This window comes from Raphanus sativus, chromosome 8 (genome assembly GCF_000801105.2).
Source record: "Raphanus sativus cultivar WK10039 chromosome 8, ASM80110v3, whole genome shotgun sequence".
NCBI classification, from domain to species: domain Eukaryota; kingdom Viridiplantae; phylum Streptophyta; class Magnoliopsida; order Brassicales; family Brassicaceae; genus Raphanus; species Raphanus sativus.
In genome coordinates, this window is record NC_079518.1 from 20,613,972 (window position 1) to 20,685,537 (window position 71,566).

The window sequence follows — 71,566 nt, forward strand, 5'->3', positions numbered from 1 at the left end:
CCATTCTTAGCTGTAGATCCGACAAGAGCCTCAGACACTTTGGAAATCCCCGCAGCAATTGCCGCCATCTTCTTCTTCCCGAAGAATCTCCAACCATGGGAGACATTTTCAAACCACTTGAAAGCCTCCTCCCCGGCGAAATCGACAGTCTCCTTCCACTAGGAGATGGTATCACCTTCCTTCCGTTAGGTGACGGTTGCCTGTATCTTGACGGCACAACGATGGCTGCCTCTCTAGCAACCTTCCTATTCTCCTCACGCGCCGCCGCAAGGCTCGGCACTACGCATTTCGACGGAACCGGAGACGCGGATCTCCTCCCTTTTGCGGAAACCGCAGGAGATGGATCTCTTTCTACAGAGATGTTCTTCTTCTTCCCAGCTGAGACTGACCGCTGCTTAGCCGAAGCTGGTGAGGAGAATCTCTGCGGCGTCTGCTTAGTTCTCTCATTGCGGTTTTGGTTCACAGGAGCAAGCGCTGGTCTCTCTTTCGTAACGGCCCCCGCCACGTCATCATCGTCATAGTTATCTAGTCGTTTGTTGTTTAAGTAAACAGCTGGCCTCTCTTTCGTAACCGCCGCTGCCACGTCATCGTCATAGTTATCTAGTCGTTTGTTGTTCAAGTAAACAGCTGGCCTCTCTTTCGTAACCGCCGCTGCCACGTCATCATCGTCATAGTCGTTGAGTCGTTTGTTGTTTAAGTAAACAGCGATTGGGTCGAGGGAGTAGTCAGAAGCGGGGACAGGCTGGATGACGAAATCTCGCTTGGATCCGCGTGCGATCAGCGGCTCGGGAGTTCCGACGAAGGCTTGACGGCCGCCGGCGACGGGGCGGATTTCGGCGGCGCGCGGGAGAGGAGTGGAGAATTCGAGGCGTTCGAGGTAGATGAACTGGCCGAGCTGGAGACGGTTGGTGAGGATGAGATCTGTGTCGCGCTCGGAGAGGCAGACGTAGGTGGAGTTGAGAGAGTCGGAGATCTGGACGTAGAAGCCTTGGTTAGGGCGTAGATCGGACCCGGCGAGGGCGGGTACGATTCCGGTGACTTGGAGGATGGCGGATCTGTGGTCTCCGGTAGGGCGAGTGTTGGAGTTCATTGATTGGAGGAGTTTCAATAGGATGCCTGGTGCGAGAGACGCCATTTTTGTTTTGTTTTGGGGTTAGAGGAGGAGGTATCAGATGTGTGATGTGAGTTTTAAGAAGAAGAAGAGTTATTGAAGCTTTTGGCGTTACGATATTCAAATTTTGAAATCGTGATTTCTTTATTTTGTTTTTTTATTGTTATCTCTGCATAACGGTTACTTGTTGACAGACAAATGTTTTGTGTGATTAAATTATGCTGATTTGTTGTAATTTGTAAATCTATCTTATTAAAACAGAAACATTTTATTGGACCTAACATTTATTTTGTAAATTTTTAAATTAAATACACCTTTATACTTTATAGTTAAACTTACATTAAGTCATTAATGTTTATTCCTTTATACTACTATTTATGTTTTCAAACAATATATTTATTTCTTTATACTACTATCAATGTTTCCAAACAATATATTTTTTATACTACTATCAATGTTTCTAAACAATACAATAACTAATCTTAGTTATGTTATATCTATCATTTTCTTTTTAAAATTTTGTAGAAACGTCATAATTTCATAAAATGTAAAATAATGAACTTTAAAATTTGGAGTATAAGATTACAAATTATGAAATTATTACAATTTAAATCAAATTAGATTACATATCGGTCATCCAACAGTTCTATCGGTTAGTCTCGGGTTTTAGTAATTTTTTTAATATGAATATTTTAAAAACCTAAATTGAATTGTTATATCTCCGAATTAACCGGTATAATCACAATCGGGTTAAATTTAAAAACACTGATTTAAATGCAAAAATATTTTAAATACACACTTTTAAAAATTACCAAAATATTTGTTAAGTTATTAGTAAAATTTTTCATCGTAAAATATTCCGCGCTTCCAAAGCGCGGATCAAGATCTAGTTATGACGTTAAGTCTGGAAATGCATCATGATTAGAGAGACAAGTTAAATATAATTACACTGATGAGGGTAATTTTTTTTTTTTTGAAATTACGAACTGTAACCAACTAGTTTTGTAGAATACAAACGTTTTTCTCTCCTTACTCCATTTCTTAAAACATGTTGTTATTTCTATTTAGTTTTGTCTCTCTGAACTGGGAGAATTCAGCTCGGATACCAATTCATCTCGTATGTCTTTATATCCAAAATGAAAAGTTAAAATATTTACTTTATAATTTAATGCCGTTTGATCAATACTATTAAATTAGCAGTGTAACTTATTGATAAACATTTGGTCCAATTATATTTTTCACATTTTACTAACTAACTGTCATTATTCACATATAAATATAGCTATCACCATAATTTCCAGTTATTATTATAACTTCCCATCACTTCCTATATCTAGGGCCATTACTCTTTTCTTTTGTTTTGAACATTGGTTTTCATAAATTACTCTCATTTATAATAAACTAGGGTCGGCCCGTCCCTACGGGCGGGAAGTTATAATAGTTATTTTATATATTTTAATTTTATACACATTTGAATTATAATAATTTAGCATACATATAAATGTAGGCAATGAAGAAGTTTGTTTCTTAAATTTATTAATTGTTATAGTTTTTTTATAAACTGATTTTAATTTATTAAATATATCCATTTAAATGATTAATAAACAAAAAAATTTAATTAGTTTCTAAAGATAATGTTTACAATATGACAAATGTTTTAAATATTTATAAGCTTATGTAAGGAAAACTGTATTTAAAGTGCAGAAAATAGAAAAAGCTTCTGAAAATAAGAAAAAAAAAATAATATCTGAATAATTTTAATAATAGATATTAGAGAATGAAGGGGAATGGAAAAATTATTGGTTCAAGACTCAAGTAGATGTTTAGCAAATTTAGAGGGGTTAATAAACTAATTAATGTATAACATATCACCAAATCTTTTTTTAAGGTGCAAAGAAACTTCAGTTTCCAAAATACACATGGTCGCACAAAGAAACTTTAGCCGCACCCCCGCCACTGGTCGCATCAATCCTTGATGTTGTTTATATGGCACTCCTCAGTGGTTGTTAACATGGTTAGATAACACACCCATACATCTGCCACTGGTCGCATCGATCCCATTTGTGAGCTGATCAATCTGTCTTTAGATTTCAGAACTTATTTATTATTTTGACTAAAGATATAGCTTTTTGGGTGGTTTCAGTTTGTCAGGAAGGGTCGAACAGGACGTTGCTATCCAAACTGGAAAGAGTTTGAGACTTGAGACTCGGTAAGTGGAGGAGAGCATTCGACCAGATGGAATGGAGCTTAAGAAATAGAAGTATTGGTCTATTTAAATCCTATTTGCTGGTCTGTGAAAAGTTTTGACAAATCTTTAAACTTGTTTTTTTTTTTTGATTTTGCATTAGTCTGTCTCTTCATTTTTGCATTGCGGTCTGATAAATCAAATCTTATATTGTATCATAAAACTGCTCAAGATTTGAGTTTTATACTTTGTTAAGGTGTTATTGTTTGGGTTTGTGAATCGTGTGTGAACCTTTTTTTGTACCAAATATTGTTTGTAATGGAAACTTAGGTTGTTGAATGATATTTTTTTTTAAATTTTTGGATGGTTTTAGTAATAGCTTGTTAGTCAAGTAATTGCTGAATTTCTATACCAGATTTGTGAGCTTGTTATTTTAATGTTTGTACTTCTAACACATGCGAAAGATGAGTCAAGGAGCTAAAGTTTCTTGGCACAGTTTGAGCAGGAATCGGTACAGATAAAATCAATTGCCTACATTGTCGGAGAATCAGAATTACACAGAAACTTTCACATTCAGTACTAAAACATTTAAATTCTGGTTAACATGCCTGAGAGGGAGCAGCGATGACAAAATCATTGAGCACCGCTATGCTCAGAGATTCCACCTTAGCATTGCCCCTTAGCAGTGGAGCTGCTGGTGCAAGTCCTGTCTTGCGCGACCAACCTGCATAATTGATAAAGTTGTTAGGCTTAGCTATAAACATTTTGAATCTCACCAAATTAGTAAATGTATAGAGACAACGATTCTCAAGATGTTACCTGTAGAAAAAAAATCTCCTGCAGGTGTTTCCTTGTCAAAGTATAAGTGTGTGCCGGTGGTGGCAATCTAACACAGACGGGCTGCATGATGAACAGAGGGTTAATGCTGTGAACATCCCTAAACAACTGGCATGTAGGTTTCAGCTTGGTTGCTTACCTCCCACAATCTTGGGGTTGACGCTGGTTGCAACCACAACCCTTGGGTCACCTCGCTTCATTTCTAGTTGATTGTGGCGCTTAACAACCTGAGAGTCAAAGAGACTCATAGTCACAGACATGTCACTGATAACACACGTACATATATTGGTGACCAAAATGTAGTTATTAGGTTAAAACAATACGCAGATAAAGTAAGAAATTCTTGCCAATCTTACTAAAGTTCAAGTAACTTACTTGTCCATCTTAATGGTTGCCATAACATGATTATTGTCTTGAACAGGGTCAGTGACAGTACTCTTCAAGCAGTTATCTCAACAGTAAGATCTGTAGGAAGAAGTATATCATATATCTAATCCGGTAGTCAGAAGAACAGAAAGAGCAGCATTACCTGTGTTTGAGACAGCGTTAGTAAACAAAGAGAGAGTCGCCGGAAAAATCACATCACGGAAAGCATAAATAAAAACCATTAAATACAAAGAACTGGAAACACAGCGTTCATAAAACAGAGAGAGAGAGAGTTGCGCCGGAGAAATCATTCAACCTAATTTTCATGAGCATAAATCTGAATATAAGAATATAAAAAATGGAATCCCAACGTTTATAAACAGATGAAACTTTGCCGCAAAAATCAAAATCGAAAATAAATAAAGACCTGGAAAAGAGCTTACATTTACATCTACCAGGAACAAATCCAACCACATGAGCTCCCCATCGCGCTTCACATTCCTCGCTTCCCAGAAACGAAGCAGCCGTGCCTCCACAATTGATGAACACTTCCCGACCTTCAAATTGGAGAAGAACACCTTGGAGTTAGCCAAGACAAATCAAATTAGTATAACCAAGAGAGATATGCGAAGAGAGATGATGAGAGGATGAATTCGAGAAGAGAAATATGGAGATATTTGTACCCAATCTAACAGGGCTTCGCCGACGCAGACCAAGCATTGAAGAACTCATAGTGGGGGTCATATTTAATCTGATTAAACACAAAGAAACCGTAACAAAATCATACAACAACACCATCATAAGATGCGTCTTTGGAAAAAAAATATACCGCAACTGAGATTTATGTTGCTATTGATATGTGAAGATGATTTTCAAGGGATGAGGCTTACCTTCCTTTTATAAGCGGAGATTAATTGCTTGGAAGAGTCATTGAATGTGTGTGGTTCAGTGGATCGAAATAGTTAATGCAAATTTTAACCCCTAAAAGAGAAGATGAATCAAGAACCAAACAACGCTAAACCTAAACAGAATTCAGTGAAGATCTAAACATGAAACTTGGTTAATCTGTAACTGGTTACTCTTCTGATTGTTTGGAAGAAGAAGAATCAACGCTTTCAAAACTCAGATCGGGTGTTGATCTCGAATCGCGGAGATGAAGAGAAGAGGGGTTCAATCCTCATCTCAAAAACGGTATTACTTTTACGGGCTGGTTAAGTATGGATAATAAGGGCCCAAAAAACTACGAAGCCCACATGTATACATAATAATAAGTTAAATGAAACGCAGCAGATCTTAGCTGTCATCACCATAAGAGGGCAATTTCCAGCCTGGCATCCTAGTTGTCACATTGGGAGAGAAACACTCTTCTTTATATATATAGATTAAATTCACATTTATTCTATTATATATGAGCAAAGAAAAAATATGACCATAAAATGTTGGAATAATTGGTGGACTACCCATATAAAGGACATATATTTACATTGTAGCCATGGATAGACGTTTCAAGCTCATGTCACACAATCTTTCTCTTCATTTGACCGAAATGTCCTCTTGCTCTCTCTTATTCCCATGCGATTTTTTTTTTCTGACACTTTGCAGACTGCAAGTCTTGTTCTCCTTTCCTTCCTTCACCCTCTCTTTCTTCATATCTCATCTCATCTCTTTATTCTTATCTCATCTCTTTTTCTCAAGTTTTTTTATTTTTCTTCATTCTTTCCATTTGCGATATTAATTCATAAATAAACACTATATTCTCTTTTCTTCTTCTTTCATAATTCAATTTTAATTTTTAAAATTATTCAGTTTGATGGAAAAATTAAAATTTTCATATAAATTCAAAACTCTTGTTTTGTTTGGAATCACTCTGATTTTCAATCAAACTGAATAATTTTAAAAATTAAAATAGAATTATGAAAAAAGAAGATTAACTAAACATGTTACAAAATAATTTGATCACTAAACATGTTACAAAATATATTAGAGAGTTTAACAAATTTTGTAACAAGATACAAAATTTGTTAACATGTTACAAAATATGTTAGTGAATTAACAAATTATGTAACATGATTTAAAATATATTAACATTAAAATATCATCAATTATAGTCTCGCTAACATGATACACAATTTGTTAATATTTAAAATAACATCAATTTCTATTGGGTTTATGATAAAATTACATAATAACTCATCCGTAATTTGACCACCAAACATTTTACAAAATATGTTAGCGAATTAACAAAATTTGTTACAAGACACAATATTTGTTAACATGTTATAAAATATGTTAGCGAGTTAACAAATTTTGTAATATGATATAAATTTTGTTAACATTAAAATAACATCAACTAAAGTCTAGCTAACATGATACACAATTTATTAACATTAAAATAACATCAATTTCTATTGGATTTATAATAAAACTACATTATAACTCATCAATAATTTGACCACCAAACATTTTACAAAATATGTTAACGCTTTATCAAAACTTGTACCAAAATACAAAATATGTTAACATGTTACAAACTATGTTAGCGAGTTAATAAATTTTGTAATAAGATACAAAATATGTTAACATTAACATAACATCAAATATAAAATGCACATACTTATTTCAGTTTTATACAATCAAAATGAAAAGTTTACTAGTTGCAAAAGCATAGTCATGAGCTTGTGTGAGTTATATAATAATGTTTTAATAAAACTAATAATAATAATAGATATAAATATCAAGGATTTTGTGAAAGAGGAAAATAAATTGTTAGAAATAGGATTTGCTTTGTTGAAAAAACAGAAAAATATAAGAAAGAGGAAAAATAAAAAGAGAGGAAAATAAAAAGAGAAGAAAAATAAAAACAGGGAAAAAATATAAAAAAGGAAGAGCAAGTGTGAGTAGCCTGATGCAAAACGCACGCTAGGAAATATGTGGGACATGTTACACTAGGGACAAAAAAGAAATCAGAAATGAGTTTACCAACTGAAGGCTACTTGACTAATATCAGTAGCGCGTGAGGCTACCGGTGCCAATTTTCTCTCAATTATTCCACTAAAACACATTACAACTACATTTAAATTATTAACAAAATCATTGACAGCAAGCATTTTCACTATTAGCACCATTGTTTTTTCTTCATGCCTGACACTATACTATATAGAACAACACCTACAGAATAATACAAGTCTATATGTATAATATCAATTAAAAAAATTTGGGATTCTAATCTATGATATTCCAAAATACAACTATAGTTTTCGGGTCTAACCGTTTATGTATTGTAACTATAATATAATTTATTTTAGCTATAAATATATTTTCGAAAAATCAATATTGACAATATATCATTGTATTATTTTCAAAAGTATTATTTTTCAAAATTTATATATTTAAATGCACATTTTAATTGCAAATTATGTCAATTTCTTTCATATGTTTTTGGACAACCACATACAAAAACAACAAAAATAAATTATTTACATTTTAGACTCAAGCACTATGATATAACTTTTTAAATAGGTATTTTTAAATCAAAAACTATAAATGATTATTTATAGAACAACACCTACAGAATAACACAAGTCTATATGTATAATATCAATAAAAAAATCGGGATTCTAATCTATGACATTTCAAAATACAACTACAGTTTTCTGGTCTAACCGTTTATGTATTGTAACTATAAAATTTATTTTAGCTATAAAATATATTTCGAATAATCATTGACAATATATCATTGTATTATTTTCAAAAGTATTATTTTCAAAAATTTATATATTTAAATGCACAATTTGATTGCAAATTATGTCAATTCCTTTCATATGTTTTTGGACAACCACATACAAAAACAACTAAAATAAATGATTTACATTTTAGACTCAAGCACTATGATATAACTTTTAAATAGGTATTCAAATCAAAAACTATAAATGATTAAAAATTTTAAAATAGTCACTGAAAATATACATGCGTGAGAAATTGATAAATGATTAATCCAGCTATTTTTCCCCAGACCAATTTAAAAAATAAACCAAATCTTTTATAACTGCATCGGACTTAAACAATTTGTATCTCTGTAACTACCTTCTACTGGTCAATACATAATTTGTAACTTCATGTTCATAATTACCGGTGGCCACTTCTTTCTAATATTTATATTAGCCAACAGTTATATATTATATAACAATTATTCTTTCCTTTTGGGTATATAACAAAATTATGTTTACTCCTTTCGACAGTATTCCATCCAATTTGATATATATATTTTTTAAAATCATTATCGCAACTACAACAACTTAACTTACATCCCACTCCAAGAAATTAGGACTTATTCAACCAGATATTAATTTATTCAAATTTTAAATATTGTACACAAACATTAAATTTATCAGTTAACAAAACACATGATGGTAAAATAGAGTTAACGGGGTTCAGTTGAACTTTTAATAGAAATAAATTTTCATATAAATTCATTTAGTTTAACGGATTTTAAATAGGTTATTTGATCAAAATATTTATGAAATGTGGTTTACTTAAAATTAATGAAGACCATATTATATAGATATAGCTATATATATATATATATATATATATATATATACAGAACATATCAAAAATTATTTGTTCAAACATTTTTCAAAAGTTTTGTTCAATTTTCGGTGCGGATTGGGTTTGATATTGGTTTTCGTATATAACAATTTAAGAATCATTCGAGTATATAGATCAGGTCTAATAGAGTATGAAACTTTGATTTTCGGGTCAATTTCGAGTCGGGTTTTTGGGTACAAATATTCTTGATTAATTATATTAGGTAACTATTAAGAAAATATAATTAATATGTTGCTAATTTTAGGAATAAAGTTTAAAAATAATTTCTGAAGTCATATAGTACAAGTGTATAGTTATGCAACTTGACATATTTAATATAGTTACCAAAAATTATCTATTTTATTAAATTAGATATAAGTTTAGTCCAATTATTTTAATACAATTATTAAACCTCTTACTAATCATTGAAAAACATTTTACACAAATATGGTTATAATAAATACAAATATGATTTAAAAACACAAATATGAAAATTAATTTTTTAAAAAATGTAAAATAAAATATGTATCCGCCCTTCAAAGGACGGATCAAAATCTAGTTTATTTTTAAAACTGAAATAGAGGTAGTCATGATATTTACATAATGAACCAGGGTAGAATCAGACCACCCAATGACTCATTGGATTTAACTAGGTTTTGTAATCAACCCTAAAATCAATCACGATTTTATATCTTAAACCCTAAAGTACACTATAAAAGGTAGAATGATGGGTTGTAACTCTGTGAATGACATTATTGAATATTGTGATGCAGATTAGATATGTAATAAAGTGGATAGAAAATTCACAACAAACTACTGCAACTTTGCTGGAAGAAACCTAATTACTTGAAAGAGTTAGAGGCACAAAATTGATTCTAGATCAAATGTAATTGGAGAACTAGTATGACTGAGGTGCTTTGTAGTGGAGTCATCTGCACTGATTGTGTTGCACTATGACAATTAAGAAATAAATATCATTTTTCTAAGTGTTTCATAAAATGACAAAAGATATAAAATAGAAAGGCAATAAATAAAAGAGAAGGTACAAGCATGAATAGCTAATCTTCCTTTTGTAAAGAGTTCAGACAAAGTCGGTGATGTTTTCATCAAGGCAATCACTTCTAAATTTTGTGATGAGTATCATAGGAAGATCGACTTATTGACTTTTCACTGAGCAGCTATCTAGAAGGAAATATTGAAATGAAGAATTATCCTAAAAGCTTCAACTTTCTATAGTTTTGTTTGTTTTGTCACTATATAGTCTAATGATCCTGCTGCTTCTTTTGTACCTTAAGGATGGTAAGTTGATACCAAATTAAGAGGTTGTTACTTTTTTTTATTGTTGTTGTAAAATTAGCATGGAGTTGTTACCTGCTACCAATGATAAACAAAAAGAATAATCACTAGGGCTAACATGCGAACATATCATATTGGGCTTACTAAAAGGATGTTATTAAAAAGCTCACATGTTATTTACAGTGTGCACAAGCCCAAATACCAGAGATTCCGGGAAAAGACAAAAGCAGTCTACAAAACTAAAAGTGAAACTGTAAAACTGTAAAATATTAAACTAAAAAGTCCTAAAATCACAGCACTTTGATTGAGTCAGAAAAACAGATAACGAGCTAGTCAGAAATAGAGTGGTCGTGCCAGCAGAGGAGCATGGAAACACAGCGTCGGAGGATGTAGAGGCGAGTTCGTTGTTGCTTAGCCATGAGCAAGCACCGGTCTCCGAAGCTGGTTTTCCGATTCGGTTTACTCGAAGAAGGATTGGACATAAACAGAAACTTCCGGAGAGCAAAATCAATAAACTTTTTGTTTTAGCGGATGTGAAAAAGCAAGAATTGGGATTGCAAATGAAAATGAAAATGGAAATGGGTGAGTTTAAATAGAGAATAGTACAAAGTGGGTGTGAAGTCGAACGCGTCGGCTACGTGGCCCACCCACGCTTTTGTTTTCTAGATTCTTTCTCCTCTTTCCTCGAATTTTCTTTATCATTATCCACGTTTTTAATTGATTCAAAGCTCATGACGTTATTTCCCTTCTTTTTTAACAGAGTTAGACTTATATAACACAAATTTTTTAAGAAGATTACTAGTACGTACGGCCATATAAGCATGTAACTCAAACTTAAGGCGACACAGCCCAGTAGACGTAATAAAAAGACAGTGACAAAAAAAGACGTAATTAAAAAAAGGAAACAAATGGAAAACTTGATTGAACATATATAGCTGGTTCAGGCAAATCGAATGAAACATTTGATTATAACTCCCAAAATTTTTGAAAACAAAATTAGATTAAAAACTTATTTTTCCTCATCTGAATGAGTTTAAAAATTTAGGCTTAATTTTGAAAACAGATGGCTGATTTAAATCAGACCTTATGGATGAAGATAATGATGTCAAAAATATATAATTCTATTATATCCATATATAATTCACAAATTACAAACTTAAATCTAATATCATTTTATAACTCACGAAAAATGATGAAACAACAAAAACACACTTTTCCATCAAAATACACAAAATGCATTTCCGCCAAAACTACAAAACACAGTTTCCGCCAACCACAATTGCACTTCTCGTCAAAACAAATTTTTCTTTTAAAACCACAAAAACGCACTTTCACATCAAAACATATTTTTCCGTCGAGACTACCAAAACACATTTTTCCGTTTTTCGCCAAAACTGCAAAAAATGTTTTGTCGCCGGAACCATAAAAATATGTTTTCTCACCAAAACTGAAAACACACTTTCATGCCAAAACCGCAAAAACATATTTTCTCACCAAATCCGTAAAAAGTGTTTTTTCGCCATAACCACAAAAACGTGGGTTTCCCCCACAACATGTTTTCCCGCAAAACCATAAAATATATTTTTCTGTCAAAACCGCAAAACACATATTTTCTCCCCAAAACATGTTTACTCGCCAAAAATGTAACGCGTTCCAGCCAAAACCATAAAACCACATTTTCTCGTCAAAACCGTCGAAACGTGTTTTCTGCCAAAACCGCCTAAACGCGTTCTCTCACAAAACCGCCAAAACAAGTTCCTCGTAAAACCGCTAAAACGTGTTCTCTCGCAAAATGCGTTTTCTCGCCATAACGAATTTTCCCTCCAAAACCGTAAAAACACATTTTCCCCCCAAAACCGTAAAAATGGAGTTTTCCGCAAAATTGTGTTTTCTCGCAATAACGTATTTTCAGCCAAAATTGCAAAAATACGTTTCCCACCAAAATATGTTTCTTACCAAAGCGATTATATTTCCTCCAAATCCAAAGTTTAAAATGATTACATTATAGATAACTAATATAATTAATATAATGAAATAAAAATAAAATGTGATTAAATCAAAATAAGGGTATACTAGTAATTTGTTTACTAAATTCATATAGATGGAAATACAAATAAAGAAATAAGCATCAATATGGACAAACAAACATTTTCATAAAATTTGGATGAATTATCTGGATAAATCATATAAATGGATTAGATGGACGGAGATAACAAACAGTGAAACAAACAACCTCAAAATCTTCTAAATCTAACGTATCCAAGTCTAGATCTTTACTTTTACTCGACTAAAATCTACTAATCTACCAAATGTCTGAAAAGCATAACATGCAAGAAAAAGACAGGGATCCCCGAAAACAGTGGTTTAGACAGCCACCAAAGTTGGTAAAAGAGAACAAAGGCTGGGTTTTGAGAAGAGAGAAGACACAGTTTTTCATTTTTTCTTGGAAAGTTAATTTATTTTTGTTGTGAATGCAAACAAAGTCCCACATTGGAAGTTTAGACAAATAATGTCTAGTATATAGAGGGATGTCCAACTCTGATTAGTACGAGGCCTTTTGGGAAGGAGTCCCAGAAACAAATCCATGCGGGCTTTGCCTTCGGGCCCAAAGTGGACAATATCGTACTAATTGGACAATAAAGAGTTGGACATGGGCTTGTAAAAGCCCAACAATTGGTATCAGAGCCGGGATGACGAACATCTGCAAGAAGACCAAAATACCCTTCAAGTTCGAAGAGCCTCCACTTTGATGGGAAGGACGGGTGTGTAGCAGAGACCAGTCAAAGATCCTGGGAGCTTCGGTTGTGGGAGGAAAATCCTCAAGATGACTTCGCGAATAAGTGGTGTCGGAGACTTGTATCGAAAGTCTCTCCCTAACGACGATACAAGATTAGGTGGATATTCTTAACGGTGCTGCAAAGATTAGGTGGTGAATTGTCCTAATGGTGCAGTAAGGGTTATGTAGATAAATCCTAATGGTGTAACAAGGGTTAGGTGAAGAGTCCCGTTGGTGATTACGGCGGTACAAGAAGTGTGCCAGGTTTCGCTGGAGCTTGGAAACCAAGGGTTCATGTGGTACTTGGTTTGAGAGGAGGTTTGTTGTGAATGCAAACAAAGTCCCACATTGGAAGTTTAGACAAATAATGTCTAGTATATAGAGGGATGTCCAACTCTGATTAGTACGAGGCCTTTTGGGAAGGAGCCCAAAACCAAATCCATGCGGGCTTTGCCTTCGGGCCCAAAGTGGACAATACCGTACTAATCGGACAATAAAGAGTTGGACATGGGCTTGTAAAAGCCCAACAATTTTCTTGAGTATAATTTCTTGATTTAGAGATGATTACGTTGTTTCTGTTATAATTACAATTTTTTTTTAAAGATTACTGAAACAAAATTTAATTTATGACTGAAATATTAATTAATCCAAGTACTAATTTATTGATAAAATTCTGATATATAGTTAAAATTTTAATTCAGCAGTTTAATTAAAAATATTTTATTTATTTTAAACTAGGTTTTGCTGGCACTTGCGAGCTTAATATAATCTTACAAAAAATATAAATACATATATTATCAATTCAAAACCATTAGTATAAATTATTTTTATGCATGTAAAATATTCATAATTAATAAAATATTAATTTTATAATATACTATTTTTTTTAATTTAATAAAATATCTTTTATTACATAAAATAAATTTGAAAATATTCATAATACATAAATTATGTTTACCGATTTATATTTATTTTAAAAATATTATGATGTAAATGATTTTAGATAACATAATATATAATAAATTTTGAAGAAGATGATTATCAAATTAATGAAATTCATTTTTAATTTATGAGTAATTATATATTCAAAATCTAATCTAATTATTTATTAAAGGTAATAAAAACTTTAAGCCCTCTAAATTTTAATGTGCGAGCAAAAAAAAACACATCGCAAATAATAATATAAATATTTTTGAATCTTTTGCCAACTTTATTCAGAAATTATCACAATAAGTAATTATAACTGTCCAAAGCAGTGTTTTGAAACCCGATCCGGACCCGCGGTTGAACCGGTAAACCCGGTGACCCGAATATAATCCGGATTGGATTTTGTGAAAAACCTATTATTTAAAAATCCAGTAAACCCGCAAAAACCTACTAAAACCTGGAACTCGGCAACCGGTCTACTGGTTAAACCAGTAAGAAACTTTTTATTTTATTTTTTAGATTTCTTAATTATGTTATTAATTTTTTTTTTTCAAATTAAAAAGTTAGATTCTCAGATTTTACTAATATCTTCTTCTTTTTTTTGTTTTGGTTATTTTTTTTTGTGAATCTCATTTACACTATTAAATTTTTGATTTATTTGGTTTTTTTTTAAGATTCTGATAAAGATTTGTGCCATTTGAAAAAAATGAAATGAATAATGATAGAGAGAACTAAAATTAATTGGTGTGATTTGATCGGTATTAGTTTATTTTTTTATCGACAATCTATTATTGCATTATTACAGTTTAATATTTAACTTTTATTTTTGGATTTAAACTTTTGTTTTACTATGCACATTTCACATTTAAATACTTATCGATTTTAAGTATTGATACTTTTCATTAGATGTGACTTCTTATAAATTTTTTTAAATGACCTGAATTATTTTCTGATATTTGTTAAGTAAAAAAATAAGAAGGGTTAAGTGTTTTCTAAATATTCTTAAAACATAAAACATGTATTATATGTTTAATAGATAATGTAGAACCTAAAATCTACACTCAGTGTTTTGTTGTGTTTGTAAAGTAAACTTGGGAGTAACAAAAGATGTAGGCAACGATATCCTTAGAACACAACGATGTAATCGGAAATAAGTTGACAAAAATGAAGTTTTATTGAATAAGAGATCGATTACAAGGAATGACAAAGAGATCGATAACAAAGAGATCGAACAAGATCGAGTTCTAAGACAAAGTAAATGAGGCCAAAGTGTGTGATGTGCTCTCTCTCTCTCTCTAGGGTTTTCGCTGTCTCGCGAAGTGTTGATCTTATTCTCCTTTTATAGTATCGACTCGGCCATCATTGTAACCGACTCCACCCTCGTCGGGATCGCGGCGACCTCTTATCACTTCGTCAATCTCGGCGTGGTCTTGTCCCTCTTCGGCCCGTATGCCTCGGTCTCGGCCCATTTAATCGAGGTCCCAAAATTTGGTCCAACATTTGTCTCCTAGTCTCTTTTCCTTTGATCGAAATGGGAAGAGACGATTCAGTTTAATCGGTTTAAGAGTCGATTAGATTTTTGCTCCAGTTTTCGAAGATTCTACGAGAATGTGTAACGGCTACGCGCGTTAATTTCTAGGGCGCAACCGAAGCAATTATTACCCTTAGAGCGAAACCTAGGCAATTATTTCATTCTTCGGGGGCCGCGATATAGCCATTTGAGAATTGTCTTTAAATAGCGGAGGATTTTCTTCTTCTCTTTCAACTTTGATCTTTCTTCTTTTTTCTCTCCGTTGCTGCGATTTTTTTACGTTGCACTTGCTAGCAGAATGGCTTCCTTTTCTTTTTCTCGTTCTACGATCAAGAAAGAGCAGCTCGAGGTTCTGTACTCTTTGTTTGGCGTTGATCGCGCCGTGACTTGTGATGTTGCTTCTGACTTCGAGGCTCCAGACTACGTGAGGGAAGGCTACAGCGGCACGTACCTTTCCTTCTTTGAGACTTGCAGCCTTTCTTTTCCGATTCCAAGACAAGTTCTGGAGTTACTCAGCGAGTTCGCCTTTCCTTTTCTCAGATGTGCCCAAACCTTCTTAGGGCTTCTGGTGACTCTGGTCAGAGCCAGAGATGAAAATCTTCTGTTTGATCTCGAAGAGTTGCGCCACTTATTCTCAATAAAGCGCAACAATCAGAGCCCGGGGACTTTCTTGATGTCTCCGCGTCCAGGCCGACATGTCATTATCGGGCTTCCATATCGGGACGAGAAGTGGCGGGAATAGTTCTTCCTTCAAGGTCGATTCGGCAACCATGGGAGACTTCGATTTCTCCTTACTTCCTTGACTCTGGGGGGTCTTTCTTGATATCGGTGAGTTTTTAATCTTTATTTTGTTTTCTTTCTCTGGATTAGTATCGATCAAAGTCCTAAAAATTATTTTTTATTTATTTAGTTCACTCAGGAGGTTCTCCGAAGTCGGATCAGCTCCGAGGCATGTTGACCGTTCTGTGAGGGATACCGATTGGTCGTCGTACAGCAGGTCGAGTTGATCGAAGATGTTCACTCTCCTCCCGATCGCAGAGATGAAGCCCCTTCTTTTGAGCTTCCTCCTAGTACAAGTCGTCTGGAGAGTCGCTTATCGAGGAGGTCTTTGTTCGGAATTCTGGGTCGATCTTAAGGAGATCATCGGTGGATCTTACTCCGACGTCGCAGAGGTCGATGTTGGGGAAAAATATCCAGACATAAGTTTTCTCCAGCTTCCGGATAGGTCCTCGACTTCCGGACCTTTGCTCAAGAAAAAACCAGGGACCGACCCCTGCCTTAGGTCGGACTCCCTAGATCGGACCGACCCCTTGGAGCAAAATAGAAGTTTTCTACCTAAGGGGAAACTTCCATTTTTCCGATTATGGAAGAGTTCTATTACTTGAAGCTGACATCTATAACTATAAAAGGGGAGCCCAAACCCTAGAATAAGGGATCGACTTTTGGAGGCTAAGAGATTAGAGTTTAGGCGACTAGAACTAGGATTTATACACCAATACGTTGTAGTCCCGATCATTATACTCAATAACATCTCTTTGCCCTCGATTTCTTACTCTGTTATACGAATTCTCTAGTGTTCCGTAGTACTAAAACGATCCTACACAAAAATACTTTAACAGTTTGGCGTTAGAAGGAGGGGAGTGATCCAACTACGTGACGATGACACTAGAGGACGATACTAACCAAACAGAGATGACTCCGAGAGAGATCGAGCTCCTCAAGAAGCTCGAGTTTCTTCAGAGTCAGGTTACCGATCTTCACAAAGCTCGGGAGACAACACCCAGAGGTCCCGAACTTTTCCTCAAAGTTCAAACCCTAAAAGACCAACTTGGAGAACACTCCAAGCAACTACAGCAAAGCGCCGAGAAGCTAGACGCCATGGAGGCGGAGAATCTTGTCCTCCGACAAGAGAACCATATCCTCGGTGAAACTAGCAACAAGCGGAAGCGGTTCCGGACTAAGGTTCGACCCATGGCTTCGCTTTAGACCCCACGCGGGGGTGAAGAATCACTTCGTCGACCCGCCTTCGCCGACAACGAACCCGAAAGCCGAGAAAATGCAAACGACGAGAACCGAGTGCAAGTGGATAGCGATTCCGATGCGGAAGACGTAGAGTACTCTCCCGACGATCCCGGGATCTCAGATCCGGCCCTAGCAGCCTACTTAGAAAGGGTGGTCTCCGAAAGGTTCGACACCATTCAGTCTATGGTAGAAAGGCTCCCATGGGTAGCTCCTCCTATTCGAAGGAGTAATCAGGGGTCCTACTCCGATACACCTTTCGTGGAAGAAATTGCTTCGGTGGAGATGCTATGAAAGTTCTCTTTCCCGAGCATAAAGATGTATGAAGGTACGGGAGATCCTAACAATCATATCGCCCAGTACAAACAACGTATGCTAGCAGTAGCAATCCCTCGGATGCACGGGAAGCTACCATGTGCAAAGGATTCGCTACAGTCGAAGATGCATTCGATCGAGGGAAAGATGAATCATATCGCCGAAGTATTGAACAGATTCGAGAACTCATCGACGTCCAATCATCGGCCAGGGAAGGAGATCGCATCCTCGTCGGAATCAATGGTGCTCCGATGAATCGTGATAAGATGTTGAGGAAAATTGATATGCCTGTGTTTTCTGGTGAGTTACCTTTCGATTGGATATCTCGAGTGGAGCGATTTTTCAGGTTTGGGAATTACAATGAAGAGGAGAAGCTTCATCTGGTTTCTCTGAGTTTGGAAGGTCTGGTGCTACTGTGGTTCAGTGGAGAGATTATCAGTGATCCTTTCTTGAATTGTGAGCAGTTCACAGATCGAATGTTAGACAGATTCAGTGGGCCGATTGACAACGATCCAGCTGCAAGACTGTTCCGTATTCAATAGGAGGAAGAGATAGAGGAGTACGTGAGTGAGTTTGAGGCATTGAGGAATCAAGTGACAGGAGTGGATGAGAAGATTTTGATCAAAGTATTCTTCAATGGCTTAAAACCATATATGAAGGAAGTTATATGCTTGAAGGAGCTAGTGACATTAACACAACATAAACTAGCTGTCTTGAAGATGCAGAAGACGACGTTCTGTCGAGTGATCAGCTCGGCCGCTAGTGAAGGGCGGGGTGGCTATCAAAGACAGGCTTCGAGTAACAATACGAGACCACGACTACAACACTCTGATGCAGAACTATATCGTATGAGAAGAGACAAGATCTGCTTCAGGTGTAAAGCTCTGTGGAATCCTGCTCACAACAAAGACTGCCCAAACAGAATGTTACGAGTTTTGACAGTGATCAATGGGTTAGAACTTGAAGTGCTTGGACCTTACGAAGATGAAGATAATGAGGAACTGATAGTGCTCAAATTACCCAGTAGAGCTTACTCTCTCAAATAAGAGGTACAACTGTAGTACTTAGGGATCAAATCACGAGGAGCTAGGGAACCAATTAAATAAAATCTACTAATCAATCCATAGGTGAAGTTGGTTTATATGATGGGAATAAAAATAGCAATTCCTAAAATGAGAAAGATAGTTGCTCTAACTAACAATATGATGGGTTGTTTAAATGTGATAAAGAGTGCTAGACATAGGGCTTCTATTCAGGAATGGAGATTATTATTTCTATAAATGCTTTAACAAGTTGCTTGCATGATATTATAGATCTCAGCCGCTTAACTCTAGTGATATATCACTGGTTAAATAATCTAGATCTCTGGCCTCAACTGTCGTATTTGTTGACACAGAAAAAGAGTCGACCGACATCCTTTCGGAATATCGATACACCTTTCGCTCGGCGATCGATTCACCTGTCGGGATATCGATCGACGGCTTCTAGATATGCCTAGGCGCGAGCCGATAATGAACACTAGGTCTCAAGGAGGAGCTGTCGCTCTTCTCAACGGGAGACAAACTAGTTCAAATGGATAATTCAAGATAATCAATGATCCTAGTGATCTATGTTCTAGTTAGCTAATCTAGAAAAAAACATAGGGTGCAATCCATTTGATGAGTACCACAACTTAGCAATTATAGTTTGGGGCTAATCCCACAAACCTATTTAAACCCTAGATCTAACAAGTAGACTACTCAGACATAGCTAAGCAATTCATGACAATGGATAGATAAAAGAATTGCATAGATAGAAATAAGTAGAAATACAAAAAGGAGATGAGAAATCTCTCCAATCTCTCAAAACAAAATAAAACTCTAGTCTCTCTCTCACACTCTCTGCTTTTCTCTTGAGCTGTCAAAAGCTTGCTTCTCATGAAGGTTGCCATCAAAAGACACTTAGCAGTAATATTTAAGCATTTCCATTAGGTTAAAAACTCGTCAGGGGCAATCTCGTAATTTGGTGAAGTCTTGGTGAAGTAGTCGGCTAAACCATTTCGTCCTCGATATCGATCGACAACACTGATGTGCATCGATCGATTATAATCCTCTAGTACGCGGATCTTCTCAGCTACATCGATCGACAACTCTGATGAGTATCGATCGATTATAATCGTAATGTTGACTTCCGACTTGGTCTTGAATGGTCAACTCGGGAGTATCATCTCTTGCACTCCAAAATGCTCCAAAAACATCACTTTCTCACAAAATGCTCCTGAACCTGAAAACATACCTAACAGGCTAGAAAACAGATTAAATACATAATAAAATACTAGTATACCATGGTTAAAAACGGGTAAAATCCATGGTATATCAATTCCCCCAGACTTACTCATTTGCTTGTCCTCAAGCAAAAACAGTAGTCTTTGGAAAATGTTTGAAAACAGGAGGAACTCAAAGATTCAAAATATTGAAGTCATCACTCTATGAGTTTGCAATTCATGTCTAAACATCATAATCACAGAAGTTTATTATGCCCTATCCTAGCTTAGCAACCAAACTCATCTAGTCAAAACCTTAGCAAATCTCATCTGACATTCCCCTCTACTAACCTCATTTCTTAACATAAAATAAAAGTGCAGGATTTACCTTGGGAGTATCGATCAAAAGACACATGGATTCAACTCAAACAAGATTCTGAACACACAGGTAGTCTTCTCTGATCCCTTTCTCCCCTCATCTCTCTTCTCCGAATCTCTTATTAGTTTCAATTTCAACAGGTTTCGATGCCACATAGGTCATCTAGTCCATCTCATTGACATTTGCATTGTAATTCATACATTTTTGGTAAAGTGTAGCGAATAATGGGGTTTGGTACTCAACATATCCCTCATTTCCACAATGTGTGATCAACCTTGAGATTTAGAATACTGGGATCGCAGGAGACACTCCTACCCCTCTGCCTCTCAAGAAATCATTTCAATCTTTTATAACATAAACTTAGATCTGGAGACGCTGAAGAGAAAAAAGGAAGGAAACCAGAAACACACAGACTTTTTACCTTCCAGACTTGTAAGAGGATTCCGATTCAGTGATTTCCAAGCCCCAAGACAAGCAAATAAGTCAGTATTAGTGTTGGAGGTCGGCTTTGGTTCCTTCAAACAATCTTAGCTAGTGAATATAGATGACAGGTTGATCCATTTTAGCATCTTTAATACTATCTGCAGTTAGTAATCTAGAATGATGCTAAAAGAGTGGTCAGACAATCAAATATAAATCTATATCAGTGTTCCTATTTAATACTTATGCGAAAAATAATTTTGACAAACAATTTGAATAAAAACAAAAATAAAAACACATATTAGTAAACTTCCCCCCAGACTTAAATTACACTGTCCCAGTGTAACACAGCCGGTGGTGAGGTAAAGAAAATAAATCATAATTAATAAATATAACAAGTGAGGATGATTAAACCTGATCGACAAGGTGTCGATCGATTCGTAGAGGTGTACGTCGATCGTTAGTAATGGCCGTGTGGTGTCGAGCGATATGAATGGTAAATGTCGGTCGACGGAGTCATCATTCTACTCGGATCTTATAAAAACTGCAAAATAAATCCGAAAAATAAAAGCAAAAATGAAAAATAAATAAAATAAAGAAAAATAAAAGAAAACCTAATAGTGGGTTGCCTCCCACTCAGAGCTTTGTTATAGTCATTTAGCTTGACTGTGGTAGGTGTGTGACTCATGGAGTGCAGAAACTGCTGATTACTGGACAGCAATCATCAATCTTGTGTCTCCTATTGTTGAACCATGTGGCAGCGAAGCTTCTTGTGGCATCATCTGACCTTAGTTGTTTCTTATATATCTTGAGGACTGTATCCTGAAGCTTCCTCACAGAATTTTCAATGTATTCGATGTTGCCAAATTTCCTGTCGATGGTCTGGTAGGTATATACAGACAATTCCTTCAGCTCACTCTGTAATGCATCGATCCTGTCAAGAATAAACTGATCTCGGTCTGCTAAGGACTCGGTGTCGATCGATGCTACGAGATGCGCGTCGGTCGTTTCGCTGAGAGTTCTGTCGGTCGACTCATAATCTACTGTGTCGATCGATTGTGAGCACTGTCCTTGGTACTGCAGAGCACGTATATTGCCCTTCATTTGGCGAGTAGTTCTACATAGGCTGTTTACTCGTTCGTTGACAGTGTAGTCAATGGTATCACAAGTCCCATTGAGTCTCCTCTCCATAGCATCCATAGTCTCGTACAGCTCATGTTTGATCTCATCAACCTCTGCTGTAGGGCATGCTCTTCTCGCTGGTGGTGGCTCGATGTCGATCGATATTGGTCTAGGCCTGTCGATCGATGTTGCGTTTCTGTCACGAAGACCAAGATGATCTTGAACTATGCTTATGTCTTTTTGTAGCTCGTTCAGCTGCTGTGACAGTGTGTCCTGGAATCGCAGGATAGATGAACTGAAATTTTCATGCTTCTTTACGTATGCTTTCATCCTATCTTCCAGTGCTGCGAACCTTGTGTCGATCGACGGTGAAGACTGTGTGTTGATCGATGGAAAAGTAGCATTCTTAGCTTGATCTTTCTTGCGAATTGATGCTAGCTCTTTCTGTAGAAGATCGATCCTCTTGCTTAACCATTCGACATTGTTGTTGAGAGGGCTGTAGACGTCTCCAATCCGTGTATTGATGTAAGCAATCTCCCATTCATCTCTCTTAGGTGATGAACATTCTGGTCGGTCCTTGGATGTAGTCTTGCCGATGTCGATCGATGGTGCAGGTACTCTGTCGGTCGATATTGGTGGCATAGCTTCTTTCTCAAACATGGTTAATATGTTTCCAAGCTCCACTCTTACCTCAGCAATATCATTCTGGAAGTCCTTGTGGCTGACATCCAAAGTCTGGAAAGTGTCTTCCACCAATGTATGCATGTTTGCTTCAAGGTGTGCCTGAGCTCTCCATACATAAGTCACCATATCATCTATCTCCTTTCTACTTTAGGGTACTGGTGGTGGTATGTATGCATGGTAAGGGTGTGTGTGTACTGGAAGGCGTAAGCAACCTCTGTGAAAAAGAGATGCTCTATCCAGAATTCTCTTTACTTGCTCCTTGGTAACATGGATGATTTCACCATCAACTCCTCTAGCATAGCCAAACTCATCTCTGTAGACACCATATTCATCCTTTGATTCCCATTTGAATCTCCTGGATCCATCAGTATTAAAGGCACGTCGTCCAAACTCCAATCGTCTGTCGGGCGATCTGACTCTTGGGGTGTGTGACTAGTGAAGATGAGGTGATACAATCGGAAGAAGTGTTGGACAAGCGTTATGGTTCGAAGGGTGATTTGGAGCTGTTAGTACAATGGCAAGGGAAGTCTGCTTTGGAGAATTCTTGGATGTTGTATGAGGAGTTTCGGGCTCGTTTTTCCTTCTTACCAGCTTGAGGGCAAGCTGGATTTCGTTGGGGGAAGTATTGATAGGTTCAAGAAGTCATATTACAGAAAGAAGAAAGGGAAGGAAGCATTGGAGGAGTAGAAGTGAAAGAAGAGAGTTAACTGAATAACACGGAAGAGTTGAAGCTTTGGAATCATAAAGTCTTTACGGTTATAGAAGTAGTATATAAACAGAGTTGTAATTCATTTGAGAGTCATGCTTGTTGTAGTCAGTTACAGACGTTATGAGTCTTAACTTCTCAGTCGCTATGAGACTGGTGGACTTGATCTGAGCTCGTCATGAGAGCTTAGTTCGATTCACACACTAGCTATATTGTTCATTGAGATTCTTAATATACAAGTACTATTCAGTTACATAGATCTTCGATCTATCACATTCACATTAGCTGTGTACTTCTAGTGTTCAAGCGAAGAGTGCTCAAAGCAGTGGTGTTTTCTTTATAGCTGCAGCACCGGGCATATATCATCCCCAAGATTGTCATTCCCTCCCCGAGAAAGTGCAAGCTCAGACAACAACAACAAATTTAAACATATATCACACTATACATAATATAGTAGATTTTAAGAACATCAAACAATAGTGCTATCTGGGTACTTTCTTAAAGGCTAGACACATCATTGTATAGTGACCTATCCTGGAGAATGATATTTCTAAAACGACGTGGACTTATGATATGAATACATAAGCATAAATTTATTGAAATAACCAACAACTTAACCAATACAATTCTGAAATTTGCTGAACATAGAGAAATTTATTTACCTCCTAACAAATTTCGGGTTAGTATTTGTTGACAACCATCATGGGTTCAACACTAGAGCTTAGTAGTTTTGTATCTAGTTCGGTATCAAGGCCATCAAGAATACTGAGGCAGACAAGTTTGTCCCTGAAATGGTTGGAAAGAGGTATCTTATCGTACAATACTGTTTTCTCTCTGCACTCCCAAAAACTGCAGAAGACAAACTTGCAAAGCTTCATCCCTTTTACCCTTCAAGCCAATCTCGTTTTAATCTTGATAAGTCCAAATCTTCTGATTCATCCTTATCTCTAAGCTTCAACCATTATCTCTTGTCAAATGGTAATTAATATTTCCAACCAGTAAGATGACGCCATGTCATAACACCTTGTGACTTGTGCAACCATAAAGAAACGTTGAACACATTTATTTGCAGACTCCTGGTCTCAACAATCTCCCCCTTTTTCACTGAGTTTTACAACTCAAGCTTACTAGCAAACACTTGCACGAAACTCCCCCTCAACTAAGTACCATCAAGCTGAAACAACTCTTCAATCTCCCCCTGCTTGAGTGACAAAACTCTTTGAAAATCTTCATAACAAATAATGACTTTGTCACATATCTTGGAGCCCCATCCTACTTATGCCTGGCATACAATATTGGCTTCATTAACATGTCTGAGTATACCTCTAACAACCTCAGTGTTAACCCATCTCCTATTGACATTTGGACATCCCAATTTTTCTGAACATGCTACATTGCACACAAGCCCTTGAACATTCTCATTGCATTTAGAATACAAATCTGATTTTGCAATCCATACCTCACCATAGCTTTTTGACTCAACATAACATTTGCTTTCACTCCAAGCCTTCTTGATATTGTTGATTCTCTCATAGCAAAATCGATGAGTATGCCCAAGTTTCCCACAAGAATAACATTCATAGTTGAGACTACATTCTCCAGCCTTCATTGTCTTCATCTTGCTTTCCAAAGCATAACAGTATCTCTGTATGTGTCCAGGTTTCCCACAGAAGTAACAACCTTGTTTGAACTTCTGATTTGTCTGTTCAACGAGTACTTTTCTGCTTGAACAGGTTTGATGCGATTCAATCTCTTTTGATTTAATATCAGAAACTGGTTTAGCACGAACGAAATTGGTGAGACATGCTTGATTTGTTCCACTACTAGAGCTTGACACACGATTTCCTATGTATCGAAGACCCCAATTCTGTTTTGCAGGCTGTCCCATGGCAAGAAGAGTATCCAAATCCTTTGTTCCTTTGCTTAACATCCTGATCTTCTTGTTGTTTTCGTTCAGATTATGCTCAAGATTTTTGCTTTTCTCCTTTTCTTCTGACAAAAGGTCTGATAACCTATTTATTTTTTATTCCAATACACATGTATTTTCGTGTCCAGCTTCTGTCTGCTTGGTCAATCCGTTATCCTTTGTTGAACATGTTGGCGTCTCTAGCTTCAATGCCGTAAGCTTTTCCATCTCTATTATATTAATTTGAGCTTCTAGTAACGCCTTGTTCTTCAGCAGGTTCAGATTCTCGTTACTCAATTCAACCCAACTATCATAGAGCTTACGATATTCAGCTTTCACATCTATCTCTCCATCACTATCTGAATCAGAATCCACCTTAAGTTCTTCATCATTTTCTTTTCCAATAAGAGCTACAAGACTAAGCTTTTCATCACTTCTCTTCTGATGATATGGACGTTCAACCTGAGATTGTCTCTTGCACACATCATGGCAGTGACAATCACATGTCTGACAACCTTTACTAGCACAAACCTCGCGTAAGTTAGAGTTCCTTCTCTGCTCTTCCTCAACTTGCTTTAAAGCCTCCTTGAAGTTTTGTGTCAGCAATTCAACACATTCGTCCAGTTTTTGATTTAGACTTTCATGAAGTGACTGAAATCTATCAATTTCCTTCCCAACAGCAAAAACTGTTTTTTTTCCTATCTTGGTTGGACAGGTAGGTGCTTCCATCTCTTCAGCTTTAAGAATACCAACCAACTGTGAAAACTTCATCTCATCAGTATTCATCCCAACCTTGAACAATGCTTTATAGGAGGCAAACTTCTCTGGAAGACATCGTATCAGCTTCTTGACCAGCTTCTTATCCTTGAAGTTCTTACCAAGGACAATTGCTTCATTTGCAATGGAACTCAACTTTGAGCTAAAGCTCGTGATAGATTCTTCTTCCGCCATTCTCAAGTTCTCAAACTGGGAGGCCAAATAGTCTAGTCTAGCTCTTTTGACCATGGGCGTTCCCTCATAATATTCCACAAGCGTGTCCCATGCATCCTTCGCTGAACAACATCCTTGCACGAGTTTAAACTGATCGGAACTAATGGCGTTAAAGATCTCTGATAGCGCCTTCGCGTTGAGTCTTGATGCAGTTTTTTCTGTCTTTGTCCACTTGTTTTTAGGCTTAGGTATCTCCTCATCCTCTTCAGTAAATATTGTTGGATCTGTCCATCCTGTTTCATTTGCAGTCCAAACATCTTCTTCAATCCCTTTGAGTTGTTGTTTCATGCGCACCTTCCAGTGTCCAAAGTTGTTTTCATCCAACATGAGTGATTTGTGAGCCGCCACAAACTCTGTTGTTTCCATGTTCCTCGCAGGATCTCAACCTGTTATAGATATCTAGATCTAGGTAGGTGACCCGCTCTGATACCAAATGAAAGAACTAGGAACACAGAAACACAGAAACAATGAACAAAATTCTCCAAATAAAGTTATTTTTTATTAGAAATCTTTTAAACAAATTACACTATTTGTTTAATCATGTTTACTCGACTTCACACCTGTGAATCGACACTGACCAATTTCTAATCTACCTAACCTTACTCTAACAGCCAAGTCGCCCGACTTGTTCAACACCCAAAACCTTGTTCAACTTCGAAACAATACTGTTTTCTCTCTGCACTCCCAAAAACTGCAGAAGACAAACTTGCAAAGCTTCATCCCTTTTACCCTTCAAGTCAATCTCGTTTTAATCTTGATAAGTCCAAATCTTCTGATTCATCCTTATCTCTAAGCTTCAATCATTATCTCTTGTCAAATGGTAATTAATATTTCCAACCAGTAAGATGACGCCATGTCATAACACCTTGTGACTTGTGCAACCATAAAGAAACGTTGAACACATTTATTTGCAGAATCCTGGTCTCAACAGTTGGCACCAACATATATATTACAGGTTAACAGTTTATGGAAGCAGGAAATTATTACCTATAATCAAGCTTTATGGTTTCCATGCGGCTTTGAACTCTGAAAAATGGATTTGAGAAGTTGGCCATGAGGAATGAAAAATTTAGTAGAGAATAAAAATATTGCCCAGAAGGACTGAAAAATGTACTCAGCATCTAACGTATCTTGGTGAGAACCAAGGAAGAGATCTCCTCGGTGGCGGACTGTTTCTCTTCGCCTTTGTAGTTGACGACGATCATGGGTTTATCGGCAGGACCAAGTATGATCTTTAAAGGCCATAGCTTCATGTCGCTTTGGACAGATGTGTCACTAAATCTCCTACAAATCAATCTCTTTGCATCTGTCACCAAAAAAAAACGAATTTAAAACAGAGTTTAGTCTCACATTCAGATATCATTCACATTCAATTAGACCATACTATAAACCCAAGAAAATCACAATCTCTTTGGGCTTCACAAAGAGACGGACCAATGAAGCAAAAAGGCACGGATGACACAGAAATAAATTACACGGTGCGTTTCGTGAATGGAACACGTGTCACCACCTCCTTGTCCTATTTTATGAGGTGGCGCAAGGAGAAGGAGAAGGAGAAGGAGAAGAGAATTATCTTGTACTTTATAGTATTAGATATACTACTAATTATAAAATTAAGAAATAAGAAAAAAAAATTTAGATAAACACAAAATAAATAAATGTAGTTATCTTTTTATACATATTTCCATTTATTTTTAATATAATTTTTATAATATTAATTTGTAATCAGTGAGATATTATATAGTTATTCATTAAAGACATTAAATATTAATCATTTTAATTAAAAAATTTAACTAAAATTAATGACTCAGTTTAAAATTATGGATTACATGACAAATCAACAAATTAACTTCTCAAATAATAGTATAGATTATATATGGTGTTCCCGCATATGCGGGCATAATCTCTTACAAAATTCAGAAATAGATTTTTTATTCAAATCATCAGATTTTTTTAATTATATTGCTTCAATTATATGTTAGGTGAAATCTTCCAAAATTTTCATCAACGACATAAATTTTATCACCACTGTTTTTTTATGTTTATGTATATTTTCGTAAAAAATATCTTTTACTCATAATGAAAATATATGATATAATATATAATTTTGTTTGACCATTTTTATATTAAAAACTGATAATGATTTTTGTTAGCAACTATAATTAATTAATAATTCTATTTTATTTATATTAACTTAATAAGTATATAAAATTTATATATTTATACCAGTTTATATTAAATTTAGATAATAATAGATTAATTAATATTTTTAGATAGTGATGATATATAATAAATTTTTTTACTTGATTGTTATCTATGCAAAATTACCTTTTATTTTTGCGTGATTTTATTTCTATATATGAATATATAACTAACTATATTATGAATAGATCTAATTAATTTATTATTAATTATACAAATAGTGAGAATTATTCATTAAATGTAGAATGATTCTAATTACTCTAGTTTTTGATGTGATTGTTAAGAACAAAAATATCAATTCGCGACCGATAATATCACAGCTCTATATTTGAGTATATTTGTTTAGATAAATAACTAATACAATCTGTGAATTGTATCATGACCGGAACCAACCAATTGAGCAAGTCAGTAAAAATTTTCATGCCATGTTTTAAGTTTGAGCTCATACACTTTTTCATTTACTTGGATTTACACAAACAACATCCAGAAGGCCAATAATTTACATGTACACGTTTTTCATTTTAGCTATTGAGATGGAGAATTTAAGGTGGTCAGCATAGGGAAAGTTTACCTCTGGCACTGCACAAAATAATAAACAAATAAGAGAAACCATGTTGGAAAATAACAAACGTGTGTAGAACATATAACTTCTATGATAGAAGAAATACTTCGTACTTACAAAACCTAGATTTAACGTAAGAAAAAGTACAAAAAAGAATACACATACCAAAACAAAACTAACAACTAAGAACAAAGCAATAAACAAATCTTAACACACATAGATCAAAGTAATAAAGAATACACATACCAAAACAAAACTAACAACTAAGAACAAAGCAATAAACAAATCTTAACACACATAGATCAAAGTAATGACACCGAAACAAACAAAATCTAATTTTATGAATAACAACCTAAGAAAAGAGTACACATACTACAACAAAATTTGATCAAAGTGAACGGAATACCACATCACTTCAATAACTTAACCTTCTCGTGATTAAAGCAAGTTTGCTTGAGAAGATTGGACGATATCTACTTTTATGTCTTTTAGAGCATCCCCATTAGTGAATTTCACGGGGAGGTTCACAAAACAATTTTTTTGTTATTTCTTCTTTTACTGTTTAATTTTTTTTCAAAAAAAAATTTAATAATCGAATCGAATCAACTGCGAACCGCCACGTGTCATGGATCCGCGGAATAGTGATGATACGGGATCAGTGGAAAGAATTCGTGTGAGAGAGGTTCAATAAAGGCAACTTATTTTAATATTTTTTGGGGAATTGTGTGATCTCCACTTAACATCCCCCAATGAAAATGCTCTTACGCTTCTTGATTTGAGATTTTCTTCTTCGTTTTTTTTTTCTTTCTAAATTACCTTGATGAATAATATGAACCTTAACCTTTCAGATAATCTAAAGAAAAAAACTTTAGACGATGGATAAGTCTCAAACTAGTGTGAAGAAAAAGATAATAGTTGGGTAAATATATATTATTATTGAACATGTGGGTTTAAAATTTCGTGTTAATTATATATTACATATTATGTTGTTAATATGAAATTCCTTTTAATTAGAGACGAATTGAATATATTTATTAAGGGTAACATCGATTTTAGCCAGTCTAATTTTTAAGGTGAGAGTTCTGTTGTAAAAAATCACTTCGCAAATAATAGTATAGATTTAAATCATACTTACCTTAATTTATTTCATAACTAACTAAGTTTAAATAATAAATTTAATATCTTTTTATCAACAATATATATTTATTTTACTATTTGATTATTCCTTTTTTGGTTAAAACTACTTCCTATAATATATCTTACCACTAAATGATATTTTATATAACTCACTAAGAAGACTGATTTAGTTAAACATATGCAATATTTACTGGAAGGATCTTTCATTTTTACTCTCCTACATCAACAAAAGTATAAATATATATTTTATTAATTAATTGATTATATATAAAAGAATATTTGTTGTCTTCATTTTCAGTAACTAAACGATTAAATATATACCAAATATAATATAACATTAAGTCAAAAAAATATAATATAACAAAATGATATAGCATCCAAATATACATTTAATATTAACTACATTAGATCTATAGTTCCACATGAAAACCGATTCGTACCCAGACCTAACCTTATCAACATAAATGTATATCATATGGTCACTATGCCCAAACCTCAACCTTCACCTTCCAAATACTAAACCTTAAATCATAATCACTAAACTCTTTCGCAAATATAAACTCTAAACCAAATATAAACCCTAAACTCAAATAGAATATATCAAAACAAACAACATAATACATATTAGTGAAATTATAAAATACCTATGATTGCATGAAATAAGTTAATTTTGACCCAACCATATCCCCTCACCTTCTAAATACTAAACCCTAAACTCTAATCATTAAACCTTAAACCCAAATATGAACCCTAGACCCAAATATCAAAATCTAAAAGATATATAACATTATTCAATTTTAAATTATATTATGCAATATTAAACTATACAATATAGATTATAGTACGATTTTTACTGGTTAAAAACATGTAACAATAGTTAGAAGTTAAAATGGAGCACTTTTAGTAACCGCCAAATAGAATGGAACATGATAAAATAGTATAGTTAGAGCATTTCCAATCCCACTCTATTTTCTACACTAAACTCTATAATAGTGTAAAATCTTCTCCAACCCCAATCTATATCCCACTCTAAAATAGTGTAACTCTATTTTTCACTCTATATTTGGAGTAACTCTATTTCCCACTCTATTATAGATACAACAACGACGAGATATGCAAATATTTTATGATCATTATTTGACCAATACTATTATCTTGTTTGACTTCTCTAACATGCACATAAATATTAGAGCCAATACGAAATACAGATAACTGACCAATTATATTATCTTGTTTGACTTTTTAAAGTAAGTATTTAAAAGTAATCCAAAATATAATTAATTCACCACTACTTTCATCTTGTTTGACTTTATTTGCCCAAGCACTAAAAATAATACGATATAAAACTAATTGACCATTGCATGTTTATTTTTGTTAATTTTTATGGTAATACGAGTCATAAAATGATTTATAAATGCATGTGATACACCAAACTTTTTTGTAGAAATTCAATAGGCAATTAGCTAAAATATTAAGACTTTATTTGCATTTATATTTGCATGTTTATTTTTGTTAACTTTCATCTTGTTTGACTTTATTTGCCCAAGCAATAAAAGTAATACGATATAAAACTGATTGACCATTGCATGTTTAACTTTGTTAACTTTTATGGTAATACGAGTCATAAAATGAATTATAAATGCATGTGACACACCAATCTTTTTTATAGAAATTCAATAGGCAATTAGCTAAAATATTACTCTCTCTGTTTCTTAATAAGTGTCATTTTAGAGTTAGGCATACGGATTAAGAAATCATTAAATTTTATATATTTTCCATACAAAAACATCATTACCATACATCTCAACCAATAGAAAAATAAAATGCATAATAAAATTAATAAATTTTGCATTGAAAACTTAAAACGACACTTATTTTGCAACGAAAAAAATTCCCTACAACGACACTTAATATGAAACGGAGGGAGTAAGAGCGTATACGTGACCAATGCATGTTTGTGAGTAAAGTTAATACGGAGAGATGTGATCTATAAATACTAGTAAAACTCTAATGTTATCATAATCCAAAACATATTGTTTCTCTCAAGATGAATTTTAATTTTGGAGATCAACCAAATTTTCATGATTCATCCGACCAAATTTTCATGATTCATCCTCGTCTTCAAACGATGAAACAAATATGGAAATAGATGATGATTTCGACAATGAAGAAGAAGCAATTCATCTTGCTATTGGTAATAACAATTTAGCCATCCAATTCTTACTCCATCAACAAGAAAACCAAGCCATACATGTTGGCTCTATTCCCGGGCGTTTTTTCATCTACCGTGATCGAGAAAGCGGACACTATAGATTGTTCGACGATTACTTTTCAGAGACTCCGGTTTACAATGATGCTATGTTTCGTAGGAGATATCGCATGTCGCGTCCTCTATTCCTTCACATAGTCGAAGCCGTTGAAAGTTATGACAACTACTTCACACAAAAAAGGGATGCAGCAGGCAGGGTTGGCTTATCATCTCTGCAAAAAGTAACAGCCGCATTTCGGATGTTAGCATATGGTCTTCCTGCAGATGCCATTGACGAGCACATAAGGATAAGCGAGTCAACGGCAATCGAAAGCCTCAAAAAAATTTGTCGAGCCATAGTGGATATATTTCGGAGACATACCTACGGTCACCAACACCAAATGATATTTCGAGGCTTCTTTGCATTGGTAAAAAACGAGGTTTTCCAGGAATGCTTGGTATCTTAGATTGCATGCATTGGAAGTGGAAGAACTGTCCTACCGCTTGGGTTGGGCAGTTTGCTGGTTGTAAAAGGACCAGTTCGTTTTTGGGAAAAAATGTGCTACATGACATTATGATTACAAGTATAATTCTGCACAACATGATTATTGAGGATGAACGATATCTTGACGCACCGATTGAAGCGGGAAGATAAGCTCCACCTCCAGGGGTTCAGACACCGGAGAATGATAATATTCGGTTTGAAGAATTTCTTGGTCGATTTAGAAAAATCAAAGATAAAGAATCTCATTTTTGCACTTCGAAATTCGTTAATTGATCATTTGTGGAAAATATACACTAATGGTGATGCTTAAGTTAAATGTATTATGTTTTAAAATAATGTAATGTAATTTTTAAGATAATAAATGTTTGATATAAATATATAATTTATAAAAAATTTATGAAGTATAAAATATAAGGGAGCAATTTGTAAATTTTGTAAGTAAAAGACATCAATCATAAAATTAAAAAGAATAAATTTAAGAATATTCATTTTTAGAGTGAAATATAGAGTAAACCATTAGAGATAAACTTCACTCTATTTTAGAGTTATTCTATTTTACTGTAAAATCTACTCTAAAATAGTAAACCATTGGAGATAGTCTAACAAGAGATATTGCATAACAAATATGAAAAATACACATTATTTCAAATTTCTATTCTATGTGCATGTAACAGAATAGAACACTGACAAAAATTCAGGCAGTGATGACGATCTAATTTCTAAGTGAGACCATAGCCAGTCTAAACAGTTTCCATAAAAAACAAAGAAAGAGAACGTAATTTGAAAGCTAATAGTTATTTTTTTCTTTATCAACAGGTTTCACCGATTACGTTAATGGGCAAAACATAATTATTATACAAAAGCTACGTTGTGTATAGGTGTGATAGATAAATTGGCCATTTAGCTAATTATAGTGATTTTCGTAGTGCTATACGGCCTAATTTCACAATAATAAATCCAAAGTCTTTATTGCTGGAAAGTCATGTGGGTAACTGCTGCTTGTGGAATTTTAGACTAAAGTTCTATATTTAAAAACCCTCTTTCGGAGAACGAGAAGGGAACACTTAAATCATTAGAAGCTTGTATGATCATGAAGCTGTTTCTTTTACTTGCGTTCAACGCTCTCATTTTATTCAAAATTTTGGATGCGAGGTTTTTCTATGAAGCGTCCAAGGTTGATGGTAACGCTGATAGAAAAGCTTTGCTAGTGTTCAAGTCTCAAGTTTCTGCGAACAATAGACTAGCCTTGGTCTCGTGGAATGACTCTACTCCGTTGTGCCAATGGGAAGGTGTTACATGCGCCCGCAAACATAAAAGAGTTACAGGTTTAGACCTGGGAGGGTTACAACTTGGTGGGATCATCTCGCCTGCTATCGGTAATCTTTCTTTCCTCAGATCTCTTAATCTTGAAGACAACTCTTTTGGTGGTACCATCCCAAAAGAAGTGGGAATGTTGTTTAGGCTTCAACAGTTGAATATGAGCTATAATAATCTCAAAGGAGTGATTCCAACAAGCCTGTCTAACTGCTCTAGATTGGTGACACTAGATTTAACATCAAACAATATTGTAAACGGTTTACCGTCAGAGCTAGGAGGGTCGTTGTCTAGCCTTGAAAATTTGTTTCTTAGTAAAAACAATCTTTCAGGGAGGTTTCCAACATCTTTAGGAAACCTAACATCACTCAAAAATCTTTTCATTGCGTTTAATAATATGGAGGGAGAGGTTCCAAAAACAATAGGTAGATTGACCCAGTTGATAAGACTCCAGTTATCAATAAATAACCTCTCCGGTGTTTTCCCACCAGCAATTTACAACTTATCCTCACTTAGGTATTTGTTCATTGCTGGAAATCATTTCTCGGGTAGTTTAAGTCCTGGTTTTGGATATATGCTTGCAACACTTAGAGAGTTGGAAATGCCGATGAACTCTTTCTCAGGAGATCTTCCAAAAACAATATCCAATATCTCGACCCTTAGAGCGCTAGATGTTTCAGAAAACCATTTCGCAGGAAGTGTCTCAGTTGGTTTGGGAACATTACAGGATATTCAATATCTGGGGCTCCACAAAAATTATTTTGGAGGAAGCAGCCTAGGGGGAGATCTTGAATTTCTAAAGTCTTTGGTCAACTGCACTAAGCTGCAAATGTTGGATGTTAGTTACAACAGACTTGGAGGGGAATTGCCAGTCCATATAGGCAGGACCGGCTCAACACTATTAAGGACCCTAGGGCAAAAAAAAATAATTTAGACCCTTTATTAAAGAAAAAGAAAATCAGGCTCTATAAAATGACTAATTTGAAATATATTATAGAGATTTTATATAAATTAACTAATATGCATGTTTTTATTTGAGTTTTTATTAAATTTTTGTACTCACATTTTATTATACTACATAAATTTAAATTTAGTATATTATATGCCATTATAAAAACTAAAAAAAAAAAAGAAATTGGGATGGGCCCTGGGGCGGTCGCACTGACCGCCCTCCATGCTAAGCCGGCCCTGCATATAGGTAACCTTTCTAAAGAGCTAACCGAAATATACCTTGGAGGTAACCACATATCTGCCGGCATTCCTTATGAGATTGGGAATCTCATAAACCTGCAAGCATTTGCCATGGAGGGAAATTTGTTGACACAAGGAATACCGGCATCTCTTGGGAAGATTTCAGGATTGATTTTGTTGGCACTGAACTCAAATAGAATGTCAGGAGAGATACCAAGTGATCTCGGAAACAACACTCGCTTAGAAGAACTCAATTTATTCCAAAATAATTTTGAAGGAAGCATTCCTCCCAGTCTTGGAAACTGTCGTCTCCTGTTATACCTTCGGATTGGACATAACATGTTAAATGGGACTATACCTCAAGAAATCATGCAGTTGGAGTCTCTGGTTCGATTGTTTGTGAATAGAAATCTGCTGACCGGTCCTTTTCCTAAAGATGTTGGAAGATTAAAAAAAATTGTTGCCCTATCTGTTGCAGACAATAGATTGTCTGGAAACATCCCAGAGACAATAGGAGATTGTCTCTACATGGAAGAAGTTTACCTTGGAGGAAATTCTTTTGATGGAGTTATTCCAGATATCAGAAACTTGAGAGGACTTAAACAATTTAACTTATCAAACAACAATTTTTCAGGCAACATACCTGAATTTCTAGCCAACTTTTCCTCGCTGGTGAATTTAGATCTCTCTGGTAACAGCTTTCAAGGCGCGGTTCCAACAAAAGGAGTGTTTCAACATCCTGAAGAGTTTTCGGTGTCTGGTAATAGAAATCTATGTGGAGGAATCCCTGAACTGTATAGAGTTGGAGGCTCAATTCTTTTATTAAACGTAAGAAAGGTATTTATCCAAGTATACAAGTAGGGCTACTGTATTCTTAACTAATTACATAGAGGTCCTTTGTATATATATTATTTACTTAACACGCTCCCTCAAGATGGTGGGAGTTGACGCACACCAATCTTGCTTCTCAAGTCTTGAAACCGTGCTCGGGATAGTGGTTTCGTGAGCCCATCCGCCAGCTGATCATGTGTGGAGACATGAGATACACGAAGTCTACCATTCTGAATCTGACCTCGAACAAAGTGGTAGTCAAGAGCAATATGCTTCATTCGGGAATGAAACACTGGATTAGCACATAGATAGGTGGCTCCTATGTTGTCGCAGTAGATGGTTGGAGTTGTCGTTATCGGGACGCCAAGTTCATGTAAAAGCGAGCAAACCCAGCGAACCTCTGCTGCAGTGTTGGCAACTGAGCGATACTCCGCTTCTGTAGAAGATCGAGCTACTCCTCGTTGCTTCTTGGACGTCCAAGAGATGGGTTGACGACCCATGTAGATGACATAAGCGTTTGTAGAGACAAAGTCGTCGGAGTCACCTGCCCAGTCGGCATCAGAGAATGCATGTAACGCTGGTTGCTTCTGTTTAGGAAGGAAGATTCCATGTGTGAGAGTACCAGAGAGGTAGCGTAGAACTCGTTTAGCAGCTTGCCAGTGATCAGTTGTGGGACAATGCATATATTGTGAGAGCTTGTTCACTGCATAAGAAATGTCCGGTCGCGTGAGTGCAAGATACTGAAGACTACCAACAATCTGACGGTACTCATGAGGATCAGATATAGGCGAGCCGGAGTGTTGAGTTAACTTTGGCGAGGAAGGCAAAGGAGTAGCAACTGGCTTGGCGTGAAGCATATTAACCTTGGTGAGAAGATCCGTGATGTATTTTCTCTGCATCAAGTGTAGACCTTGTGGCGTCCGTATAGCTTCGATGCCAAGGAAGTAACCAAGTGTTCCCATATCTTTAATAGAGAATTTCTTGGCTATAGTGTCGATGATACGTTGAACTAGCACTGGAGAACTTCCTGTTACAAGGATATCATCGACATAAACCAGAAGATAAATATAAGTGCCATTGAGTTTCAAGATGAACAACGAGGTATCAGATAAAGAGTTCCTGAAGCCGATCGAGAGAAGATATGTTTTGAGTTCGGAGTACCAAGCTCGTGGAGCTTGTTTGAGACCGTAGATCGCTTTTCTGAGCCGACACACATGTGTAGGTTTACTCGGATCGTGAAACCCTGGAGGCTGAGACATGAACACTTCCTCTTTTAAATGACCTTGCAGAAACGCAGTGTTGACGTCAATTTGACGAACTGGCCAGTCGCAGCTAACAGCCAATCCAAGTATGATTCGAATTGTTGTAGCTTTAATCACCGGGCTAAATGTGTCCTTGTAGTCTATGCCTTGCTGCTGATGGTAGCCTTTCGCTACGATTCTTGCTTTGTATTTGTTGATGGTGCCATCTGGATTGTACTTGATCGTGAAAATCCATCGACATCCAACGACGTTCATCCTCTGTGTTACCTCAACCAAATCCCAAGTGTAGTGATCAGTCGTAGATGTGAACTCTGCACTCATTGCCTTACGCCAGTGAGCATGTTTCATCGCTTGTTGCCATGTGGATGGGATCCAATGAGGATCACATTCCACAGTCGCAGCTAGGTTGTACTTCGTTGCCGGCTTAGTGATATTGTTCCTAGACCTCGTTTGCATAGGATGTCGCGGAGCTATTGGAGCAAGTGGAGGAGGTGCAGGTTGTTCCACAGGAGGCGAGGGCTGTGGTGATGGTGCAGGAGAGACAGATGACTGTTGCGGAGCCTGTTCTTGTTGTGATCCTTCTGGTGTCGTCACAGTATCAGTGCTGGAGGGTTGTTCCGATACTGCAGGTGCAGGAGCAGGAGCAGAGGAACTCTGAGCCGGTGACGAGGAGGCTGATGAATCACTTGGTGACGACGAATCTGGTGGAGTATCTGAGCCCGGGGGTTGCGTGTTCGTGGCCAACGGAGTAGACTGTATGAGTGGCAATGTTGCAGGAACATTAGTGAAAGGTGGAGCTGAAGATGGTTCTTGGTTTGGTTCAGGTGGGGTTTTGGTTTTGCGATTGATGAGAGAGGTGTAAGGAAACTGTTTCTCATTGAATCTCACATGCCGAGTAGTGTAAACACGGCCTGTAGTTGGGTCAAGGCATTGATAGGCACTCTGGGTTGGGGAATAGCCAATGAAAACACAAGGTAAGGACCTGGTTTCAAGTTTGTTGGGAGCATAAGGTCGTAACCATGGGTAAGCAAGGCACCCGAAGGTTCTAAGTTTTGAGTAGTTTGGGTTTTGATGGAAGAGCTTCTGAAAAGGGGATTGGTTAGAGAGGTTCGGGGTGGGTAAGCGGTTAATAAGAAATACCGCGACTGCAAAGGCTAGAGGCCAAAGGGTTAATGGCATATTGGCTGTAGAGAGAAGGGATAAGCCTGTTTCGACAATGTGCCGATGCTTCCTTTCAGATATACCATTGTGTTCAGGGGTATGAGGAGGGCTTGTGAGATGGGTAATGCCGTGTGTGGCAAGGTAAGGGCGTAGGGCTAGGTATTCTCCGCCATTGTCGGAGTAAAGATGTTTGATCTTTGTGTCAAAGCGGTTTTCGACTAGAGGTTTGAAAAGAAGAAATATATCCTTGACTTGAGATTTGGCTGTAAGCGGGTATAACAACGTATATCTTGTATAGTGATCAACAAATAGGACATAGTATTTGAAGTTTTGGGGTGAGAGGATTGGTGATTGCCAAACATCAGAGAAAATATATTGGAGAGGTTTTGTGGAGATGATTGAACTTGTTTGAAAGGGAAGTTTATGAATTTTATTGAGAAGACAATCATTGCAAGGAATAGAAATAGAGTTTGAAAAACATGGTAAAGCAAACTGAGAAACAATGGTTTTAAGGGTAGCAGGGGAAGGGTGTCCTAGGCGATGATGCCATTGATCTAAGGTGGCCTTTGTGTCTGGGTACGCAGCATAGGAAGCAGGAGAGGTTGATGCAGACATAGGCCACTCATACAGTTCACCCTTCGTTTTGCCTTGAAGCAGTTTGACCCCCGTGCTGAGATCCTTCACCTGAAACGAAGCAGGAAAGAATTCAACAGATACTTGATTAGCATTGCAGAGTCGATAAACAGAAATCAAGTTCTTATGAACATTAGGAACACAAAGTATATCCTTAAGATGTAAAGATTTGAGCCGAGTAGGGAGAGAGGAGGAACCGATATGCGTGATTTGCAAGCCTGATCCATCAGCGATGGCAACCTCATCACCTCCCTGATATGGTTGATGCAGTGCAAGGTTGTTCAAGTCAGAAGTCAGATGGTGCGTGGCACCACTGTCCAGGAGCCATGGCGCCGAGTTGTATGGATACGAGGCAGCTAGGTTCGCTCTTGGTGGCCAAGGCGTTGGATTTGGAGCAGCTGACATCGGACCTGCACTCGGAAGTTGATTGCAGCGCCTAGCACTGTGGCCAAAGACTCCACATAGTTGGCACTTCCCTTGATAGCCTCGCGGAGCAGAGTTAGCCGGAGGCGCATGAAACTGCTGCTGCTGCTGCCATGTCTGATTCCCACGGTTGTTTCCTTGATAACCACCGCGCTTGTTGCCTTGATAGCCACCACGATTGCTTCCTTTGTAGTTGGTGAAGTTAGCAGTGACCGGAACAGAGGTCGGAGTGGATTGCTTCGACTGGAGTTTTGCTTCATGATTGATCAGCTTTTCATGAAGCTCGGTGATGGAGGGAGTAGTGTCTCGGCCCTCAACTTGATCAATCAAGGTTTTGTAGTCCTCTGGAAGTCCCTCGAGTATGAAATCAATTTGATCTTCGGGATCTTCCGGTTTGCCAAGCAGAGCAAGCTGATCAAAAATAGCCGTTAGTCCTTGAACATATTCATTGATGGACTTGGTTCCCTTCGTGGTGGTTTTGAGTTGCTGTTTGAGTTGTTTGAAGTGTCCGCGACTCGGCTTGGCGTAGGTAGCATTGAGCGTACTCCATATCTCAGCCGCAGTGGTGGTGGTGGAGAGGATGGGTTGGATGGTCACCGTAATAGATCCGAGCAGTGAACTGTAAATCAACCTATCCTGGCGCTTCCAAGCAGTGTGCGCAGGATTTGTGGTCACCGCATTGTCTGTGGTGATTGTCGCAGGTGGGACAGCAAGAGAGCCATCGAGATGACCGGCAAGATCATAGCCATCTAGGAGTGCTTGGATCTGACGGCTCCACATCAAGAAGTTTGAAGCTGTAAGCTTTGTTACGTTCGCCATGTTGATGTTAAGAATGGCGTTGTTGGTGTTGGTGAGCAAGACGGTTTCGCTGGAGTTCGACGACATGATGAGAAACCGCGAAAAGAATGAGAAATTTTGAAGAAGATGATTAGGTCAGAGGAGGCTCTGATACCATATAGAGTTGGAGGCTCAATTCTTTTATTAAACGTAAGAAAGGTATTTATCCAAGTATACAAGTAGGGCTACTGTATTCTTAACTAATTACATAGAGGTCTTTTGTATATATATTATTTACTTAACAAACTGAAGTTAAAGCCATGCCCTCGAAACATAGTAGTATCAAGGACGAGAAGAAGACATTCATCAAAGAAGAAGAAAATTTTCATCGGTGTTGGTATTGGTATTGGTGTAGCAGCTTCTCTTCTGTTGTTGGCTCTGAGTTTGCTTATGAAAAGGAAGAAGAAAAACACCAACCACTTGACGTTGTCGTCGGCGAATCCTCCATTAATAGACTCTTTCTATGAAAGGGTAAGCTATGAAGAACTTCGAGCTGCGACGAATGAGTTCTCCTCCAGCAATTTGATTGGTTCAGGAAACTTTGGCTCTGTTTTCAGAGGCTTGCTTGGTCCGCAAGAGTCTAAACCTGTTGCTGTTAAAGTTCTAAATCTTCAAACACGGGGCGGAGCCAAGAGCTTTACATCGGAATGTGAGGCCTTGAAAGGTATAAGGCATCGAAACCTTGTGAAACTTGTGACTTCTTGCTCAAGCATTGATTTCAAAGGAGATGAATTCAAAGCTCTAGTGTACGAGTTTATGCCCAACGGAAACCTAGACACGTGGCTGCACCACCACCACCACCAAGTGGATGAAGTCGAAGAAGACTCTTTAAATCATTCAATTTCAAGACCACTGAAGCTGTCTGAACGACTTAACATAGCCATAGATGTGGCTTCTGTTTTGGATTATATACATTCCCATTGTCATGACCCTGTAGCTCATTGTGATCTAAAGCCGAGCAATGTTCTCCTAGACAATGATCTAACAGCCCATGTAAGTGACTTTGGTCTTGCTGATCATTGACCAAGAGTCCTTCATCAACCAAGTTAGCTCCACCGGTGTTAGAGGAACCATCGGCTATGCAGCACCAGGTAAAAAAATAATACTTCCTCCGTTTCAATATACATTATGTTTTAGGTGATTTCTGTTGTTTCATATTGGATGATGTTTTCACATATATAGTTATCTTTATCAAAACTGTATAACCAATTATATTTTTATTATTTATATTCATAATTAAATAATATATATATTTTAATGTTACTTTTAAGAGAAATAATAGATTTCTTAATGTATGTGCATTGAAGTAAAAAATCATCTAATTAGAACAGAGGGAGTATTTGTGAATATTAAATCATGAAAAGTTTTTTTCCTTTTCATCATAACATTTCGTTACATTATTATTGTGAAGAATATGGAATGGGAGGCAAACCATCGAGGGAAGGGGATTTGTACAGCTTTGGGGTTCTTTTGCTGGAGATGTTCACTAGGAAGCGTCCAACGGATGAACTTTTGTGGAAGGTTTTACTCTCCGTAGCTATACCGAGTCCGCATTGGCCGCAGAACGTGTCCTTGAGATAGCTGACATCTCGATTCTCAGCGGTGAAATTCATAACATGAACATGAGTACTATCGCTGAGTGTTTGAAGATGGTTTTCAATGTGGGAATAAGGTGTTGTGAACAATCTCCCACAGATCGGATGATAATGGCTCAAGCTTTACCTGAATTAGTCTCACTCCGAAAGAGGTTCGTCAGAAAGAATGTGAGGACAATGTAGACGCTACATGTGGTGATCTCTTACAAACTTTGCACTCGGACAAGGCTCGTTTCCTTGGAGACATATATAAAATAAGTTTACAATACACGAACCTATTGTGGAAATTTTAGTACTTGATGTGTGTGTACTGCTTTGTAATTTGAATTTAAATTTTGTGTGCGGCTAAAAGCCTAAAACTGTCACAGGATAAACTGGTTATCCTTTTGGCTTAGTTATCTAATCTTCTGGTTTAGTTCTTTAATAATTGGTTTATCTTTATGGTTTAGTCTTTTGGTTTAGTAAACACTATATGTGTGTCTTTGCCCTTTTACGGGAGAATCAATCAAACAAATAAACAAACTTCTTAAGCCCTAACTCTCATCATGTTCATCATGTTCATCATCCACAATTAAGAATCTCTATTCTTCAGATTGATCCTTCTTCCTTCGTAGTCAATCTCTAGGCTTTGGTTTACCGGTTCTCGAGCTCACGGTGAGCTTCTGGATTGGATCTATCTACCGGTTACGTTTACTGTCTCATTGGTATCAGAGCAGTCTTTCCTCAGCAAACCTGTTTCTATGGATAGACGAGCGATTCCTCTGAAATATTCATGTGAGGAGATTTATGACAGGATGTCAAGTGGATTATGCATCTTTTGCGAAGATCTAGATACACCTGGTCACCATGATTTGAAGCACAAAGGAGTGGAGATTATCATGATCGAAAGTGATGACGAACCCATCGTGACTGGAAGTGACGACAGCCCCTTGATTGAAGTCGTATCTGATGAGTTTGTGTCCCAGACTGTGATGAAACCGGACTCGTTGTCTGAATCACTGGAGAGTCTCACTTCAGATTTGCAGATCTTTGATGTTGCAGGACAGAAAGAAGATCAAAACAAAAGTGTTGCAGCAGAAAACATGAGCGTCTCTCTTGGAAATAAGATCGAACACATGGTGGGCAAGCAATCTCAAGAGGCAGATCGTGTATGGGAAACAGGTGTGTTAATAACCAAGCCAGCAACACGATCTCAAGGAAGAGATAGTTTCTGCAACACAATCCAAAAAAAGAAGTTACCCACAGCACAGCAACGATTTGGGTTGATCTTCCTATTCAAGAACATGGAAAGTTTGAGCTTATGGATTTAGTTCTGGAGGCTCACTGTGTCCTTCTAAAAGATTTGGTCACAGAGTTTCAGAAAGCAAATAAGCACCAGAAACGTGAAAGATGGGTAAATGCTTTTGATTTGTTTCATTCAGTGGATACAAGTTCCTGGAATCTGTTCTTGAAGCAACAAAAACGTCCCAAATCATAGAGCTTCAAGTACAAACATGGGGAGTATATGGCTAAGAGTTTTCTACACGTTTGGAATCTAGAGACTGTCAGGAACAAGAAGTTGCAGGTTGTGCAACAGAGACCGCATAAGATTAGATGCAGTAGAGATGAGAAAGATGAGAAGATATTCTCAAGGTTTTTTGGAAATATGGATGCTTGGTTTCAAGAGATTGTGTCTACTGCTTTTGGGATTGAAGTTTCTCTTAAATGTTTAGACAAATACCTCAGTCATGATCAAGTCTTGGGGCTAACTACAGAGACTCATAGGCCTTCTATACAGAAATTCACAATGATGGGTGAAACTCGAGACTGGAGTATGCAATCAGCGTTAAAGATTCGGGTATGCACTGATTTTTACCTAGCAGAGTTGATTGAGTTTGAAAACTATGGCTGGGAGTGTAAGGAGCAGATGATCATTCTGGTTGATCAAGGTCCAAGAGTATGGGAACCTGGTGGAGTAGTTACTGAACTTTATCAGTGGAAAAGGTTGAGAAGCGTGAATGAACTGATAATTGGTGGAAAATTCAACCTTGTTCCTTCAAGGAAGCTTACATTCTGTTGGATGATTTACAAGATGTTTTCAGAGATATATTTTGTAGAGCTCGCTGGAAACAAGACTCATGAGAATGAGCTTCTACCTAACAGCCAGGAGATGCAGAGATGTCGTAAATCAGAGTTGTGTGTGTGTTTGGTTGGATATCTTATATTTGTCAAGTCACATGGAGAAATTTCACACATATCACAGCCATTTCTGAAGCTTGAATTGAGGTTCATGTATGGCTCTCCTCTAAGAACGCACACTACTCAATCTGAAACTCTATTTTGGACACATTACAACGATTTGGAGCAGCTTGGAATTGAACTTCAAAGTTCTCTAGGTCTGGTCTACTTCACTCAATTGATTTTTATATGGAACCAAACCATAAATAGTGGTTGCCAAGCGGATCATATAAGCTTTGGGATCTTCTACGTTGATGGTGTTACTGAACTTTACACTGGTTCCAAGCTGAAAATTGGAAAAGAAACACAAGGAAAGGTGTTGTTGGTTTTGACCGAGGAATCAATGCTTGACAGTGCTAACGAAGCTAATATTATACTCAAGGAAAACTGGTTTCATAGTAACCCAGCTATTGAAGAAGTGTTCCATTTGCTAAGACATCCAGAGGAAATCAATCGACACTTTGGTTTTTCTTGTGGCTTGCTTGTGAATCTAAGACTTGTTAGAAGAATGATTACAGAGGCAGAAATAATCTGGAACAAGACAACAGGTTTGACGTCAATTTCATATCATTTGGTCTTGCACATGTGGAAAGAACATCCTCTCGACGAAGCTACATCAAAGTTGTTTTTGTTAGGGTATTTTTGTGTAGGATCTTTTAAGCACTACGGAACACTAGAGAATTTGTTTGTAAGAGTTTTAAGTCGAGAGCAAAGAGATGTTATTGAGTTATTGATCGGGACTACAACGTTTTGATGGTGTATGAACCCTAGTTCTAGTCGCATAAACTCTAATCTCTAAGTCTCGAATTGTCGATCCCTTATTCTAGGGTTTGGGTTCCCCTTTTATAGTTGTAGATGTCGGCTTTAAGTAATAGAACTCTTCCATAATCAGAAAAATGAAAGTTTTCCCTTAGGTAGAAAACTTCTATTTTGCTCCAAGGGGTCGGTCCGATCTAGGGGTAGGACCTAAGGCAGGGGTCGGTCCCTGGTTTCCTCTTGAACAAGGGTTTGGAAGTCGAGGACCTATCCGGAAGCTGGAGAAAACTTATGTCTGGATATTTTTCCCCAACAGTTTGCCCCTTATTCCTTGATTTACTCTTGGAAATCAAGGGATAACATGTGCTTCTTGAGCCTTGGTAGTTTTCTCTTGGGTGCCTTATCTTCTTGCAATGGGTCAGGCCGGGACCCTTGATGAGGACCGAAGTAACTTAGTGGGGTTCGATCCGTGCTGTAGTATGGATGCCTTATCGTGAAAAAGGAAACAAGGAAAAACCCTAGCCGCTATGCCGATAGACTTTGACGGCGAGATCTCCTTGACACGGTTTTTGGAAATTTTCCGGAAAAGGAATATATGAGATTTTCCGATTTTTCCACTCCCTTCCTTTTTCTTTTGATGAACATTTTTTGCCGATTTTCCTTTCCCCTTTGGTGATTAAATGGAAATTCCTTCCAGGTATATATATGAATATTCCGGCACTTTTCAATGACATAGATCCGAGTCAGAACCATCACCCTTGCTTGAGAAGAATGTCGAACGACCAGACCCACTTTGGAGCGATTCCAGATTCTCATGTCGGTGGTCATGCTAGGCCTCGGTACCTCTTCGGTGATCCCTTCGCCTCGCCTATTCTGACTCCAGGAGCGGCTTCGAGAGTGGGTAGTGAAGATGCTCCCATGGCTCCCTTGCGGCAGCGTCGCTTTTGTTCTTTTGGTGATGAGGGCGAGGATGATCCGATATCGGACATCAGGCAGGGAGATCTGATGGGGATCCGTAGGAAGTATTCTCTTCCTGACTCGGTGGAACTACGATGTGCGGGTGAATTTGAACGCGCTCGTGATGGAGGTACCGACGAGATAGCCATCTTCGAAGCGTACCTAGAAGCATGCTTCAGGGGGGACATTCCTTCATTGGTCGTGGAAGTAGCGTCTTACTTTGGGGTCTCTCCTTCGCAGTTCACGCCGGCAACGTGGCGTACCCTGATGGCGATTCAAGTGTTGGGTGAATTTCACAGCATTCCCTTCGGACTACCTGAAATTTCGTACTCCTACTCCTTCATTCCCTTATCGAACAAGAAAGCTTTTTATCAGATCTGGTCTCGTGATGGTGAACCTTTGGTAGGCGAACCTCCTAGGGGAGTCCGGGGAAGTTTCCCTTCAAACGACTTCTGGAACAAGAGATATGTGTTCATGAAGGTTAATGGTGTTCCGCGCTATCCTCTCTTTTAGCGATCCGTTGGTATGCCCCCCTTATTATTTTTAGATAACTTTTGCGTCGCTATCCCACCTCACGTAATGTTTTTGCAGAGATCTTCCGACCGGTATTCCCTGCTGATGAGATTATGGTGAAGCTGGCAAGGGACATTCCCAGGCAATACCGTTGGATTTTATTTCTGATGAGCCGGATGTCTTTATGCCATTGTCGTATTTGGGGTAAAACAGTTTTTCTTTCTCTTAAGCAGTCATTGAATCGGTTATGACCCTTTGCTCTGCTGATTTTTAGGTGGGACTCCTGGAGCTTCAATATCATTGGTGTATAATGAATATTGTAGGGCCAATCCTCAGAGGAGACGATCTTATGCATCGCCTTCTTTTGTCTCTTCAGTTGCGACTTCCTCGACCCTGAGGAATGCAGGAAATAACAGATTGTTTGGTCCACGCCGGCGTATTTCTTTGCACGAGGAGATCCTCTTCCTTCGTACTCAGCTTCGAGAGGTGATAGCTCATCAAGCTTTGACTGTGCAGAGGGCCCGTGAGCAAGCTCGTTGGGAACTTGTGAAGGAGTGGTCGGAGAGGAATATCAATCGCTGGGGACCTATTGGAGGGCCTATCCAAGGTTCGATGAATGGGAGAGGTGGACTCGAAGCCTTGAAGTGTTTTTCTTTTTCGTTTATGCTTTATTCTATATTATGATCTCTTTCCCGGGGCTTTTGATGATCTTGTAACCGAATAAAGACTTCTGATAGCATAATAATAATACTTATCGTTTTCACCTTTTTCTGTTGTATTCACTTCTTGGATTCATGCCTTCATAATTTTCCAGTTCTTTCTTCCGATTAGAACGGTTCACAGGGGTTTTGAGCGCAATCTCCTAGGCGGAGTTTTAGGGTCTAGGATCGGGATCCTCTTGTGGCACCAATAGCTCAGGGGTACAGCCCTTGTCGAACATACTTCGTATCTTCAGAATACAGGGACGTCTAGATGGGCTTGTAGACGTGTTGGAAGGGATGAACCCTTGAAAGGGCTGAAACCGTGAGAGGGATGGACCCTTGTAGGAATTGACCCCTTAGATGGATATCAATGTCTAGGACCTGGATCCTATTAGTATATTGACTGAATCCTGAAATGATTAGAAAAGCGTTAGACCTTGTAATCCATTATTAAAAACCTGAGTTTTAGATTTAGAATGAAAGATCCTTGCTTGGAACCCTAGAGTTCTAGCTTAGTTTGAACCTTGAGGTTCTTGAGCCCTAGAACCCGGAAGTTCTTAAGGTCTTGAACCCTGAGGTCCCTTACCTAGGCCCGAAGGCCGTTTTATTGAACCCGAAGGCTTGCTCATTGAACCCTGAGGTTTCTGAGTGCTGGGATTTAATCCTTAGATCCGGGGACCGTGATTAAGCTTTATGGGTACCTCGAACCCGGAGGTCGATGCTTTTGAACCCTGAGGTTCTTGGCAAACCCGAAGGTTGGTATTTGGATCCAAGGATCCTTGAACCTTGAGGTTCTTACTAGATCCGAAGATCAGTTAGACCCGAAGGCCCTTGATCGACCCTTAGGTGATCTAGAATCCGGAGATTCCTTACAGACCCGGAGGCTGTACTTGAACCCTGAGGCTCTTTTATAGACCCGGAGGCCATACTGAACCTGGAGGTTCGTCATAGACACTGAGGCCGTATGCGTTATGGGAAGTTTGTGATCGTATTCTGCTCCCCATGGGGGAACCACTACCGATCTGTTATTGAGAAACCGCACTCTGTCACCCGGAGGTATAGGCCACTCTCGTGAATCTCAATGCTGCACTCTACCTTTCTGCAGAAAAGGTCACGCTCAGACTTACTGTGGTCTGGTGTGGGCCTGCCCAGCGGAGCGACTTCACACCAGACACACTACTTTCCATGTCTGGATAAGTATTAAATTTTGGTGCTAACCGGTATTTTCGCACATTTGCTCCCTGCATATCAGTCGTCAGCATCTGATTACAGTACTTTGCAGTGTACGTCATGCCCCCTGCGTGTATTTAGCTCGTAGCGTCTTTAACACAGGGTTTGGGTAGCACTAGTACAGTGGTCCCACATAACTTTTGGACTTATAGCCTTTACGCAGGGCCCGAGGTGCAGACAATGTAATAGGGTTGATCAGACCCTTTCCTTATATGTCGTACACCCATGTGAGTTGTCTCACTAGTATATATTGGGTTTGCTGAGATCTAAGATCCCTTAGGACCTGACCTAGCTAGTATGTCCCTTTAAGTACATTGGAGTTCCTATAGCCCCTTTAGCCGTAACTAATAATGTATTTTATAAGCTTAGTTCGGAGACGTTATCGCATACATAGGAGTAGGAAACCAATGTACTTAAATATATCATAATAATAGTAGTTGTATATAAAGCTTGATCCGGGGATCTTACTTTAGAAGTGATAGAATTTGAGGTGCAAGGAATTCCAGCAGTTGGGTTGGACCTTACCTACCTTCGCTGTCTTCTAGCTTATAGGCTCCTGCCCCTTGCACCTCTATTACCTTATTGGGACCTTCCCATCCAGGAGCGAGTTTTCTGGCTGATTTGTCCCTTGTGTGGTCACAGACTCGCCTTAGGACCCAATCCACTTTCTGGAAGGTTCTGGATCTGACATTTTTGTTGTAGCTCTTGGCTACTTTCAACTGGTATGACACATTTCTAAGGCGGGCCGCCTCCCTCTTTTCATCAAGTAGGTCTAGACTCAGGGACATTAGCTCGTTATTCTCCTCCTGGGAAAGGAATTCAGAGACCGTGGTCCTTACGTGCACCTCTGTGGGTATTACCGCGTCAGCACCATAGACAAGGGAGAAGGGAGTCTAATGGGTAGCCGTCTTCGGGGTTGTCCGATAGGCCCAGAGTACTTCGTGTAGCTCTTCTGCCCATCGCCCGTGTGCATCTTCTAGGCGCTTCTTGAGCATGTTCACCACTGTCTTATTAGTGGATTCGGCTTGACCGTTAGATTGGGGGTGTCGCGGTGCTGAATAGGAAAGCTTGATGTTCCAGTCCTTGCAGAACTTTCGGAAGTTGTAGCTTGTGAACTGGGGTCCGTTGTCTGTGACGATCTCATGGGGCGTTCCGAAGCGTGTGATCACGTTAGTCCATAGGAATTTCCTGATTTGGAGATCCGTTATCTTGTCTAGTGCCTCAGCTTCTACCCACTTTGTGAAATAATCTGTCACGACTAGGATAAAGATCTTTTGCCCCGGTGCCATAGGGAATTTCCCTACGATGTCCATGCCCCACTTTCGGAAGGGCCAAGGAGAACTTAGCGATTTGAGGTTCTCTGGTGGAAGGTTGGAGATTGGCGCGTGCTTCTGGCATTGGCTACAGAGCTTGGCCTGTTTGAGGGAATCCCTCGCCATGGTTGGCCAGTAGTATCCAGCCCTTCTGGCTCTGAGTACCAGGCTCCGACCACTAGAGTGGGAACCGCACTCTCCTTCGTGAAGTTCTTCCAGTATCCTGGCGGCTTCTCTAGGGGTAAGACATCGTAGATAGGGTCCTGAGAAGGATCTTCGATATAGTTTCCCCTCGGAAAAGCAATACCTTGTAGCTTGACGCCTTATCTTCCGACTTTCGTCTCGGTCCTCAGGCAAGGTGTCGTACCTTAGATAGTAAATGATGGGCGTCATCCATGTCTCTCCTTCGTCTACCACAGATACTTCTTCAGGTTCCGTCTCCTTTTCGGTCGCGGGCCATTGGAGTAACCGTAGTGGGATGCTCATATGACTCGTAGTTTCCAGGGTGGACCCTAGATTAACTAGAGCTTCAGCCTGGGAATTGTGCTCCCTAGGGATCTGGGTGAGCTTACAGTGTCGGAACCTGTCGAGTAGTCGCTTAGCCACGGATAGATATCTGATCATACTCGGATCTTTCGCCTGATAGTCTCCTTTGACTTGGCTTATGATCAGTTGTAAGTCGCTGAAGACCTGGATGTCTTCTACCCCCATCTGTTTGGCGAGTGTCAGCCCCGCTATTAGAGCTTCATAGTCGGCTTCGTTGTTCGTTTCTTTGAAGTTGTAACGTACGGCCCTTGAGGCTGATTCCCCCGTGGGGGAAGTTAGGAGTAGTCCCACACCTGCGCCCCTTACGTTACTAGATCCATCAACGTATAGTGTCCATTCGCCTTTCTCCCCTTCACTGTCATGAAACTTTATCTCTTGTTCCAGGGCTTGAAGCATGGCAGGGGAGAATTCGGCTACAAAATCTGCTAGGACTTGCGATTTGATGGCTGTTGCAGGCCGGAAGATCACGTCGTATTCCCCCAGCTCTATAGCCCATTTTGCTAGTCGTCCAGACCCTTCTGGCTTATGAAGGACTGGCTCGATGGGGAAGGAGGTGCCCACCACGATTTGATGAGCCTGGAAGTAGGGGCGTAGCTTTCGAGCAGCGTTAACTAAGGCAAGGGCCAGCTGCTCGAGGTGACTATAGCGGGTCTCCGCGTCTAGTAGAGATTTGCTCACGTAGTAGATAGGATGATGTTTCCTTCCTTCTTCTCTTACTAGGACCGCACTGACCGCATGTTCCGATACCGCCAAATAGAGCAATAGGACCTCACCTTTCAAGGGTTTTGAGAGGAGAGGTGGAGTAGTGAGATAAGCCTTGAGATCGGATATGGCTTGCTCACATTTCTCGGTCCATTGGAAGTCCTTAGGGTCCTTCAAGGTTTCGAAGAAGGCGTGTGACTTGTCGGATAGCCTGGAGATGAACCTGCTTAGGGCGGCCATCCTTCCTGTCAGTCTTTGCACTTCCTTGACGTTGCGAGGGGAAGGTATCACCTGGATCGCTCTCACCTGCTCTGGGTTTGCTTCAATGCCCCTGTGGGTGACTATGTACCCTAGGAACTTCCCAGAGCTTACTCCGAACGAGCACTTTGAAGGGTTTAGCTTCATGTTGTACCTCCTGAGAGTGGTGAAGGCTTGTTGAAGGTGTGAGATATGGTCCTCGGCATCCAGGGACTTTACCAACATGTCATCAATGTAGACCTCCATGGTATGCCCTATCCGATCGGCGAACATCATATTGACAAGCCTTTGATAAGTCGAGCCGGCGTTCTTTAATCCGAAAGGGGGCATGACCTTGTAACAGTAGATACCCCTTGAGGTCATGAATGAAGTCTTCTATTGGTCGTCAGGATGCATCATGATCTGGTTATATCCGGAGAACGCATCCATGAAACTCATCAGCTGATGACCAGCAGTTGCGTAGACTAGCTTGTCGATGTGAGGCAAAGGGAAGGGGTCCTTAGGACATGACTTATTAAGGTCTGTGAAGTCGATACAGACTCTCCACTTCCCGTTCTTCTTCCTAACGACCACTACGTTAGCTAGCCATTCTGGGTATTGCACCTCTCGTATGAATCCGGCGTCAAATAGGTTCTTGACCTCTTCGTTAATGTCTCGTCCCTTTCGGGAGCGTACTTCCTCCTCTTCTGTCTGACAGGAGGATGCATTGGATCCACTTTGAGTTGATGCATGATGACATCGGGGTCAATCCCAGGCATGTCCTCATGAGACCAGGCAAAGCAATCGGAGTTGGATCTTAGGAAGTCGACCAATCTCCTTCTTAGGCCTTCCGGAAGCTTGGAGCATATCTTTAGGTTTCGGCTCTAGTCCCCTTCCGTGAGTGGGATCTCATCCATTTCTTCCACTTCCGGCTCTTCGGTATGCGGGGCCGGAAGCCTTTTCTGTAATTGCTATAAGACCTGGGTCTTCCCCTTAAGGGTGGTCTGATAGCAAGACCTAGCATTTTCTTGATCTCCCTTGACCGCCTTAATGCCCCAGGGGGTTGGGAACTTGACCAGCTGATGCAAAGTTGAAGGTACGGCTCCCATGTCGTGGATCCAAGGCCTTCCCAATAATACTTTGTATGATGAAGGGCAGTCGACGACTAGGAACTTTGTGGCTTGGTTTATCCCCTCGGCGTACACGGGGAGAAGGACCTCTCCTAGGGTTTGCTTGACTTCTCCACTGAAGCCTACAAGGGGAGTCGCCTTTCTGGTTAGAGCTGTAGGTTCCAACCCTAGGTCGGCGAAAGCCGAATGGAAGATTATGTTGCTGGAGCTCCCATTGTCTACTAGTATTCGCTTGACCAAGCAGTTTGCTATGTTAAGTGAAATGACAAGAGCATCGTGGTGAAGAGCCAGGATGAGAGGGCTCATCGCGGTCATTCCTAGTAGGCTTTAATAACTTCTGATCATACTTTGGACCGGCTTTGGCCCTACTAGCAACGTCTTCTTCCCACCTTACTTGAGCCCCAGTACGAGAGACAGTACATCCTCCATAATCCTGCACTTGTATTTGATCAGCTCCTTGTAAAGATCTCCTTCCGGAAGTAGACCCCTCTTAAAGGCTGAGATAGCCGTATCAGCGTTGCACTCAGGGATAGCCACCTTCGCTTGGTTGAAGCGCGCTATGTAGGAACGAAGGGGCTCATTCCTATGCTGGAGGATCTCGTAGAGATCATCTGAGTTCTTCTCTAGGTCACGGCTGCTGGCGAGCTACTCTACGAACTTATCGCTAAGGGCTGCAAATCGATTTGATGGATTTAGTAGGCAGGTTGATATACCACTGGAGAGGAGGGCCGGTCAAGGTTGATCCGAATCCTTTGCACATGGTAGCTTCCCGTGCATCTCGAGGGATTGCTACCACTAGCATGCGTTGCTTGTACTGGGCAATATGATTGTCGGGATCCCCGGTACCTTCATACATCTTTATGCTCGGGAAAGAGAACTTTCGTGGCATCTCCAACGAAGCAATCTCTTCCACGAAAGGTGTATCGGAGTAGGACCCCTGATTGCTCCTTCGAATAGGAGGAGCCACCCCTGAGAGCCTTTCTACCATAGATTGAATGGTGTCAAATCTTTCGGAGCCTACCCTTTCTAAGTAGGACGCTAGAGCCGGATCTGAGATCCCATGATCGTCGGGTGAGTACTCTTTGTCCTCCGTAACGGAATCGCTATCCAATTGTACTCGGGTCCCATCATTCGCGGCCCTCGGCTTTCTGGTTTGTCTTCGGTGGAGGCGGGTCGACGAGGTACTTCTTCACCATCGCGTGGAGTGTAGAGTGAAGCCATGGGTCGAACCTTAGTCTGGAACCGCTTTCGCTTGTTGCTAGCTTCTCTGAGGGTATGGTTCTTTTGTCGGAGGACAAGATTCTCCGCTTCTATGGCGTCTAGCTTCGAGGAGAAGTTCAGGACCTCCGGGTGTTGTCTCCCGAGCTTTGTGAAGATCGGTAACCTGACTCTGAAGAAACTCGAGCTTGTTGAGGAGCTCGATCTCTCTCGGAGTCATCTCCGTTTGGTTAGTATCGTCCTCTAGCGTCATTGTCACGTAGTTGGATCACTCCCCTCCTTCTAGCGCCAAACTGTTAGGGTATTTTTGTGTAGGATCGTTTAAGCACTACGGAACACTAGAGAATTTGTTTGTAAGAGTTGTAAATCGAGAGCAAAGAGATGTTATTGAGTTATTGATCGGGACTACAACGTTTTGATGCTGTATGAACCCTAGTTCTAGTCCCTAAACTTTAATCTCTAATTCTCGAATTGTCGATCCCTTATTCTAGGATTTGGGCTCCCCTTTTATATTTGTAGATGTCGGCTTCAAGTAATAGAACTCTTCCATAATCAGAAAAATGGAAGTTTCCCCTTAGGTAGAAAACTTCTATTTTGCTCCAAGCGGTCGGTCCGATCTAGGGGTCGGACCTAAGGCAGGGGTCGGTCCCTGGTTTCCTCTTGAACAAGGGTCTGGAAGTTGAGGACCTATCCGGAAGCTGGAGAAAACTTATGTCTGGATATTTTTCCCCAACAGTTCTATCAACAGTTTCATAACAAAGAAGGTGTTAAGTGGAAAGGAAGACAACCTGTTAATGTTTGCATCTTTGGGGACAAAGATGATCTGAAGAAGGGAGTATTGTGACAGGATAAACTGGTTATCCTTTTGGTTTAGTTATCTATCTTCTGGTTTAGTTCTTTAATAATTGGTTTATCTTTATGGTTTAGTCTTTTGGTTTAGTAAACACTATATGTGTGTCTTTGCCCTTTTACGGGAGAATCAATCAAAACAAATAAACAAACTTCTTAAACCCTAACTCTCTCTATTCATCATGTTCATCATCCACAATTAAGAATCTCTGTTCTTCGGATTGATCCTTCTTCCTTCGTGGTCAATCTCTAGGCTTTGGTTTACCTGGTTCTCGAGCTCACGGTGAGCTTTTGGATTGGATCTATCTACCGGTTACGTTTTACTGTCTCAAAAACTGATCTTGTGCAAGAGTGTGATATTAGTAAATTTTATAAGAAACTGATCCAGCTTTGTCTTCTTTTTATTTTTTTTAAAGATCCAGTTTTGTCTGTGTATCAACTTTTGTCTTTCACTAACTCTTGTTTGCACAACAAGGATCTAAACATTTTTTTTCCTATCCTCGCGACGAAAATGTTGTATTTAACTCATTGAAAGACTAACTTATTGATTACTTGCCCCGTTCGTTTCATAAACCATCCAGCGGCAGCGGCTTAAAAAAATGTACTGATTGCCAACCTTTGCAACCGTCACTCATGTCCAGGTTTATCCGTTGATGTCGTCTTCTTCGTTTCCCTCAGCGGGAGGTGTAAGGTCTTCCGAGGTTGTCTACTTTCCCGCTGGAGCCGTTTCGTTGGGGTTTCGCCTCGTTGGTTTCTTCGGGGCGTCTTTGTTGCGATTCTCCCGAATTCCTAAGCAGTCTTCTGCCGTTTCTAACTTTAGTGGCTCCGCGCGGGAGTTTGATTTTGGCTCTCGCTGTTAAGGTCTCGATCTGTTTAGTGAGAGAACTCATTAATTTTCATGTTCATCCAACCGTTTCTGGGGGGAAGCGAACAGTTCCTTCATCTGGTTTAACATCTCAGTGTTTGGCTTAGAACAAAAAGAGAGCAAAAAGATATTATTTCCGAATCCGCGTTTGAGCGTGAACAACAACTGAGAGCCTCGGCTACGAGAGTTGTCGGTAAGTTCGCTAGTCTAGCAACCTAAGTACTAACCTAGTTGAGTTGCAGCTCGATAAAAGCAGAAAATTGCCTAAATTGCTCTAAGTGCTAAGTTTGCTCTGGAAAAGTTTTCCCCGTGCTCATTGCCCCAAGCTCTCCTTATATACTCCCTTAAGGTCGGTTTACCCTCTTCCCCTTCTGCCCTTGGGCCGAATCTGTCGCGAGGCGGGCTTTTTCCAATTTTCGTCGATCTTCGTGTTTATCGGAAACTTGACATTTATCTTCGGAAAACTTGACATTTATCTTCGGGAAACTTGACATTTATCTCTTCCTGTAAAATACAAAATAAAAGATAGACCGTCATATCCATCATGGGCTTAATTTTATTCTAAAACCGTAAGTTGGCCGTTTGGTCGTGTCCAGGCCCTTCCGGGCCGTTTTAGACTTCGGGTGTTTTTACGATTTTTCTAAGAAATCACCTTTGACGTAATGTCGGTTTCTCGTAAGGATCTCAATCCTTCGTATAACTGAGATGACTGGTGTTCGAGATAACCGTGACCGTTTTATACGATGGATCAAAATCCTTTCGTCAACCGAATCTTTCATGACCTTTCCCGAAGTTTTCCTCGATGATCTTAATCGAAATGAAATAGGAAGGTTAAGCTCGCGGATTCGAGGATCGGGTTATGCAAACTTAGGCAAGGATGCACGGAGTCGAAAAAAAGACCGAGCTCGCCCGAGAGCGGGGAAATCGGGATGAATGATCCTCCCCCACGGGCGAGGCACCCACGGTCCCTTGATCCTTGCCCACGGGCGAGGTTCCCACGGTCCCGTGATCCTCGCCCACTGGCGATTTGACCTCCGTTTGGTGGTACTCGCCCATGGGCAAGGTGACCTTAATCATCGGTCCTCGCCCGTGGGCGAGGTGACCCGGCTGACTCGGTTCTTGCCCGTGGGCGAGGCAGATAACCTGTTCCAACTTACATTCATTCCCGGATAAGGTCTTAACTGGGCTAGATCAACCCTTGCTTTCTCCTGGGGGAATAAAGGCTATCCTTTGCTCGGATGACTACTTCCCGGAAAGATTTGATAATTTTTAAAAACTTAGTTGTGGGAACCGAAATTCGCACTGTCGATTTTAGTTAAGTTAAAACGTAGGAAAACTAAGTTGACCTAGTTTTCCCCGAGGATCCCGGCTATCTGCTGGGCCACGCACGACAGAGTTAAGACAAGTCTAATTTGAGAATAAATACGCAAAATAAGTAGAGCAAAAAGAAAAAATCTTATTTCCGAATCTGCGGAGAGCGTTTGGACAACAGGTCGAGATCTCGGCCGCAAGAGCTGTCGATCGTCGCTAGTCTCGAATCCTAGATCTAACCTAGTTGAGTCGCAGCTCGCTAAAAAAGGAAATAAGCGCCTAAGTTCTAAATTGCTCTGGGTGGTTTCTTTCTTCTGATTTTGGATCCCCCTTCCTCTGCTCCTAGCATTGCTTATATACTCCCATATGACGGTCTATCCTTGGTGGGCTGAGTCTGCCGTGGGCTGGACTTTTTCCATTTTCGTCGGCTTTCGTGTTTATCGGGAAAGTTGACATTTATCTTTTCGGAAAGTTGACATTTATCTTTTCGGAAGTTTATCATTTATCTTGTCATGCGAAGATAATTGTAAACCGTCGCATCTATCCCTTTAGAAAATCGTAAACTGGTCGTCCGATCGGAGTTGGTCCCTTTCGGGCCGCATTCCGGGCTTCCGCTGTTTTTCTACGATTTCTCTGAAAGGATGCTCCTACTTGGATGTCGAGTCTTTCGGAAGATCTTCGATCCATTGCTGAGGTGAATGGTGTTGTACGATAACCATCACCGTTTTATACGAAGTCTTCCTATCCGTTGACGTCTTAGGGGTTTTCAGAAATCCCGGAACAGAAAAAGGAGTTTTATTTATAAGGACTCGGAAAGTCGTGAAACACGGATTTCTGGCGACCCGGAGGCTTGGAACTTATGCACGAAGACTAGCCGTCCGACGACCCGAGCGAGCACGGGGCTAGCCGCCCGGCGACCACGGCCAGCACGGGCGCTAGCCGCCGGCGGCCACGGCCAGCACGGGCGCTAGCCGCCGGCGGCCACGGCCAGCACGGGGCTAGCCGCCCGGCGGCCACGGCCAGCACGGGCGCTAGCCGCCGGCGGCCACGGCCAGCACGGGGCTAGCCGCCCGGCGGCCACGGCCAGCACGGGCGCTAGCCGCCGGCGGCCACGGCCAGCACGGGGCTAGCCGCCCGGCGGCCACGGCCAGCACGGGCGCTAGCCGCCGGCGGCCACGGCCAGAACGGGGCTAGCCGCCCGGCGGCCACGGCCAGCACGGGCGCTCGCCGCCGGCGGCCACGGCCAGCACGGGGCTAGCCGCCCGGCGGCCACGGCCACGTCCGGTGTTGGCTGCTCGGTTCCTTCGGCGCGTTCGTGTTCTTTGCGTTTTTAGTTTTCCGTAGGTTTTTTCCTTGTGTAGAAAATGTTTCTAGCAGTTGATTTCGAGACGATGAATCTCGAACTTAATTTTTTCTTAAGGTTTCTCGATTAACAATTAGTCTCTCGAGGTTGCTTTTACATCTTTCATATTTTTCCGAGATTTTCGGACATCGATTTCGTCTTGACCGATTTTGACCCCAACAGTTAGCCCCCCAGCTAGCTAGGAATCGTAGGGTTTGGGGATCCTAGCTTGCGGTATGGTTCATGAGGAAAGAATGGAGACGAAATCGTATCGAAGGTCGGGGTGAATAGTAAATTTTTTTTGCCTATAAGTACTTGTGAATTTTTTACCATTCTTACTTCACCCAAGAATCTCAAGCTAATCTCTCTCTTGCAAATTCTCTCTCTACTTTTTAAGAAAAGAATGACTTCAAGATCGAAATTCTCGAGGAGGCAGTCTCACTCGTCTTCGGATAGTTTTCACGCTGAGGAAGAAAATCCGAAGCCCGAGGTTTCAGAGATCAACAGGAACGCGTACTGCGACGCTGTCTTTGGCACTGATGCTCCCCTTCCCGTGATCCCGATTCCCCGGCGACCTCTGAGGGCGCGTGGAGAAGTTGACTCACCGAGCGAAGTATCCCCTGAATATCTCGAAACTCTTCGAGAGTTTTATGGGGTTCCGGAGGGAGTTGTGTTTCGCATTCCCTGCGGGAATGAGAGTTCGGAGCATCCTCCGGAAGGTTACTTTACTTGTTACGAGGCGTTCTTGACGCAATGTCGACTGTGGTTCCCAATCCCTGGGGTCATTGTTCAGGCCCTCGACCGTTTCGGAATCGCAATCAGCCAGCTGAATGTGTCAGCTTTGGAGAGCTGGCTCGGCGTTGTGATTTTGAGTTACGAGTTAGGGATAGACCTTAGCCCTGCCGATTTCGAAGGGTTATGGAACTCCAAGGCGACGAGCATCAATGGAGTTTACTCCATGAAGGCGAGGACCAACTTTTCGGTAATCAATGGAGTCACCTCGCACGCCAAGGATTATGTCGATCGTTTCTTTTTTGTGAGGATAGACGGAGAGTCTGTCGAGGAAGGCTTTCTCCATCTATTCCCGTCAGACTGGTTGTACCAGCGAGGTAAGATTGTCGCATCCCCTCTCTTATAATCCGAAAGGCGAATACCGAACGTGTTTTTTTTTTTTTTTTTAGAGAACAGGTGTCTCGCGCATGTTCCTTCCGATCTTTCGGTCAGGAGGGATCTTTTTAGGTCGAGGCCTTGTTCCTGGAACTCCTTTACTCTTGACCGGATTCGAGGGGCGGTCGCGCTTCACCGATCGCGAGGTGGTACACGTCCCTGTGTGAACGATAGGTCCTACGTTTTTGCCCCTTTGAGGCAGAGGCGGAGACCTCGTAAAGATAAAGGGATCGCTTTCGAGACTTCGTCGGGAGATGGCGCGCCGCCGAGATATGATCCTGGCTTTACCTCAGAGAATCGGGATGTTCCTCCCCCGGGTGACTTCTTTGACGAACTCCCTCCGGCGTTTTCCCGTGACGAGTCTTTAGACAACGAGGAAAGGGACAAGGTGACTGCGGAGGGTGCTCGCTTGGTCAACGAGGTTTGTTTTTGAAACTTGAGTAACTCCACTTTTCTTTTTATTTGACCTCGGCTTCTTTGCAGGCCGTGAGAGTGTGGAATGCATCGATCGATGGGAGTTTCCGCACTGCCCGGCTGGCCCGTTTCAAAGCGGAGGAAACGGAAAGGGAATTTGCTAAGTATCGGCTGGAGGTGGAGGAGCAAAATCGCCGGCAAGCCAAGGTCCAGGCTCGAGCCCTCGCTCGTGCGGAAAGGAGCGGACGGAGAAGAGCTGCCGCCGAGATGAACCGAAGGGCCGAAATTTTTTCTACTGAGTTCGAAGCGTACAAAGAGGCTCAGGACTTTGTAGGTGATTTTCGCGAGTGCCGTGGTTCGGTCGGTACCCTCAGCAAGATGCAGCGTGAGGACTTCTCTCTTTCCGGCGAACTTGCCACGATGGATGGCTCGATGAGGATATGTGCCAGCGCCGAATCCTTTGTTCCTCCGATTGAAGGGAGAATTCGAGAACTGTGGAATCCTATCCAAGTCTCGGAGGATACGGCGGATGTAGGCGAGGGTTCAAACGCAGGCGACGGGGGTGAGGAGGTCGACCAGCCCGATTCTTCGTTCGGAATATCTCTAACCGACTGCTATGCATTTGATTATAATTTATGATAGGCCAACTGTGGCCGTTTGTATGTATGTGTCGCGACTCCTAGGAGGTCGCGTGACTTTATGTTTTTCGGGATCGGCCGTTGGTGGCTTTCGAATCCCTGTTATAAATGCCTTTTATGAACTATGCGTTTTGATTTATACTTTCGTCAAGTGTTGAGGGTTTGAATACGCGTAGTCACTTCGCATTCAATCTCTTTTTTTTGTCGCTAGGTCCGTAGGTCACTTCGTAGTGAACGTTAGGTTTGTAAGCGATAAGAGGCAAATTTTGGGATCTCGTATTCTGGATACTTATGCCTATGAGATGTCTTAGATACCAGCAAGGCCGGGTTTAGGGCAAGACCTAGGTCTACTTTCGGACTGAAGCTGTGCGATGACAAATCGGCTTTCGTTTTGCTTGTTTGCGATTTTGACCTGACTCGTACCGTTCTAGAATCTGCGAAGTGCTTATCGGCTTATATGATTCGTTTGGGTACGAGTCGAGCTACTTCCTTTACGAAGAGCTAACCAAAATTTGGATTTTTTGTATAGCGCGCTATGATATCCTTGTCGGATGCAAAAGGACTTCGTTAGAAGCCGGACTACGAATTTGATTGAGTGAAACGTTTCTGTATTTTTCCGTCGGGGCCAATCGACGGAAATGGTTTTTAGAGTCGCGGATGGACTGTTTAGTGGAGTTTTTAGAGTCGCGGATGGACTGTTTGGAGGAAAATGGAGAATCGAGACCTTTTGGGAACTAACGACGTCTCGCGTTCCTTAAAGATATGATTTTCGTTTTCCTTAATGTTTATGCGTTGAGTAAGCATTTGAATCAAAAGGATTTATCATTTATAATGTAGACTACATGCGAAAAGTGTTTTTGCGGGAGTACAAGGATATCCGTTCCCATCTCCCCCCCCTTTTTGGCGAGGGGGATAGCTGAACTCGTCGGGTTGCGACGAGCTGCCTACGTACCTCTTGCGAGGATCAAGCCATCTCGTAGTTCTGCTTCTATCACGGTTGTTATTACTCCACGATTTCTGGCGCCTTGACTGTTTCAGCTAAGTCGGCGGTCGCGTCGGGAGTTGGATCATCCGTTTTTTCGGCGACGGACTCGAGGATTTTTCCAGTATCCTGAGTTGTGGCCTGTTCGGATAAATCCGAGTTGCTTTTTGCTGAGTTCTCGGAGGTACTCAGGTTCTTCTTGGTTCGCTTCGGGTTAGCTACTGGGGCGTTCCGATTGCTGCGAAGTTTATGTTCGGCTAGGAAGCAGAGTCGCGACTGTTTTTGGCTTCCCCAGATTACCGCTGTTCCAGTTGGTGTTGGAAATTTGACGCCGAGATGGTAAGTGGACGGGACTGCCTTCATGGCATTTATCCAAGGAGTTCCCATTATGGCGTTATAGATAGCCGGGTTATCCACTACCGCGAATTCGACGATCTTCGTGACTTCTTTAGCCATGACCGGGAGTCTGATTTTTCCGAGGGTCATGGATGTGACGCCCGAGAATCCAGTTAGTGGTCTTGGCTCTGGGATGACTTCTCCGAGGGGTATGTTCATCCTCTGCAGAGTGTCGCGGAACATGATATTGACCGTGCTTCCTGTGTCGATGAGGATGCGGCCGACTTCGAGATCTTGAATCACCAAGTCGATGACCAGAGGATCGTAGTGGGGTTTATCGAGTCCGGTCGTATCCTGTTCCTCGAAGGTGATTGCGTGACTGGGAACGTCGTCCTCCGGACACCATCCGGGGCTTGTCTCGGCCTTCCGTCCGTAGGCTTTGATCGACGACACAGAGTCCTGGTAAAAATGCGATCCTCCGATGACCATGTTGATCCTTTGGCGGTTGTTGTTGTTTCCTTCGCCGTCTTGTCTCCGTTCGCGTTTTTCGCCCGATTGAGTTCCAGGAGCGTTATTGGGATTGGCTCCGTCGGTCCTCGGCGGACGGTCAGAATCTAGGATCAGGTCTTTCATGCTCTTGACCGTTGCTAGTTTGCCGTCGAGCAGCTTCATAATGAGTCTAGCGCCGAGGACTTTGCAGTTGGCGGTGGAGTGACCTCTCGTCTGATGGAACTCGCAGCTGGAATTGTCCTTGTACGAGTTCCGCGTCCAGGTGTTTCCGGAGGTCCTTCCTTGCTCGGAATTAACGGCGTAATTATGTTCGCCTTGGACGTCTTCCCCCTCGTGATGGACGTACTTGTCGTTACGAGAGGTTTTCTTCTTGCCGGACGCTTTCGGCGGTCCATGCTTTTGCGCTAGGATTTTCATCTCTTCTTCCATGATGATGAAATCCGTTGCCTTGTGGAGGGTATCTTGGATGGTGCGTGGCCTTTCCAGAGAAATCCACTTTCGGAACTTCGATTTGTACCAGAGGTTCTTCCTCAGGGCGTCGATGGCGACTCTATCGCTGAGGCCTGTTACCCTGGACATCACGAGTTTGAACCTCTTTATGTAGTCGCGGAGCGGTTCGTCTTCCTTTTGAATTAGGCTCCAAAGGTCCACGTCGGAAGTTTCCCTGTCCATGAACATGGAGAATTGCTTCAGAAAAGCTGAAGCAAGCTGGCGGAAACTTCCGATGGAGTTTCTTTTCAAGTGTGAGAACCATTCGAGCGCAGCACCTCTGAGGTTCTCGACGAACAGGAGACAGCAGCCGACATCCTTTTCCCGCTCCGGAAGTTTAGACCTTGCCATTGCAATCTGGAAAGACTGCAGATGTGCCTTTGGATCTGTGGTTCCATCGTAGGTGGGAAGCTTTATTTTCCCAGGATCCGAGACTCGCGCCTCCGTGATTCGAGAGGTGAACGGGGTTTTTCTCGACTCCTCGAGGAGCAGGTCGATCTCGGGGCAGTGCTGGTCGCGTGGTGAATCTGCGATTTTACCGCTTTCACCTCGGCTGCAGTTTTGGCGATGTACTCACGCAGATCGTGAATCTCGCTGGTGCCGTTTGCGCTCTTCTGTCTACGCTGGCGGCGATAGGCCCGAGTCTGGTCCTCAGCCAGCCTTTCTTGCTCTGACCAGTAGAGGTCTTCTTCCTCTTCTGTCATGGGTTTTTCGAAGGCTGCCGCCAGTCGAGCTGACTGACTTCGGGTCCTTCGGTGGTGGATGTCGGCGTCTTCGTCGGACGGATCCGATTGATCGCTGACATCCAGATTGATTCTTTCGACGTCGTCTCCTTCGTTGTCCCTTGCGGGAGGTGGAAGGTTGCCCGTCGTTTTCTTCTGCCCCGTCGGAGTGGTATCGTCAGGGACGAGTTCCGGGGATTTTCTCGGGGCATCTTTTTCTTGGTCTTCGGAAGGTCCGAAGTCCAGCCTCCTGACACGCCTCACCTTGGTGGATCCGCGCGGGAGTTTGCTTTTCGCTGTTAAGGTATTGACCTGTTTAGCGAGTGAAGCCATTAGTTTCTCCTGTTCTTCCGACCGTTTCTGGGCGGTGGCGAACAGTTCCTTCATCTGGTCCAGCATCGCGGTGTTTGCCTCAGCAGTGACCGTCGATACGTTTCCGTCAGGAGTCTTCTCAGCGTTGACATCGACGGCTGGTCCGTCGTGTGTTTGCTTGTCTTTTTCCGCGTCAACAGACATGCTTAACTGGGCGTGCGTAGTTGCGAGAAAGATAAAGCCGTGTATCCCCCTCCTTCTAGCGCCAAACTGTGGGAACCGAAATTCGCACTGTCGATTTTAGTTAAGTTAAAACGTAGGAAAACTAAGTTGACCTAGTTTTCCCCGAGGATCCCGGCTATCTGCTGGGCCACGCACGACAGAGTTAAGACAAGTCTAATTTGAGAATAAATACGCAAAATAAGTAGAGCAAAAAGAAAAAATCTTATTTCCGAATCTGCGGAGAGCGTTTGGACAACAGGTCGAGATCTCGGCCGCAAGAGCTGTCGATCGTCGCTAGTCTCGAATCCTAGATCTAACCTAGTTGAGTCGCAGCTCGCTAAAAAAGGAAATAAGCGCCTAAGTTCTAAATTGCTCTGGGGTGGTTTCTTTCTTCTGATTTTGGATCCCCCTTCCTCTGCTCCTAGCATTGCTTATATACTCCCATATGACGGTCTATCCTTGGTGGGCTGAGTCTGCCGTGGGCTGGACTTTTTCCATTTTCGTCGGCTTTCGTGTTTATCGGGAAAGTTGACATTTATCTTTTCGGAAAGTTGACATTTATCTTTTCGGAAGTTTATCATTTATCTTGTCATGCGAAGATAATTGTAAACCGTCGCATCTATCCCTTTAGAAAATCGTAAACTGGTCGTCCGATCGGAGTTGGTCCCTTTCGGGCCGCATTCCGGGCTTCCGCTGTTTTTCTACGATTTCTCTGAAAGGATGCTCCTACTTGGATGTCGAGTCTTTCGGAAGATCTTCGATCCATTGCTGAGGTGAATGGTGTTGTACGATAACCATCACCGTTTTATACGAAGTCTTCCTATCCGTTGACGTCTTAGGGGTTTTCAGAAATCCCGGAACAGAAAAAGGAGTTTTATTTATAAGGACTCGGAAAGTCGTGAAACACGGATTTCTGGCGACCCGGAGGCTTGGAACTTATGCACGAAGACTAGCCGTCCGACGACCCGAGCGAGCACGGGGCTAGCCGCCCGGCGACCACGGCCAGCACGGGCGCTAGCCGCCGCGGCCACGGCCAGCACGGGGCTAGCCGCCCGGCGGCCACGGCCAGCACGGGCGCTAGCCGCCGGCGGCCACGGCCAGCACGGGGCTAGCCGCCCGGCGGCCACGGCCAGCACGGGCGCTAGCCGCCGGCGGCCACGGCCAGCACGGGCTAGCCGCCCGGCGGCCACGGCCAGCACGGGCGCTAGCCGCGGCGGCCACGGCCAGCACGGGGCTAGCCGCCGGCGGCCACGGCCAGCACGGGCGCTAGCCGCCGGCGGCCACGGCCAGCACGGGGCTAGCCGCCCGGCGGCCACGGCCAGCACGGGGCTAGCCGCCCGCGGCCACGGCCAGCACGGGAGCTAGCCGCCGGCGGCCACGGCCAGCACGGGGCTAGCCGCCGGCGGCCACGGCCAGCACGGGGCTAGCCGCCCGGCGGCCACGGCCACGTCCGGTGTTGGCTGCTCGGTTCCTTCGGCGCGTTCGTGTTCTTTGCGTTTTTAGTTTTCCGTAGGTTTTTTCCTTGTGTAGAAAATGTTTCTAGCAGTTGATTTCGAGACGATGAATCTCGAACTTAATTTTTTCTTAAGGTTTCTCGATTAACAATTAGTCTCTCGAGGTTGCTTTTACATCTTTCATATTTTTCCGAGATTTTCGGACATCGATTTCGTCTTGACCGATTTTGACCCCAACATTAGTTTGGGAACTGGTTTTCCCGGAAACTCCAGGCATTGATTCCATCGTGACCAGTTTTGACCCCAACAACGAGCGACGCTAACACTATATGGTTTTCATCGGAATCATGTTAATCAAACAGACACAATGGATAATATAAAGCCAAACTCGATATTCGATCATAATCAAAAACAGAGATCGGAAATCAGAAATCTAAATGAGGGAGACGTATACATAAATGATCGAGAGTCAGAAGAAGAAGATGGTGATGATAAACATAAACAACTATCAGCTGCTTCATTGAGCACATCTCCCAGCTGTTCATACACTGTGCTGGTAAATTTGTTCTTCAGCTCTATGGAGAATCAATGGATCAATCAAATCTTAAAATCCAAGGCGACTCAAATATAAATGAAGAACTAAGAAGAAAATCAAAAGCAACTTACTCAGCCATTCTCTTCTGCAATCTTTTTCTGAAATTTTGAAACTGAAAGAGAAGAAGAAGAAATCAAACTGTCTCCAACAATATATGCTCTCTCTCTCTCTCTCTCTATATATATATATATATATATCGTTACACCAGCGGGAGCTAACAGTATTTAACCATTTACTTTTAACTAATATTTTTTCAATGCATGCATCGTTGTTGTCTACATGCAAAAACAACCATGATCAAATTGTTCAAATTGTACAAAAAAAATGAAAAAAACAGATATCTTGCATATGTGGGGTTGATTAGTTGTTGTGCTCCATATTGTCTACACGTGTTTCACAAGCTTCTTCTCCCTTAGGCAGTGCGTTCTCTGACCAGCGTTGGCAGCAGTGTCTGGACGCAAGGCTAGGAGCGGTAGTGAGCTTCTCAATTCTTTATAAGACAGATACCATAAGATTAAATGGAATAAAGAAAGTAAGGAAAAACAACCAGAAAAATAATGAATAGACCTTCTTGTTTCTGTTCAAACTATGCCATAGAGCTTTTTTTTCCAATGTTGGAGGCAGTAGTCTAGAGGTTCTTTTCAGCGGTTCTCAAAGCCTACAAAAGAGAGTAAATGTTGATATATTCACATGCAATTAGTGAAAGGTAACAATTAACTTTAAAAAAAAAGTTGTTTCATGTTTACCCTAATGTGATATGTTTTCTTCAACTATGATGTTGAGTGTGGCTGAAGCTAAGCCATCCACTCCATCGATAACCTTCATATGAGCTTTCAGCAAAGTGTAGCTAGATATTCCAGAAGCAGGTAGGAATTGAACATGTCCTTCATTGATGACACCCTGAAAAATCACTGTAAAAAAGCATTGTAACTATCCACAACAACACCAAAGTGTTCATAGACTAAACAAACACCAAAGCTATATATCATTTTCAGGTTTTCAGAGCTTCAGTAAACGCAAACAGTAATGTTTTTCATTGTAATCATGGTAAAGAAATAGATGATGTATAATCAATCAGAACTTAAACTGAGAAATCTAACCAAAAGAAATTCAATAAGTCTACCTTAACTAAAGATAATGTAGCTTCACGGTAAAACAACATAGAGTATGCGGAAGAGAATCTATCTTTCAACTCAGACGATGATCTAACAACAAACATTGCTTTCATAGAAGAAACGAACACTAAAATTACAAATCTTGATGATTAGAGGTTACAACAACAACAAGGAATCTAGTATATGAACAACGTAAACAATAACAATTCCATCGGAATCATGTTAAGCAAACAGATCGATGGATCATCCGAACTCTCGAGAATCAATTAAGCTTAAGAGATAACAAAAATCACAGTCAGAAACAGAGATTGCTATCGAAAATCTAAACAAGGGAGACTGTATACAGAAATACATCGAGAATCTCGTAAGAGCAATGGTGATTACTATAACAGTATACGGTTTCCATCGGATTCATGTTATTCAAACAGATCCATGGATAATATGACAACGTAAACAATAACAGTTCCATCAGAATCATGCTAATAAGCAAACAGATCGATGGACATCCGAACTCTCGAGGAATCAATTGAGCTTAAGCGATAACAATAATAACAGTCAGAAACAGAGATGCGATCAGAATGACGAGCGACAAAGCTATTATACGAAGGACGAGCGACGCTAACATTACACAGTTTTCGTCGGAATCATGTTAATCAAACAAATACATGGATAATATATATAAAGCTAAAACTCGAAATCGAGCACAGTAAAAAAACAGAGATCGGAAATCAGAAATCTAAACGAGGAGACATATACATAAATGATCGAGATCATAAGAAGAAGATGGTGATGATAAACGTAAACAAAGAGAGAGAGAAAAAAGAGAAGAAGAATACAGCTATCAGTTGCTTCATTGAGCACATCTCCCAGCTGTTCATACATGTGCTGGTGAATTTGTTCTTCAGCTCTGCGGAGAATCAAAGGATTAATCAAAATCTTAAAATCCAAGGCGATTCAAATATAAACGAAGAACTAAGAAGAGATGTAATTTTACAACTTCAAATTTACTTATAGTTTAGGATTTCCTCGAATTATATTCTCAATTACATTATGTTTATAACAAAGTAAGGTTTCATTGAGATAGAAATGTCAACAACCCCGCACTTGCGTTTTTCTCAAATGCGTTTTACTTAAAAAAAGTGTGTGGTCTCGTAATCTTCTCTTCTTCTCATCGATAATAAACCCTAATGCTCAAAATCATTCACCTAAATCCATAGATTAACATAGGAAGCAAGCTTAACTCTTGCCTATTAAAGAAACAGATGGAGAGGCTGAAGAAGCTTGATCACAGACGTAAGAAGAAGGCTACATCGAGTGAAACAATTGAAGAGGGGCACGATGCAGGAAAAGGTCAGGAGCTTGAGCAAATCGCCGCAGATGAGAGACGCAACAAACCTCGACCCGACACTGAGAGAGACCGTCAGGATGAGGATGTGGACCGAGATGAGGGAGAAAGAGATGGTGGTGATAACAGAGAGGATGAAGTTGAAGAAAATCAAGTAGAAGAGATTGTAGAAAATGGATTAGACGTGGAAGAAGAGAACTGTGAAGATTTATCACAACATTTTGGAGATGTTGCGAGAGAAGAAGAGAATGTAAGTGATGGAGAGTGTGGTGATGATATTTGGGATGATGAGAAGATACCGGATCCATTATCTTCCGACGAAGATGAAGAGGAGGTAGAACGGATAGAGTTGTTTTCCAATAGTGTTGACAGTGAAGAGCTTTTCGCATTGGGGAAGACGTTTGCTTGTACAGCAAATTTCAAGTTGGCATTGTTAATATACTCTCTCAAGACCCGTTACGACATTAAAATGTACAAGTCTACATCAAGGAAGATTGGTGCGAGATGCTCTGATGTTTAGTCGAGTTGCCCTTGGAGGATTTACTGTTCTTATGAACCAAGAAGGCACAAGATGCAAGTGAAAGTATATATCAATGAGCATAATTGTATGAAATCAGGCTACTCAAAGATGCTTAAGGTGTCCTCAATTGCTTGGCTGTTTGCAGAGAGGTTAAGGATCAACAGGAAGTTTACGAAAAAGGAGATGGGTGAAGAGGTCAAGAGAGAGTACAATTTGATTGCCACAGAGTAACAATGTGCAAAAGCGAAGTCTAAGCTATTCTGAGAGAAAAAAAAAGCCACGAAGTGCATTTCTCACGTATATGGGATTATGAAGCTGAGATAAAAAAGTCCAATCAGTATACAACAATGGTTATTGAGACTATTCCCGGTGCTACTCCAGGAAGCAAGCAAAGGTTTGACAGGTTATATGTTTGTTTCACATCTCAGAGAGAATCTTGGATAGAATCATGTAGGCCTATCATAAGGCTAGATGGTGCATTCTTGAAGTGGGATATTAAACGGCATCTACTAGCTGCTGTAGGAAGAGATGGAGACAACAGGATTGTGCAAATTGCTTTGGCTGTTGTTGAGATTAAAAATAATGCGAACTGGGAATGGTTTGTGAAGCCTTTGAAGTCAGATTTAGGACTACAAGAAGGAGCAAAAATAACAATAATATCCGACAAGCAGAAGGTTTGTGGTGTGCTTAGTTCTGTTTTTTTTTTCTTTTTTTGGTGCTGTGCTTATTTGATTGTGTTTTCTTATCAACAGGGACTTGTGAATGCTTTCAAGAATGAGCTTCCTGAAGCTGAACACCGAATGTGTTCAAGACATATCCTTGCAAACTGGAAAAGAGACAGTAAAGATCCTGAATTAAAGAGATTATTTTGGCAAATAGCAGGAAGATACACTCTAGGGGATTATCAAGAGCATATGGACACACTAAAAAAATATTGCTCAGGTGTGTATAACGCCCTTCTGAAAACAAACCCCAATACATGGTCAAGAGCTTTTTTAGATTAGGATCAGATTGCAATGACAACTTCAACAATTAGTGAGTCATTCAACAAGACAATTAGAGAAGCTAGAAAAAAAACCATTGTTGGAAATGTTAGAGGATATAAGAAGGCAATGCATGGTTCGTAATGCCAAAAGAGTTATCCTTGCTTCACGTTGTAAGACTAAGTTCACAAAGTAAGTTCATTTGGAGGTTGAACAGACTAAGGAAAAAGCAAAGGATTGCATTAGATATATGACATGTGGGAATGTTCATGAAATTGATGATGGAAGTGTCGCCTATAGTGTTGATATGGATTTGAAAACATGCGGTGTCTCAAATGGCAGCTCAGAGGAATTCCATGTATTCATGCTTCATGTGTGATAACTGCAAAGAAGCTAAAGATGGAAGATTTTGTGTCCAAGTATTACACAAGTAACATGTGGAGAGTGACATACTTGCGTGGTATCAGGCCGGTGCAGGGAATAAAATTATGGCCTAGGATGAATAGGCTACCAGTGTTGCCACCACCCTATAGACTAGGTAGTCGTGGAAAACCAAGCAATTATGATAGGAAAAAAAGAGCTAATGAATCTTCCAGTTCCTCAACAAGGCTTGGACGACAAAAGCGTAAGATGACTTGTTCTAATTGCCTAAACTCTGGTCACACCAAAACTACATGTTCTAATCCCACAGCTGAAAGAGAACCAAAAAGGCCAAGGGGTCGGCCAAGACTTCTAGATGTGGTATGTTTTCTTTTTTTAATCACTTTTTTAGTTGATATCATGTTGTACATGTCGTTTACACTTGCATTTTTTGTAGGGGGAATCAACACAAGGTCTTTCACAAGAACAAACTCAAGCTTAATCAGTTCTTCTGTCTTTTATTATGTAATGGTTCAGACCATCTCTTTTGTTATGTAATGACTAAAACCATCTCTTTTCTTATGTTATGGCTGAAACCATCTCTTCTGTTACATAAAGACTCAAAACTCTCGTCTCCTTGTCATCTCATTTTGTTATCAGCACATCATGGATCACGTATTTCTTGTTACACGTCTTTATTACGTTTTTTTTTTGAGAATTACGTCTTTGTTACGTTTCTTTCCCATCTCTCTTGACTCAAAACGGTTCCAACCATCTCTTTTATTATTTTGTTTAACACCATAACAACACATCTTCTTAATCATTATGAACAACACGTTCCTGAACATCAGCGCAACACAATTTCTTAAATATTATAGCAAAATATTTCCTTAAAGAAGTCAAACAATTAACTTCTTATCTAATAACTTGGTCCTAATAGCGAACAAACTTCTTCTCTTCAAAAGCAGCTTCTTTCACCCATTTAAATAAGTGCTCCAATAAAATTAACAGTGAGAAATTGATGAATCTTAAATGATTCAGACCATTTTTTCTTAACATATCATCACTTACATTGGTTTTGGTCAGAGAAACTTTGCCCCCATCTCGCTTACTCACGCACCTGAAGAACGCTCGACCAGGATTTTCTTGCGTCCTAAACGTCTAAATTTCACAAGCTCACCACACACACACACACACATGCTTGGAAATCCACGA

General features: G+C 40.3%; 6 protein-coding genes, 1 long non-coding RNA gene and 1 other non-coding gene across 8 annotated transcripts in view; 4 read left to right on the forward strand and 4 right to left on the reverse strand.

Annotated features, from left to right (window-relative positions):
- The window catches only part of LOC108820207 (uncharacterized), a 2,739-nt gene extending 1,460 nt beyond the window's left edge, over positions 1–1,279 (reverse strand). Inside the window, exon 1 of the transcript XR_008937203.1 lies at positions 1–1,279. This exon is cut by the window's left edge and continues 94 nt beyond it. This is a non-coding gene — a transcript (uncharacterized LOC108820207).
- A 2,851-nt stretch (positions 1,280–4,130) lies between these two features.
- LOC130498675 (uncharacterized) lies at positions 4,131–4,714 on the reverse strand. Its single transcript, XR_008937619.1, has 3 exons — positions 4,509–4,714; positions 4,273–4,360; positions 4,131–4,196 (listed from the first exon to the last, which is right to left on the reverse strand). It is a non-coding gene; the product is annotated as an uncharacterized LOC130498675 (long non-coding RNA).
- Positions 4,715–10,470: 5,756 nt separating this feature from the next.
- LOC108831155 (small polypeptide DEVIL 10) lies at positions 10,471–10,906 on the reverse strand (the record flags this gene model as incomplete). Its single annotated transcript, XM_018604717.2, has 1 exon — positions 10,471–10,906. A coding segment is annotated over one exon (195 nt), but the record flags the coding sequence as incomplete, so codon positions are not given.
- Positions 10,907–32,439: 21,533 nt separating this feature from the next.
- LOC108831154 (uncharacterized) lies at positions 32,440–33,015 on the forward strand. The gene has a single exon (XM_018604716.1). The coding sequence runs from the start codon at positions 32,440–32,442 to the stop codon at positions 33,013–33,015; it is 576 nt and encodes a 191-aa protein (XP_018460218.1).
- Positions 33,016–34,143: 1,128 nt separating this feature from the next.
- Positions 34,144–36,419, forward strand: LOC108831153 (LRR receptor-like serine/threonine-protein kinase EFR). Its single transcript, XM_056992945.1, has 2 exons — positions 34,144–35,077; positions 36,037–36,419. Exons 1-2 carry the CDS (start codon positions 34,144–34,146, stop codon positions 36,417–36,419), a joined length of 1,317 nt encoding a protein of 438 aa, XP_056848925.1.
- A 4,546-nt stretch (positions 36,420–40,965) lies between these two features.
- On the forward strand, positions 40,966–41,728 carry LOC130494626 (probable LRR receptor-like serine/threonine-protein kinase At3g47570). The gene is made up of 2 exons (XM_056992946.1): positions 40,966–41,042; positions 41,104–41,728. Exons 1-2 carry the CDS (start codon positions 40,966–40,968, stop codon positions 41,726–41,728), a joined length of 702 nt encoding a protein of 233 aa, XP_056848926.1.
- A 3,926-nt stretch (positions 41,729–45,654) lies between these two features.
- Positions 45,655–47,181, forward strand: LOC130498716 (uncharacterized). Its single transcript, XM_056992270.1, has 2 exons — positions 45,655–46,947; positions 47,067–47,181. The coding sequence occupies exon 1, from the start codon at positions 45,979–45,981 to the stop codon at positions 46,741–46,743; it is 765 nt and encodes a 254-aa protein (XP_056848250.1). The 5' UTR covers positions 45,655–45,978; the 3' UTR covers positions 46,744–46,947; positions 47,067–47,181.
- LOC130499051 (uncharacterized) lies at positions 46,793–51,739 on the reverse strand. Its single transcript, XM_056992947.1, has 3 exons — positions 51,713–51,739; positions 50,153–51,109; positions 46,793–47,251 (listed from the first exon to the last, which is right to left on the reverse strand). Exons 1-3 carry the CDS (start codon positions 51,737–51,739, stop codon positions 46,793–46,795), a joined length of 1,443 nt encoding a protein of 480 aa, XP_056848927.1.
- Positions 51,740–71,566: the final 19,827 nt, after the last annotated feature.

Bases quoted from the DNA above. Each gene is read 5' to 3' on its own strand.
- LOC108831154 (XM_018604716.1), top strand. From the start codon at position 32,440: ATGGAAATAGATGATGATTTCGACAATGAAGAAGAAGCAATTCATCTT.
- LOC108831153 (XM_056992945.1), top strand. From the start codon at position 34,144: ATGAAGCTGTTTCTTTTACTTGCGTTCAACGCTCTCATTTTATTCAAA. The intron at 35,078-36,036 runs GTTTGGGAACAT...TATCTGTTGCAG, and splicing joins CGCAGGAAGTGTCTCAGTTG to ACAATAGATTGTCTGGAAAC.
- LOC130494626 (XM_056992946.1), top strand. From the start codon at position 40,966: ATGCCCTCGAAACATAGTAGTATCAAGGACGAGAAGAAGACATTCATC. The intron at 41,043-41,103 runs GTATTGGTATTG...GCTTATGAAAAG, and splicing joins GAAAATTTTCATCGGTGTTG to GAAGAAGAAAAACACCAACC.
- LOC130498716 (XM_056992270.1), top strand. From the start codon at position 45,979: ATGAATATTCCGGCACTTTTCAATGACATAGATCCGAGTCAGAACCAT.
- LOC130499051 (XM_056992947.1), bottom strand. From the start codon at position 51,739: ATGGAGGTCTACATTGATGACATGTTG. The intron at 51,110-51,712 runs GTAAAGTCCCTG...CCCTACTTCCAG, and splicing joins TCTACATTGATGACATGTTG to GCTCATCAAATCGTGGTGGG. The intron at 47,252-50,152 runs GTACTCAGAGCC...CCCTCTGCACAG, and splicing joins ACTCTAGTGGTCGGAGCCTG to TCAAAGCTTGATGAGCTATC.